This window comes from Enhydra lutris, unplaced genomic scaffold (assembly GCF_002288905.1).
Source record: "Enhydra lutris kenyoni isolate GAN:26980312 unplaced genomic scaffold, ASM228890v2 scaffoldscaffold15, whole genome shotgun sequence".
Lineage (NCBI taxonomy): Eukaryota > Metazoa > Chordata > Mammalia > Carnivora > Mustelidae > Enhydra > Enhydra lutris.
The window spans coordinates 34140437-34212525 of record NW_019154099.1 but is presented as its reverse complement, the minus strand read 5'-3'; the positions used below and the strand labels follow the sequence as shown (position 1 = coordinate 34212525).

The 72089-nt window shown below is 40.3% G+C and overlaps 1 pseudogene; it reads left to right on the top strand.

Moving 5' to 3' along the window:
* The first annotated feature begins 43945 nt into the window (after window positions 1-43945).
* LOC111147064 lies at window positions 43946-44737 on the top strand (annotated as a pseudogene).
* The last annotated feature ends 27352 nt before the right edge of the window (window positions 44738-72089 follow it).

The window sequence follows — 72089 nt, the reverse complement described above, 5'->3', positions numbered from 1 at the left end:
CATTTGCAAAGATCAGGATGTGAATGAAGAGGGTAAGAATTTAATGAGGAGTGACAGACAGGTGAACTGATTCCATATAGAACTTTAGTACAAGGGAAAGCAGAGAGCTTTATCTTTCGTTGCCTCGATAGACACCTGAAATGAAATATGGAAGACAGAAGGCAGGAGAAAAAAATGATGCTCTCCTGCAGGGGCCAACAGGGGGATAAATCAAGGAAAGTGAGGAATACAATTCAGGCCATTTGGAGAGATGCCACTGAATGTGATGCTTTGAGCTTATATATAGCAGAGGGGATGCTGACTTTTTATTTTAAAGTCACCAAAGAGAAAATTTCATCTCTTCTCTTTTTGTTTTTTTCCTCTGATACTCCAAAATTTCACTGATAGCTACTATCAATGCTTGAGTGACCAAAGCATGCAGCTGAAGGACGAGCCAGTGGAGTAAGAAGCTTCTCCAGGACTGCTTATCTTCGGGCCTAGAATTGCTTTACAGAGACTTTGGGAAACCACGTTGCTTAAATAAAAGCCTACCATTTTTTTAGGTAATATCTAGGAATAAACCTTAGAAATGAATAATCCATATTTTCTTAATTGGGTCAGTTCTGTAGGGATATAAGCAACATAACTGAAACGAGCAGTTTGTGTTTGATTTATTGCATAATTGTATTATGTGGTAACTGTGACTTCACCTCTCCATGTCATCTTGGGCAGATACTGAAATATTCACAGCAGTGATGGATCCCAGGACAAGTCATCAGATGCAATGAAGAAGGAACACTGCCCAGTTGCTCTATTCTATTAATTTTTGACTGATGTGTGTTGAGGCTTGACAGAAAGAATATAGAACCCATGCCTGGGTAACTTCTATGCCATTTTCATTTCTTTCTGGAACATGGTGAGGGTTAATACATACATAAATGAATAAAATGAACATGAGTTTATAATAAAAAAAATAAGAGGCCATAATACAAACTAATGATTCAAATTTATTGAGGACTTATCTATAGGCCCCCATTCTACAATCTCCACACTTCAGCTGTTCATCTGTAATGGTCACTTACAAAAACCATATTGAGCCACCGAGGAGGATATGAAGAATCAAATTTTGTTGATTGGAGATAGTTTTAATTTGGTTTGTTTCCCCTGAAAAGCAAAGGCTACATTTGATATCTTTGAAAATGTTGAACTTTGCCTGAGCCAGGTGGTCCTGAAAAATAGCAGAACTTAAGATATACACAGATACAGACAGACCTTGGCTCGATCCTGACTTTGCCATTGGTTGGCTGTGTGACATTAGACACATGACAACAACTCTGAGTTTGCATCCTCAAACGTGAAGATGTGTGTCAGAGAGCATTCTCTTCAAATTCTTACAGCTCTGAAATTCCATGGTTAGAGAATCATGTTGGTGTTTCCATATACGTTGGTAATGATGATTCTGAAATACTTTTTTTAATGCCATTAATTTTTTTTAGAGACATATCTTGAAGGGTCTAATGTTTTGTTTTAGTTCTTTTTATCCATATGAAGAGGCTATGGATTCTTGAATTTGAAAATTTGTTCTGAGGGTAAACCAGAAATATTTGTGCTAAAATTTATCTCTGTACTTCCATTCCATTACCTGGAAATGCTTGTCATTGTGACCAATAATAAATACCAGAGATTTCCCTTCTGTGTAATTCTCTGGGGCTTCGAATTTATATATGACCTTGGGTGAAGTGCCCAGGTATTATAATTTCAAATAATCAGGTACTTTGAAGAGGCTTGTCTTCAGTATTTTCCTCTTCGTGGAGATGTGAATAAAAGCTGGCTTTAATCAGCACCCAGTGGGGAATCCGTGAAATATTTTTTTACGATGTAAGGAAAGGCTTGGCTTCTGGTTTTAACTTAGGCCCAGATTTTTAAGCAAGGTTCTTCCCATTTTATAAATAACAATAATTTTTGCAATGGTATATCTTACGGATATTTTGAATAGAATAGGGGGCCTGTGCTCCCTTTACATGTCCTAGGAGGAGGAAGTATATCGAGTGCTACATTTTGTATGCCTGTATTTAAGAGAAAAATTCTTGATAATATTTATCTAGAACTCAAAATGAGTCTAGTCTTTTTAATCTCCTGGCTTTGTCCTCATTCTTGATGTCAGTCTTCACTTTCAAATCATTTAAAATCTAAATGTTTGCTGAAACTTTAAATGTACCAGTGGTCAATTCACTTGTGTTTGCTACAAGAAAGTTACATCCCAAGAAAGGCTCAATTTTTGAGACCAGTAGAGACTGGGCAAGGATTTACAACCAAGTTCTTTGAATAATAATAAGTCGATTTCCTCATCAAAAATATTAGTTACCAAGGTCTAAATGAGGTCACTTTCAAATGCCAGGCAGAAATACAGTACTCAGTGGCCTACCCTAAGTAATTCCTCTAACTATAAATTTCAAGATGAAGTGAGGCCCAATTTTAATCATAGCATTTAAAAACTCCAGACTTCTTTTATTAAAAATAATGGTTAAGAAAATAATGACAGTAACAGTGAATATTGGGGAAACAGTCTTTCAGATATCAAATACAATGATTTATCATTATTATGTGTTCTTGTGTGGTAGCATCAAAAGCATGCATACATGTATATAAAATATACACCCTCACATATATATCATTGGATGTTGGCAACAAAGTATAAGACTTTGTAACTTCAGTGAAAATATTTTGTAGGATATGTAAACTGGAGGCTCCACCGAGTTGCTCAAAAATTATTTGGTTAAAGGGTAAATACACCTTGTACATCATAATGAAAGTCTTATAGGTAGGGGTGGAGATTAACACTTCAGGCTGTCTACAGAATATTAATAAAATTCAATATATTTTCTAAAAGGTATAATTTATATTTTGTGGAAATGAGACCCTTTTCTAATAAAATTCTTCTGTCCTTCATTCTGTTCATATAATTTTGCTATAAATCATCCTGTAGGAATTTTTTCCCCCTAAATATTCATCTCAGGGAGAACCTATTTAAATAAGCCCTCTTAGCAAGATCTTTCAGAATTAAAATTATACCATAAGCAATACTTCATCCAATATGTTTCTTCCTATAAAATTTTCTTATGCCTGAAATAATATTTTTTTTGAATTGCATTATGTTAAAATTGTTGATTTGAGGTGACTTCAATAGTAAAGAAACACTGCGTTAGAAGACCAACAAATTATCTTAGCCTTTTTAATTGCACTTTCTCTGAGTCTGCACCACTACATCTCCTTTCTGCTCCCCATCTACATATATAGTGAGAAAAACCCAAGGGCATTATTCTCAGCTTCACCACAAAGAAAGAATAAGAAAGAAGAAAAATTGCTGCTGGATATACTAGGTTTCCTTGGTTTCTGGTAAACTAGAACATTATGCTCTTTCACAGTCATCTGAAGCTCATTTTATTCTACTATCTGGTAGTCATTAGAATAAATTCTTCTATTTTATTCCTGGTAAGAATATAATAAGTAATTTGATTTTTTATGATGTGAGGTATAATATGAAGAGTAGATGGACATGTCAGGCATTCACACACACACACACACACACACAACACACACATGCACACACATTCATGGACACACAATACATTAATGTCAGGTCCTATGCAAAGTCTTATACTTGGGGGTGTCCCTTGAGGATATTATAGGGGGACTCCAGGGTCAGACAAACTGCAGAGCTCAGAGAAGATTTTTGATGGGGTGATTAGCAAATTTCTTGCTTTTATAAATCATCAGATGCTTGACAAATGAATATTCACATATTTTACTTCACCTATTTCTTATATCTGCCCAATGAGGTAGGAGGAGCACTCTACCACTCGCATTTTCCATATGGAAACTGAGGTCTACTTAGATTCAGTGACTTTGCAAGATTATATCACTTATAGTTTTTGTTTTGTTTTTGGATGCACTACTTCGTTTCTGTCAACTTACCTCTTAATCTTCCTGGGCTCTCCATCGGCTCTCACATCATCTTACCCCTAAGCATCAAGCTGGAGATGAAGAAGGGCTCAGATTAAATGTGTATATTTATTATTTGTTGTGGGAGATATATGAGAAGAAGTAGTGGGCAGAGCTTCCACAGTCCTTGTGAACACTGGGCACTCTGTGTGGGATAAGGGGGCTCATAGGCTGTAGCATAAATATATCTGGGAAGAGAACTCACTGCCCTTATAAGCTCCATTTTGCTCCCTAGAGAAGAGGGTGGGCTCAAGACCCCTACAAGACTTTAGTATCATCCACAAATATTTATTGTGTACCAATGCTAATTTTAAAAAATAATATTTATTGGCAATATACTATGAGTTGGACACTTGTAAATATTTGCACATGAATAAATTCAATACACACAGCAATGCTATTGGTTATTATTAACTATTATTGATTATAGCTATTATTATATCCCCCACTGAATAGATAAGGAAATTAAAGCACAGAGAGTTTAATTATTTGCCCAAAGTCATAAAACCAGGAGTGATGGAACCAAGATCTCAACCAAGCCAGAACTTGGGTTGTGCTGTGCTGCCTCACTGGATCTTAGAAGCTACACGAAGTGATAAAGATACAAAATCAACAAGGTTGTGTTCCCTAATGGATCCAGAGTCTATCTGGGAAAGACAGACATGAAGTGTTTTTCATTTGAGAGTTGCCACAGGAAGGATCTGGGCAAGGTTCAACTAATACCCTAAATCTAGTGCACCATTTCTGAGTGCTTTCAGGGGGTTGATTCTGGGAACAGTGAGACTTTAGCTGAGTCCAGAAGGTTGACTGAGGGTTTGTCAATCTTTAGGGTCCAAGGAAGCTGATCCTTAAATATCAGGAATAGCACCTAAGAAGGATAGAGGCAAGAAATGACATAGTGCATTCCCTCTGGGTTTGGGGTGATTGGCCAAGACTCTCAGAGTTTGGGGTGATTGGCACAAAATGGCAGACAGGGATGAGTGGAAACCAAAGCTGAAAAAGTAGGCAGGGGCCAGATCATAAGAACTTTGTAGAAAATGAAGTATAGCTTGGACTTCTTCACGGAGACCATGGGGGACCATGGAAGGGTCTTAGGTAGGAGAGTCATATGAGATTTGTGTTTTAGTAAGAAACCCTAGAATCAGTAGAAAGGATGGATTCAAAGTGGTGGTAGAGATGGGCAGCAGTCAGACTAATTATTACAGCTTGCTGTGAGAAATGATGGGTGCACCCTAAACTAGGGCAATGGTGGACTCTAAGAGAGTGAGAGAGAAAGAACTCTGCACTTACATACTTGCTGTTTCCAGGCTTACTCTTACTAATATCATTAGTTTTTTTTTACTATTTCCTTTCTTTTAGTATTTTGCCCAGTTTGTTGTTTTTTTTTCTGCCTTGGAAGAGAATGTTACAGATAACAAAAATCCAACTGGAAATGGCTTAAGTAATGAGAAAAATTTGTATCTCACATAGGACATTTTGAACCGGGCACTTCCAGGTTTGGTTAATTGAGGAGCTCAATGACAATACCAAGGATTGGTATTTTTATCCCATTTATCTGTGCCACCTTTCTCAGGATCACCTGTCTCCCCTATATCTGGGTGGTCCTCATGGTCTCAGAATGGCTGCCATGTTCCTGACCCAGGAACCAAAACCATCAGACAAACTAGGGAGGAGTTCAAACCACCCCCTACCCCCGACACACATAGCTGCATAAAATAGAACCAGGGTTCTTGTGGCAAGAAAAGAAGGAAGGACGTATTCGAGGAGACAACTAACGAGGCTCACCCAGAATACAATGAGAAAGAACATGCAATTCATCTTCTTGCATTAAAAGAATAGGATTACACAGCAAGAATCAAGCCTTGTATGCCAGATCATCTGAACAAATTACCTGAATTTCTTCATCTGCTCTTTAAGTGTGCCATTAGACAGGTTTAGCAAGTCTGATCAGAGTTTCATGTAAATGGGGTTCAGACTGGAAAGGAAGTAGGGGAAAACAGTCTTTTTGGCCTCAAGAGACAGCGATAGAAGGAGAAAGAGGACAGTGAGACTGGGAATCCCCTGTTTTCCCTTCTTGGGCTGGTTTGGGGCAGCCCCAGTGATGCTGTGGTGTATATGGGGTGTGTACTAGCCTCAGGTAGCTGACAGGAAGCAGAGATCAAATGATGTCCATGTTGCACCGCCCATTTGCATTTTGGGAGGAGACTTCTCAGCAAAGAGCCTTATGGAGGGGAGGAAGTATGGTCAGACAGAAAGAAGATCTAACTGGCTCTCTTTAGGCTTTCTGAATTTCCGTGTGTTGTAGGAGCTGAGCCGACACCCAGCCTTCTTGGGGACAGCACTCCAGGTGTCTGTCTCTGCATGAGCCAGGAGGCTGGGTATTAGACATGGTGGAGACATGGTGGAGCCAAAAGAATAAGCCAGAAGTTCAAGATCTGTAGTACTCCCAAGGGACAGGTGCATTCAGGACACGGCACAAGCATGCAGACGCCAGCCAAGGACTAGAGGGTCTGCTAGTGCCAGCCTCTACACTCCTCTGAGGTCAGGAAGCCACATACCCCTGCTTTTTTATTTGTGGAAGCTGCATTTGGTAGAGAAGAGTATCTGAGAGTCTGAACCAAGATAAAGTGTGAGTTAACACCACAACCCTTTTGCATGGAGCAGATCTCTGAGGCAGTTAGGGTTTTCATAAACATGGTTTCTTCTTCCCTAAAGTCTTGGTTCCTCTGGTATTGGATGACATATGACAAACATGTTTACAATAGATCTGCTTAGGAAAAGAAGGAGAAAAATGTTTAACAAACCCACATGATGCCTGTTCTTTTCTATACGAATATTTGGTTTATTCCTATTCATAAGAAGGGATACTTATTACGAATGAAGCACATTAACTTGACAAAAGGAAATGTTTGTGCTAAGGAAGTCTTTACTATGAAGGTTTTACTGAGATAAGGCCCAATTCTTTAATTGCCATTAATTTGTGCCCAATTAAAATGGGGACTAAAAACTACAGTGAGTATAAATGAAGGAAATCAAAATGGTGAAGATCTGGAAACCCTAGGGAGCTTTACTGCAAAAGATAAGGCAGTAGTAAAAATAAAACAAAACAAAACAAAACAAAAAAACCTGCTAGCTACAAATATATAAAGGGTTATCTGCCAAAATCAGATGATCAATATAAATTTTCTTTTATGAGTTCTAAAGTGTTAGGGAGAGCTAAGCTCTTTGCAGCCTATTTTATAGTGTGTAGTTCCAGAGGACATAGTTAACCCAATAGGTCAAAAGTATAGGGGAGCAGATCGCATCTCCACACACGAAACGGTGGACTATCCAACAGTGGAATGTGCTAACCTTAAAAATGGAAGCTGAAAATATTGGAGGATAGGATGGATCTGTCTTTCAGGGTGAAACTAGGTGTGCACCATGACTCTGTTAAGCCTCTAAGTCTCTGCTGCTCCAAGAAACAATTTCTTAAGTCAGTAAAGAATTTGTTCACTGTGGGTCTTTTCTGTATTGGTGGGATTTATGCCTGAGAGGGGATCTGACCAGAGTTGCTCATCATTCAGAGTATGGGCCTTGGGCCAGCAGCTGCCACCCCACCCAGGAAGTGCTGGAAATGCAGAACCCTGACCCACCGCCAAGATTCCAGGGCCACCCCCTCATACACTTCAAGATAGGAGAAGCACTGAGTTAGACACTTCGGGAACCACAACCAAACTCCCTGTGGTTGAAAGAGTCAGACCTGGGGGACCCGAGGGTTCTCCGAGCCAGAAAAGCTCAGTTCAGCTACTTGCGGGACAAGTAACCCAAACCTCAGAGTGACAGAGTGGGTTGATTTGGGGTTAAAATCGGTGGTGCCCATTGTAAGGACAAATACAACTTAAAGATAGGAGGCTTAATTCTTGCTCTTGAAAGTAAGGGAAGAGATTCTCCTCCTTTTGTCTCAGAGCCTTTACCTTAGAAAACTTGTCATTGAACATACTTTCTCATCTATTTGAAATACATACGAGTCCTTTTGAAAACCAGATAGGACTTTTGTCAGCTTTCTGACCTGGGAATGTCTTTCTCAAGGACCTAGGAGTCATCTCTTTAAAATGTAAACGTCAAGGATGATAGCACCCCTACCTCCCAGGGCTTGTGCGAGGGAAAGAGCCTACCTTCCACACACCTGTTCCAACTTCCCAAACTACTTCCTGTCCTAAAGATCTGAGAAGTTTCTTTTTCCTTTGGATAAAGCCAATTAGCCAACACAGGTGGTCACCCCAACTATCAGGTGAAGTTAGGATGAACAGAAACTACTGTCAAGTCCTCTGACTTAAGGACTAGTTACTATTTATCTCAAGAACAAGAGCATGTATGTAATGGGTTGTGTCTGCGTGGCTATGTTGGGGGGGGGTCAGTTTCTTCTGTGTTTTCACCACCTCTCAGTGGATTGTCTGCAATGTGCATCACGTTCAGGCTTAATGCTTATTCAGTAATAAAAGTGTTTTCTTTCTTTACTACCTTTGTGGTGAGGTTTTTTCTGTTGGGAGAAGATTTTGTCTTTTAATTATATTTCCCCAACACCATACTGTTACAGTGGTAGATTATTAAGTATTTACCTACTCATCCTATATTTCTATGCCTCCATAATCTGTCATTTCTCTTCCTCCCCTTCCTTCCTTCCTTCCTTTCTTCCCCCTTCCTTCCCTGTTATTCATCTTTTCTTCTTTGATTTTTTTCTTTTTTCCAAATTGGTATGTAAGCATTTTCTTCTCCGGTTTAATTATTCTGTATAGATGGGATAGTACCTTTATGAGAGGATATGTATCACAGGTGTCTTTTTTTAAAAAGTGACGGGATGGACCCAAACAATTAAAACATTGGCTTAATCCAAACTATGCTTTCTCCCCATCCCAGGGAGGAAGTTTTAGGCCCCCTGATGTTTATCCTTGAGAATTCAGAACAGGAGATGTTTCCTGACATCACAAAAGAAGGTGTTTATATGAGGAAACTGGTAAATGTAAGAAGTAGAACTTCTAATTCAGAGAGGTATTAGGTTGGAAATTGTAAAATGCCCTTAGTGTGGGATAGTACATAGTACAGTATGAAGGTATATTATTATATTATAGTACAGTAAGTTACATTGTATTATAATCAGACCTATACCTGTGTGTATCCATCCATCCATCTATTGGTCTATCTATCTATCCATCTATTATCTTCTATCAGAAGCCATTTTATTTGTCCTTTTTGGGATAGAAAAAAACATTCATTTGAGTACTAAGAAGGGAAATAGAAGTTATTACCATTATTCATTTCCAAGGCATCATTCTTTGGTTATAAATCTATCCAAAGAGCATATTAGCGAGACAGTCTATTTGAAAGTACACATTAAACAAAAACACAGGACCTCTATAATGATTTAGGCAGGCGATGTTATGACTCTGTTTCTACCTATACAAAGTAGGAACTGATGAACAAACGTGACTCCCTAAATCTTTGGTGGGGGGAGGTTCCTGGGAGGAAGTTACTTAGCTTAGCCTAAAAATCTGCACATTATTTATGTCCATGAACTTTTAATAAGCTATAACAGCAGTATTCCTGATTGAATACTCTCCCTTGTCAGTATCAATAAATACTTAACCTTTTGAAGCCAAAATGTGCACCTGAAGTAAATAATGAAGTATCTCTAATTCTCTCAGAAGGTTTAGACCCTGAAACTGTTTGCATAATACCGTGACTTAATTTCTGAGTGTTACCTTTGTCACCCCTGATATTTTGACCCTCTCCTTGCCAGAGAGCCATGAAGCAGCTTCTGGCTTACAAGTAAACACAGATAAAGTCTCACATTTTGCACAAGCATGGATTGAATTTCACATCGGATGGCACTATTTAGTACTACCTTCGGTCTACTGAAGATTCTATTTTTACCACAAATTCAAAGCTATCCAGAGTTACTTTTCTTAATTAATCTGGGCTGCTCTCACAATTCAAAAAGCTTCATTTTTTTTTTCCTGCTTAAATTAAACTCCCTGGGCAATGCAGTGACCAAAACAAATAATCTATGACCTACAAACAAGACACTTGCATTCCCTGAAGAATTACGTTCTCGTTTCCTCTAGGTTATACATCTTTGAACCTCTCTTTGCTGTAACGACCTTCTGGTGCTCATTAGCATGCTGATTACCATTAACACAGCTATAATGCAGCAATTTTCTTGGTGTATGTCGAGGAGAAATGCTCATCTGAATGCAGTCAGGGGACAAAATTAACTGCATAAATCTACAGCGCAAACTGGATCTCGTCCAACTTCGCACACGTCGTCTCTTCTCTCCTGGCTGTGACATCACCAACCAGATTCCCACTGACGGCTTAATAAGTATCTCAGGGTTTCGTATTTAATTTCCTTTCATCTCTGTATATTACATTTCAACTTAATTTCAAGAGTACCTGACCACCTTATTACCATGTCTCATAATATATATTTACCTTAATCTTTTAGCTGTGTCCCTTAATGGCTCTTTTATGAGAGTCATATCTACTTTACTTTTTATATCTTTTTCTCACATCCCTATCTTGTTAAAAATTCTGGCTAATAGAGTAGGACTTCGGTACATGCACGCACTGAAACATTGATGGAACTCAGAACAAGATTGAGATAGGTAAGCAATTGGTATTTTAGGAGAGAAGCATAAATATTACTCTTTGGTGAGATGGAATTACATGAGTAGTCATGAAAGGTAGTGATGTTTTAATGGAGAGAACAAAAGGTATGAGAGATCTGGGGTTTTTCCTTGCCACTGTCACAGACATTCAGTGGTTCATTAGCAACATTGGTCATTGAGCATTGCTACCTCTCAGCTCGCAGGTTACGAAGCTGACAGGAAACCTCGTGTGACCCTCTGAAATTCTTTTCTGGATTGTTCTTTCAGGGTGATATTTTAAGTATTATAGCATGAAGAAGATTATGAAATCCGGTTTCCTTGATGGTTCCATAACCGGAATGACAAGAAATGTGTCAGACTCAAAATCACGATTAAAATAAAACAAGGTTTGATGTGATTACAAAATAAACCAGTGTGAGTAATCACTCCAAACAGGGGAGGGAAAGTTATGCATTTTATAATCAAGAATGGGCTGAAATTCTGAATCATTTTCTTTAAACACAATAAGCTGTGGCAATGTTTATTTTTAAAACATGAAATAAATTCTACTGTGTGCTTCTCCAGTTTAAGAAAGCATACTGAGAGCCATTCATTTGCTGCCTCGGGTTGATTAAACTCATGATGTGTAGCCTTCTGGTTGTTTCCTAGCACTTCCCAGCATGGAGGGAAGCGATGAAAGGGTGGGGCAAGGAGAAATAAACTAGCGTGCCACTTCTCATAATACACTCCGACCCTCTCTTTATTAGCAATATGAACAAAGTACTACGGATGCTCACAGAAGAGGAGATTAATTCTGACTCTTCCCTGTGGGAATAGAATTGAGGGACGTGACAGAGAGAATGTGGGGTAGTGTCGAGGGAAAAGGGAATATCTGAATTGAGTTTTGAAGAATTTCATTAGATTAAAAAATGGTGGAGAGAAGAAAGCCCTCTTTTCTCCCTGTGACTATTACAATAATAGCAGTGGAATCACTGAATGTCCAAGTTGGAAAGGACTTTAATGATCCATTCTCTCCTCTTCACCCCTAATTTACAGGTGATGAAAAACACTACTCCCTGTTTGCGAGATAGGGGATAGGTCAGCAGGTTTGTAACTATATCACTAATATAAAGAATGATAAACTTTCTCCTATTCCCAATTTTCATTTTATATACAAATAAAAAAACTGTAAAATGATGAAGCAGAAAATAAACCTGCATTTGGCATTACTTGCTCATAAAATTCTTAAAGTTAGTATGTAAGAGCATTTACTTTCCAAAAGGTGCATCACTGCAGTTCGAGTTCTAATTCTCCATCCCCCATGCATTTAAACTCTCAAGGCATGATTTCTTTAATAATAACAGGAACCTCAAAAGATAAATGTAGCTTCCCAGCATTCCCAACTGCTTCCCAAGAAGAAACTCCTCTTCTTCAGCAAAATAGCTCAACAAATTCCCGTGGTATCTTGTACCCAATCCAGAACACTCAGGTAAATTCCTTGCATCCAAGAGAGTGGTACAGATCTGCTGCGTGGCAGTCAGAAATGGTTTGTCCCAAACTAAAACTCTGTGAATGGGTCTGGGTTTGTGACGTTTCATCTGTAAATGCGTATCTTTCTACCTATAATCACATAGTTATTCAGTCATTCATTCAATACCCAACATCCATCTGTTGGATTTCTGTCTACTCTATTCCAGTCACTCTGCTGAATATTGGAGCTATAAAATCATACCATGAACCATCCATGTGGAGAGGCATTATAGTATTATAGAAAAAAATAAGTCAGGATTAAAAAAAAATGCTGTCTCTGATACTCAAAAGCATGTTTGTGTGCTTGAGCTACCCTAACAAAAGCCATGGACAGGGTGCCTTAAACAACAGAAATTTACTTCCTCAACGTTCTGGAGGCTGGACGTCAGGGATCAGAGACTGGAGGGCTGGTGTGTTCGGGTTTCGGTGAGAGCTCTCTTCCTGCCTTGCAGACAGCTGCATTCTTACTGTGATCACTCATAGAGGAGAGAAAGCAAGCTCTCTGGTGTCTCTTCTTACAAGGACACTAATCCCATCAGGAGGACCGCACCCTCACGACCTCATCTAAACCAAATTGCCTCCCAAAGGCCCCGTCTTCAAATACCATCACAGTCGGGGTTGGGGCTTCAAAATATGGATTTGGATGTTGGGAGAGAAAATGCACAGTCCCTAGCAAGCAGCTGTGCCACCTTGATAAAATTCCTTAATCTTTCTGAGCACCTACTTGCTCTATTATATAGTAAAGATAGTTATACTGTAAAGATAATACTGCATGCATTTTTGATTTTTTTTGTTAATGACAGAGGTAGTATGAGTAAAAGCACCTATTACAGATGGTGCCTGATGAACAGTAGGGACTGAATAAGTATTAGCATCATTTCTCTTTTCTCCCTGCTCCTGTCCAGCTAAAAGCTCCCTATGGTAGGAGTACATTAAAAAACGGGGCAAAGAGAAATAAGATGGCAAGATGCTACCACAATGCTCTCTGTCTCATTCCATCCTGGCAATACAAAAAAAAGTTCTGTAGATGCTCATGGAAGGGAGAAATAATTCTGTCTCTTCTCTCTGGAAATAGTGAGGGACACGAGAGAGGGCTGTGAAGTACCTAGTGTCCAGGAGAGAATTCTGGATTAGGTTTTGGATGGAGTAGAATCACCCTAGTGTAAGAAGGTGGGAAAGACCTTCCAGTCCAAGCAAAGACAAGAGGGCACGACCCAGCCCGGGGCCAGGGGCGCGGGCAGGACCCCAGCATCTAAGGAACTGCCTCACACTTGGAGGTGACTTGCTCTTTTCCTTCAAAAGATCCTCTCTCACTTCGTCTTTCCGTCTTCATAGTATATCATCTACAGGGAGGGGAAACCTCCGCCATATGTCACCGAGTACAATTTGGGACGGCCGCAGCACCCTGGGTTTTGGAGTTGCAGATATAAAGGGCTTCACAGGGACTTCCAAACGTGAGGAGGCACTTGAAGCGATCTCAGCCTCCTGTGAGGCCCGACTGAGCCTCTGAGCAGCTGCTAGTTTATGTCCTTGAAAGGAGGTCTCCTTAAGGAAAATCCTTGCGTATACAGACCCGGATGCTGAAGGTTCCTTTTTCCAGATGGAAAAAAAAAAGATCTTTTATTTCACAAGTAAGGACCAAAGCAATAGTGTCCCTTACATTAACACTCAGGGTATCAGCTTTTTCTTTAAAATAAATAAAATAAAATAAAATAAAATAAAATAAAATAAACCCTTCCTTCTTTTCTTAAATTATAATGGAAGTGCATTTCACTTTAAAAACTACAAAGTACAGATAAACAAAGGAGAACAAAATAAGCCAGCTGCGTTCCTCCTACCTAAAGATGGCTAATGTTTAAATTCTAGGAGAGAGTGTGCTCTTTAATTTTTATTTTATGCAGATAATATTTTACTTTACTATGTAGCTTTTAATCTGTTTTTATCAAGTTTTATTGGAAATAGAATATTTTTCCAATATAACTGTAATGGTTACTTAGTGCGTAAGCTTGAACTATAATCTGATTTAACCAATTTCATATTCTTGTTCACTTAGCTTGCTTTTTGAGAAAAAAATTCTGTGATATATTCTTAGAGTTTTGAGTTTTGCATAAGTTAATACTTTTTAAAGATGAAGTTCTAGAAGTGGAACATTTCAACTCACAGGTGTATAAATTTTTTTTTAAAGATTTTATTTAATTATTTGAGAGAGAGAGAGCATGAGAGAGAGCATGAGAGGAGAGAGGTCAGTGGGAGAAGCAGACTCCCTGCTGAGCAGGGAGCCTGATGGGGACTCGATCCTGGGACTCCAGAATCATGACCTGAGCTAAAGGCAGTCGCCTAACCAACTGAGCCACCCAGACGCCCCTCAGGTGTATACATTTTAAAGGCAGTTCATAAGTGCTACAAATCGCTAACCATGAAATATGTACCGATGTAAATTTTCCCAAACTATTATGAGTTTATCGGTGTCCTTACATTTTAGTTAACCCTGGACACTAGTATTTATTGATTGCCTACTTGACATCTTTTCTTTTTAATGAACAAAGTTTCATAAGGAAGGATTACTGGAAATAATGAAATGAATGAAACAGATGAAGGGGATTAAGGGTACACTTACGTGAGGAGCACTGAATAATGTACACAATTGCTGCATCACTATATTGTACACCTGAAATTAATACAACACTGTATGTTAACTGTATTAGAATTAACATTTAAAACTTAATAATAAACTGAAAAATTAAGAATGTAAAAATAGGGAGTGGTTACTCGAGTTTTAGAAAAGGGAGGACTGGGGCAATGGAAGTGGAGAGAGAAAGGTTTTGAGCGCGCAAGGATGCATCTTGCCGAGTTTGTGTTTTTGCCTGAGTTGCAAGATGTGTGCTCTGCATTTAATCCAAGAGGTCGTGATATACTTATTTAGAGTTCTCAAACAAAACAAAACAAAACCCCCCAAACTTTGGAAACTTTTTCCATTTCTCCATTTCTCTGCACGTATACCTGTTCTTTCTCATCACAGCGGCTCTCCTATTGACGTAATTAAGGGCAAGGACCAGTGCTGGGGGCTTGGCCTCTCTCTCTCTACAGGGGGTGTCCACAGGTTCTGTGAAGATCACAGAGCACTGTGAACGAGACCACAGAGATGCCTCCTCTGCAGACAGGATTGCCCGTTGGAGTTTGCGATGTTAATTTTTTATTTATCTGATGACACAAAGAAACTGGAATTTTCCCGAGGTAGATTATGGACAAGGTGATCATGAAAATAAAACCAACAAAAGAGTACTTTTTAAAAAAACAATATTTTCAGGAATGACGCCTGACTTACTCATAGTTTCCTAAATCACAACCCTGGAACTGAGTATAAAGAAAGGGCTTCTGCCTTGAGGTTGCCCTGTTGTAAATAGTGGCTGCCGCGTGGTTGAAAGGGCTGTATATGGCCTGGATGCGGTGCAGGGCAAGGGCCGCTTCCAGGGTAGTGTAAGGGAGTTAGAGGACTGCAGACAGAGACCTGAATTAAAATCCGTTTCCATCCCCCATTTGCTGTGCAACTTGGCTGACTGGCTTCGTCTTCCTCTAGCTCAGTATTTTATTTATAAAATAGGGATAATACCGCCAAGGGTATAGGGGTCAAGTGACATAACCGTATAGTACTTAGCAAACACCCAGCTCATGATAAGTGGCCCATGAGCAGTGGATAGTTGTAGCCATCTGAGAGTCTGACAGCCCAACTCACATTGGGCTAACGTTGTGAGAAGTTAAGAGGTTACATTCTATTAACACCTCCTTTATACTTTAAAAACGTCCACAAACAATAAAAACAAGAGAAGGAGGGGTGCCTGGGTGGCTCAGTCAGTTGGGCGTCTGCCGTCAGCTCAGGTCATGGTCCCGGGGTCCTGGGATGGGGCTCATACCAGTCTCCCTATTGGGTGGGGAGCCTGCTTCTCTCTCTCCCTCTGCCTGTCACTCTCCCTCTGTTTGTGGTCTCTCACTCTCTCTCTCTGTCAAATAAATAAATAAATAATTTTTTAAAAAAGAGCGAGAAGAGTAGATATATACAAAACTGGTAGGTCCTCACACTGAAAAAAAGATACAATGTAGGTCATTGTCTTACTCAGTTTACTGAGGTTTTTTTGTTTTTGCTTTGTTTTTGTTTCCCATTGCAACCAGAAAATTGATCTTGTCTGGGGAAGAACATACAAACAATATATATATTATTTGTTTTTGCAAATGACAGGACTCCGTTCCTATAGGCTCCTTGGATTGAGGTGAAAGACGGCTGATTTCTTTTTCCAGGGAACAGGTAAAGTGATATCAGCCAAACAATAAATTTACAAATAGACTCTGTCTATTGATATCTTGGGAAAGTGAGAATTCTGGCCAAATGACAAATCAGATCCTAGAAAATGAATCCAGACATGAATACTATTTAACAGGAGACTGGAGACAATGGATGAGCAATTCAATGATATTTATCTCTAGATTAACAAATCAAGGTTATTGATGGTGTTATAAATGGCTGGACACCAAAGTGTTTTGTTTATCCTTTTTATTCTCCCCTGGTGTCTAGCAGACTTCATATGTATAGGTGCTCAAGAGCTACTCATTTCTAATTAATCCAAATGCATTAGATTTCATTTTATTACTATGCCTTTAATGCGATATGCTAATACTTCAGTATAGAAAGACTGGAGTATTATGTATGTGCCAAGCAGTTTAATGTTGAATTCCAGGCACAGGAAGTTGCTTTCATCAAAAATCCATTCTCCAGAGAGGGTGAGCTAACAAACATTCTGTCAGACGGGCCACACTCTGGAGATGGCTACCCTGAGGTGCATAGAAAAACTACCCATGTTCCAACCGACGCAGAAGGTGATGTTAATGAACATGGTGAATGTCAACAGTGGGTTGCTAGTGGGGCACCTGGGTGGCTCAGTGGGTTAAGCCTCTGCCTTTGGCTTGGGTCAGGATCCCAGGGTCCTGGGATCAAGCCCCGCATCAGGCTCTCTGCTCAGCGGGGAGCCTGCTTCCCCCTCTCTGCTTGCCTCTCTGCCTACTTGTGATCTCTCTCTCTCTGTCAAAAAAAAAAAAAAAATCTAAAAAAAAAAGAGTAGGTTGCTAGTAATGAAATGAATGGCATGTTGCTTACTCTGTTTAATGTCAGAAACGGGCTTTCACTGTGAAGGATGGAAAAACATGCAAAGTGGCTAAAATATTTACAGGATATCCCCCTCTGGGTTGTTCCTCTGGTATGAACATGGATGAAGAATCCAGCCATGTCTATAGCCAAGACCTTTCAGCACCAGCCATGATTCTCCAAATGGCTCTGAGCTCAGGGGCTGGTTCCGGCTGCTGCTCACCTGATCCCACCTAGAAGGGTAATGGACATCTGCTGCAAGAACGAGGTCACACCTCCTGATCGCCTGAAGGCACACTGGGGTCACAGAACAGACTGTGTCAAGTACACTGAGGCTTACTTGCTAAGAAATGCCTCTTTAAAAAAAGTCTGCATGTGCAGACGAACTGGGCTTAGAGTAGTTTCCTCAATAAAGCTGTGTGCGCCAGGAGTGGCAGTGGAATCCTTGCCCGTCTCAGATGTCTTTGGGGGTTGCTATTGTCTACCAAAAGCATTTAAGAGTTACACTTGACCAAACTGGGTTAAGTAAAATTCAGAATGCTCTTGCTTGCTCTCTACAGTGCTCTTCTATGACTTCCTCTGATTTTTAGAAGCAATTTTACATTTCAGGACTGTTTAGTACAGATTATAGATATCACTCTACTATCCCCAACTAACATTGCTATTATATTTAATTTCTTACTTCCCCTGAGGACACTGGGCCCAGTGGCATTTCCTTATAATGGATGTGGAATATATTGTCTTCAATTTTCCCCACAGAAAATGTTGGTAGAGGGGGAGAAATGGCTTCCCCTCTATGTACAAAGACTATCGTGCAGAGATAGACCAAAATGGGAGGAGGGCCAAGGAAGGGACAGAGAAATGAGCATCATTTTGGTCATGGGAGAATCTGGAGGGGATACGATGTAAACATTTCTCTAATAATAATAATTTTTTATGGGATGATGTACTGGGGCTCAACACATGTAAGGCAATGTGATAAAGCTTCAGCACAGATTCTGATAGGGTTATTTAAAATCTCGATGAGGTGGTTATTACTATCATCCTCATTTGATGGAACAGAAAGCAGTGAGATGTTAAGGAACTTGCCTTGTAAGTCTGAGGGCGACAGAAACCACACCCAGATCCATCACATTCTAAAACTTGTAGCTCTGCCACTTAGTTGACCAAGAACACTCCGTCAAGCTCTCCAGACTTTTCTTTGTTATACACTTCAAGAATGGAATATTCTACTTACTTTGAGACAATTTTATACATTTCGACACATATATTTTTATTTATTTTATATTCTTTCAATTACTCAATTACTGATTCTTACACATGCTTCTGCTGGTATTTGTAAAGCTTCTGTGATGTGGGAAAGGAAAGGAAGCAAGTTTTCCATTTTGGGAGGGGAGAGGGACCTCTCATTATAACACCTTAGCACAATTTTGAGTATTTTTAGATGAGCTCCTACTTGCAGAAATGTTAAGAGCTGATTGTGTAGATCATTTTGCCACCTCTAAAATGGATGAAAGTATTTCTTCTACCTTTTTTTTTTTAAAGGAATATGGGGGGAAATAAAGGAAAATGGAAAGCTCATGCTTAGGATAGAAATTCAGGCATTGCCCGCTTTTCAAAACTTCCCAATGTACAACTTCGCTTTTTGGAAAACCATTAGTTCCTGTTTTCACTAATCATGAGAAATCCAAAGAGGATTTTCACTTTTACACACAAAAAAGATAAAAAGATAAAAGAAAGCATTCAGTGTTTGTTTTTCAGTGAGCTGTTGTAGACGCAGTGAACACTCCAAGCACCAGGGAGCTTCCCTCAGCTTGTCAGCATCAAGCCACCAGACCCTGAACTGTGTCTGTGAGCATCTGTGCTTTCTCTCCATGTATTATGTACATCCACTAGCAAGATGTGTCCTAAGGTATCAGGAAAGCCTAAGAGAGGTTATTTTTTGGGGAGGTTTGGGGACATCCCAAACCTTTTGCATATAATGGCCATTGTTTCTTTGCTTTACGACACTTTGGCTTCCCAAAAATTTCATAGGAACACTCTGCTTTCAGAGAGTGGGGGAAACCTGTGCTAGAAAACATGGACAAGTGTAAAGAAAAAGAAGCAATAGTAATACTATCACTCAGATAACACCATTATTAAATATCTGGAATATATATCTTTTAGATTATTTTCCCCAATACGTATGTAACTGCCAAATAGAATCACATTATACAACCTGTCTCTTATTAACATTTTATAAACATCCTTCCATGTCACTAAATATCCACATGTGAAATACATAGTCTTCATTTAGGGATTATAGTTGGTTTCAACATTGTTTCTCTCCCTCCTTCCACAAGAACTCTTAAAATCTTTTTTGCTCGAACTGTACCGGGAGGATATGTATGACTTTGTTAACCCAAGAGAGTAAAAGTTGTTGATCAAATGCAACTGTACTATTCTCTCCCTGTTTTGACAGGAACCATAATATTTTCAGCATAAAATATTGACACAACTTGAAAACCAACTTCTCCTTGAGCATCCTAGTCGGCATAACTGAAGCCATTTGAAGTTGCTGTTTTGTAAATTTTGGTACAATTTGTTCTGGGAATGGGGTCAATATGGACGTGGATCGAAGCCTGGGCACTTTGGCAGGAGTGAGATCAATGCTGTTCTGCATTTCCTTTATCAATATGCTCCGAAGGATCACACTTAGACTGACTCTGCATTCACGTTGGTAAACATGTCTCCAAAAAGTGGATATTAACTCTTTGATATCTGATAGAAGTTACCAGCAGCACATTCCTCCTTCAAAATGAGAGAATTTTAAACTATCAACAAAATTTTTTATTATTTCCTAGTTCTCTATGATATTCTACCCTCTTCCGTCTCTTGGTGATCCTGATGGTTACGATTATTAATCTTAAATCAATATGCAACTATATTGCACTATAGTCTTTTCAATTACACCATTGATGAAACTCAAATAAGACAAGTAATTTACAAGTAAGAAAAAAACCAAAACAAAACAGAAACTAACCCCAAATGAACAGGAATACCAAAAAGAATTCAAGATTTTTATTCACCAGCTTGAGAGGAAGGCGATGGCACTTAGTTGATCTTGCTTTTTGCTTGTGTTCAGTCTCTCAGGCCCTCCTCAATTTTCTGAACCAAGAGCCACTAGAGGGAAATAGGAAGTTGAAACATATTAATATGTCAAAGTGTGGCAGGGTGAGTCTCAGCATTCCCATGTGGATGTGTTTTGATTTCATGTCGATTTGCTTATTTTCTCTCTTACCTGGAGCTTCAGAGACTAAACCTGAAAGTGCAGAGCAGATCCTGACTGAAATGCTAAATTACTCCTTCGCCGGCTAGGATTTCACAGAGTCTAGGACTCCAGCCTTTAAAGTAGACATGGTGGACAGTTTTTTTCTTTCTTTGTTTGTTTTGAATCCTCAATCTACCACAGACTGATATTTTGGTGAAAATACAAAATCATGTTCTTGGTCGTCATGGCATATGCCAAATTGTTATACAAGTTTTTTTACCCTGGGTGTATATAACCGTATAAAAGTTAGATGCCTGGGTGGCTCTGTCGGTTAAACGTTAGGCTCTTAGTTCCAGCTGAGGTCCTGATCTCATGGGTTGTGGGATCGAGCCCCATGTTGGGCTCCTGGCTCCCTGGGGAGTCTGCTTCAAGATTCTCTCCTTCTGTCCCTCCCCCACCCCCTTGTAGTAGGAAATGTTTCATTAAAATTAGGGAAAACTCTGAAGTATCCAAAAACTTTTTGAACCTGCTTCTAAGACAAGATCACAAATCTGTGAAGCATTTCTAAATAGGCCACTCCTGGGGTGTTAGGCTTCTGGGTAGCATCACATCTCCTCTTCCCAGTGTTCATGGCACCTTATAAACAGGCGGGAAGTTTGCCTTTGCTGAGTCAGAAGAAAAAAGGTGAGCAGACCCCATCCAAAGGCATCAGCAGCCAAACAGATGTGGTAAGAATGATGTCTCTGGTGTTACAGGCACCTGGCTACCTCCTCCCAGATTCAGGAAAACTGTACCCAGAGAGTTCCTCTGGAAATGAGTCAAGAGATCCATGACAGGAGAAGCTGATTTACTCACCTAAATTTAGGCAGGAGGCAGTGAAACTACCCCCACTCATCAAGGTTTATGCAGACCATTATAATATTTCCACATTATCTCCCCCTTTATTAATTCATCCAGCAGTCTATTCGCTTTCTTGGCCCAGTGTAGCCCATTGAGCAGACATCTTAATTGAGCCGTTCATAATGACGCCGAGATCTTTTTCGCAGAAGATGCCAGCTAATTCAGAGCCCATCAGACCCATTAGAATGTGGGAACTTTAAACGGTCTTTTTCAATATGCATTACTTTGCAGTGAACTACTTGGGAGGGCATCGGCTGTGCATAAACCAATCAATTTCTCTTGTGCTTTCTTTGGGAATACCACAGAATGATCCAGTGTTTCAGCGAGCCTTAAAAGTAATGTTGTGATCTCACCGTTAAACCGACTGGCCACATTTCAATTCCTCTTTCTTTCAGGACTTCCATTTTCAAATTTGTTTGACTACGAAAACTAAGGTTTTTATTTCAAGCCAAAATTATATTTGAAGTCTTTTCCCTTTTTTTTTTTTTAATCTTAAATATATCTATCTGGAAAAAAAGCTTCAGGAGATTTCTATCAACCTCCAAAGAATGAAGGACATCAGAATGAATAGAAATCCCACGTAGAGAAGATACATCCTCATATTCAACCAGGATAATGGATTCCATGACGGAAATCACACCAAATAGTTCTGCATATATTTGCATCTAGCAAAGCTGGCTTTTGTTTATAACCTATGATTTGAAATTTATTGAAATTAATTAGAACTGCTTAAAAAATTTTTTTTGTAATTCCCCATCAATAATCTTGAGAATTTAAGACTGGAAGCAATCTTTAGGGTGCATCCTGCCAACAAATATGATGAACTTAAGTTTTTCTAAGGATATGGGCATCTAAAATATGATAGAAGAGGGAGAATTAAGTTCTGTGATAGGTTGACTCTTTTTGCTTTAACCTGTACCTTTACTAATATGAAGTAAAACCAGTAATAATATTTGGCTCTCTGGAATGTGGAATAATTTCATTAATTATAAGGTGAACCTACTCACTAAGGTTATTATTTCAAACTTGACTTGAGAATACTTCAAAGCTACAGAGAAAATAGTTCAAGATTTTTCAAAATCATAATGTGATTATCATAGAGATACATTTTTACTCTATGTGAAGAAATGGAATTTGGCTGTGTCTCTGTTGACCATCACCCTTCTCACCTGCACACTCCTATGTTTCAGTGCAAGTTGGGTTTTGGGCTTTGCCTCATTTTCACAAGATTATATATAATAAACAAACTAAATACTGACCATGTATGCTGTTGAATAGTTAATTCTGAGTGACTTAGGGCTCAGTACAATACGCATAGTGGTAGTAGCAGTAATATACATGACTACTCAAAAATACAAAGCAGCAAATATACTTGTATTTTGAGAGCAACTTTTCCAGGTGATAGATCGAGGTCAACATAAATCATTTGATTCTTCATCAAAAATACTTTGGACTTGAAAGGGACAAAAGAAAGCCACTAATATTACAGGTGCCAATGACCTAGAATACCAGAAGTCCAAATGTATTTCACCAAATTCAGATACCCCTCTGTAATCATCAGGGAATTGTGATTGCTGAGGCTGATTAAGTGAGCAGTTGTTTATTGGCAAAAATTTCTCTTGCAAAATAGAGGCCAGACATCGTGTTCAGTTGCCCGTTTAATAAATGATTTTGGTGATAATGATATCAGTTTTACAAGTTTTCACTATTTTTAAAGTCAAATTTAGCATGCAGTTTATCTACTCACATCTTTCTGATGTTATCAGTTACTTCCAGATCCCTGGATCCCCTCAAACTCCCTGGAGAATTATTGGCACTCCCTGGCACCCAGTATCATTACAAAAGAACAAGCAACAACAACAAAAAAGATACATAATGACCTTTCAGTGATTCAGTTTTTTAAATAAATATCTATGCTATAATTTACATGTTGATGCGTTGAGAACTCACAACATTATACATAAAAATGAAATATATTTTTCAGTGATATTTCTTGGTATTTTTCACATGGATACAATTTAAACCAACCTAAGTTTGGGGAATGATAAAAGTAGAGGGAAATTTTTTTTCTTTTCTGCTTTCTTCTCTTTGTATTCTATCTGTGGGAGATGTTGGATATTAACTGATCCAACTGCAATAATCATTTCACAATATACATCAATCAAACCGTCAGGCTGTAACCCTTAAACATATGCAGTGATGTATGTCAATTATTTCTCAATAAAACTGGAGAAAAAATTTCTTCTTTTTTTTAAAGCTCTTTCTGATCACTTTAGAAATCAGTAATGACCTCCTATCTCTTTTGAGTGTCTAACAGAAGCAGCATGTTTTCTGGAAAAGGAGCAGTTATAGGGAATTTAATACTCAGATGATGAATGGGGGGAAAACTGAAAAGCTGCTTATTGTAATTTTTGTAGCAGCGCAAGAGATGCTGGACGATCAGAGCAGTGGAAAGAGCAGCCGTGACAGCAGATGCTGTGTAAAAAAGGGAAGCTACTTTCCTAAAGGAGTCTCAGCATCCGGGTTGTAAAAACCAACGGAAACCGTCAACAAAAGAACTAACGCCATTAATGCGTAGCGTGGAAAGGCCTCTGGCCGTACAGGAACGCAAACAGTAGCATCATATTCGCAAAAGGACATTGGTTCTTTGAAACGTGTGTGTATTCTCCTAGAGGCAGTCTTCTTTTTTGAATCATAAAAAGATTGGCCTCAAGCCCAAAGCAACACATAGTCATAATTTTGAATTGGATCTGAGATTGATACTTTACCATTGTCTTTGAAATAGACATGCTCGATGACTGTGTGCACAGAAATAATCACAAGAAATCTTAGTGGTCTTGATCTTTGCTGATACTCAACCAACCTGATTCCTTTTACTATGTTATGTAGAGTAACATAAGAGCATTGAGTTGACTTAAACAAAGAGCCCCCCAGACAGAACACAATCATCATGACAAATTATTTTTTGGAAAGATGTGCTGGGAAGAGGAGGCGTATCTTTGACATGACACCATAGGTGATAAGCAGATGGCATATGAGACTGTGACAATTTTGTCATTTTATAAATACTCGAATGAAAATGTCTCAAGAATGCTTTAAAAAAAAGTAGAACCTAAGAATCCCTCGTTTCATTCATGACCAGACATAGATATTCGACACCTCTATGACAAACCAGAAGTACAAATCCTTTGTGTTTCATGTTCTTACCAGTCAAGTCATTTGGGGGCCAAAAATTATTTTTTAACATTTTGTTAATGACTTTTACAAAAATGTGGATTATTAATAAATTTTTATTGGGAAGAAAAAGACACCGAGATGGAGAAATAGTCATGCCATAGAAAACGTCTATTGCCTGTGTGGGGTTAGGGACCTTCAGTCCAATGATCTTAATCATTACATTTGGAAAATCCAAGTAGTCCCTGGAGTATGCTATCATTCACCCCCCTCAGTGCAAATGTCTATGAAACAAAATATCGCAACATGTATTTCATAGACGGAGCAAAAATAAAGTAGCTGGTGTAAGCCAATAAAATCCAAATTTGGAAAGGAAAAATGGGGAATGAGGAGAGTAAATTTGATGTAGTGCTAAAGTACAAAAGATCAAGAATTTAAAGGAATGTCATAAAGAAAAAAAAATCTCCCAATTAGAAAAGGCATATTTTAATCTCTATAATACAGTTAGGATATGCTTATTAGGAAAGAAGGCAAGCTGATCGATGTAATGGGAGTAATATTTCAAGAATGTGTGTGTATGTGTGCACACATTTATCTAAATATTTTTAATCAACTTGATTGAGGTATAATTTACATATAAGAAAAGGCACACATGTTAAGAACAGAGTTCAATGAGGTTTTTTTTTTTTTGATAAGTTTTAAAAATATAGACCCCTATGTCATTCCCACACAATCTAGATACAGAACAATTATTTTTACCTTAGGACTCGTTCCCTCATTGCAGGCAGCATCTGCAACAAACTGCTTTGAGAAAAGAAGTAAGAAGGCATTAACTCTTTAGATAGAGTTTTGTTAAGTTTTAACGGAAGCTGTTGGTTGAGGAGGGAATTTTAGGCTCACAAGCTTGAGCATTGGAATATGAGAGCCAGAGTTTCAACTAGCCCAACAATAGACTTGGGAAAAATACTGGGTGAGCTTTCTGTAAGCTTGTCCCACCCTTTCTGTAAGCTTGTCCCACCAAATTTCCTTGGACTGTGGAGATGAGTCAGAAAAGCAAGGATTTAGCCTGTATGCTCGGGTCTTGCGGAGCACAAGGGTATTGGAAATAGTGATGTGGTGTTTTTTCAGCGCTCGGGGTCAGTTTCCCAAATCTCTAGCTGTGCTGAGTGAAGGAATCCAAATGCTTTTCATGACCCCAAAAGAGGAATTGAATGCTGGAGAGAGGGCCTATGGGCTGGAAGAAGAGACAAGGTATGCTGGGGGCTGATGGGAACTCAGCCTCAGCAGTGGGTGCCAGAGCAAGGGTGACATCAGCTGAAAACCAGGAGTCTCTCTCCTGCCTTCTTTCCTGCAGCCTAGCTGTGTGATAAGTTCCCCAGAGTGTAAATGGGGCCTGGGGAAGAGTGTGGTAGGGGAAATCCTGAAATGTCAGAAAACACCCATTGAACAGAGTTTGATGAAAATTAAGTACTCTGTTACCTGGTGGAATAAGGCTCAGAGCAGAGATTAGATAGAGTTTTAGAAATAGAAACTTACAGTCTCTCATGGACATCTATATTCTGAGAAATCTGTGTCTACTACCTAAACAGAATAAATAAATCCAATGCCATATTGGAAACTAAAATTAGTAATGAATGGATATCGCTTAACTATATTGAGTAGCTGCGTCTGTATGGCACTTGAGACTAGACAGTGGTTTTATGTACTTAATCTCATTTGGTCCACTCAATAGCCTGCAATGTAAGCAAGCCGAAGACCCTCTGCATGAAAATAGAGACAGCTATAAAATCTCGTCCCTGAATATTCACTGATTCAATTCATCCAAGAAATCAGCAAACTGCCATTACTTGTCACCTACTTGACATCCCATCTTCCCTGGAGTGTATTTCCAAGAGGTGGTGAAGGATATGCAACAGGGTCATAAAAGCATCATCCAGAGTAAGAATGACCCTTGGTATGACCAAACAGTGACTGTGATCATAAAAAGAAGGGCCTGTGGAGGGAGAACAGTGAGTTCTTGAAAGCTTTTATGTTAGCACTACAGAAGGGAAAGAGAGCTCAAGTTAGTGGTGTCCTAATCCTTGCTGGTGGTAATTAAGATAGTGTGGAGAAGCAGCAAAGGTTGATAGAGGAAATAGCTTTCCTTATCTGACTCAAGAGCCTAGAGAAGTGTCAGTGGCCCTGTCTGGTGACAATGGCCTTGTATGGTGATGAGGAAGAGCCTGGGCAAGGTAAGAAAAGAGTTTGGAGAAATGGAACCCGTTTTAGAGACTGATATTTGCACATAGGGGGACATTCTTGAGCCTGGTCTGTAGCTGGATAAGTCCAGATGCAAATACACAGACAAGTCACCCGTCGTCTGGGAGCAGGTCGTATCAAACCCTGCCAGGTAGGACCCTGGGTCCACTAGGCATCAGCTCAGCGCCTGCCTGGGTTGAGAGATTCATCCATGTGACTTATGTAGTGGGACAAAACTTCCCCTTCCAGCTGCAGCTGGAGGGAAATTAAGGCAGAAATCCAGTCTGTGGTCTAGGCCAAAGGCGAGGAAGGCAGGGAAGGGATAACAGAGATGAGGTTGAGGGCAGCAGGACCCCTAAGCTGCCACTGTGGCCTGAGACTGGCACTGACCTTCTGACCAGGTCAGGATGACCGTGGAACCCAAGGGACGCTTTCCTGCAGATGGAGGCCATTGGCAATGCCAGTGGAAGGGTCTAGAGAAGACAGGGATTGAACACGATGGCACAGGTACTGCTCTAGTTTGAGCTAGACTACCAAGGACAGCCAGTCTAACAGGATATAGTAGTCATCCATCTGATACGCTGCTGAGGCACGAGAGCTGAGCACAAAGCAATGCTTTGACCTGTAAACTATTCATTAAAAAAACGAAAATAATTTTAACCAGACAGCTAGTGGGTTTTGTGAGTAATTTGTAATTTTAACAAAAGTTAAGCGTAGAAAACTTCTAGATAGACAACAGGAAATGTACCATTTTTTTTTATGCTAGACTCAGGAATGACATAAATAGCAAAATCATTTTTACTTATTTCTATCATATATGGAAGAGAGTGATCTGCTTGATTGTTCATCTGACCAGCCTGGTCTCAAGGAGAACTAGACGGGCGAGTCCCATGATTTTGATTTCTCCCCTAAGACCTTAGATCCTCCAATCAATTTTAATAGGGCACTAAGAGGAGCATCCAGGAGCACCCAATTTTCTCTTTTTCTTGCCTTGCCTTGCATTCTTTTCCTTGCCTTTTCTTTCTCATTGCTTGGAGAGCTTTTATTCTCCATGGATGCAGAGCAAAAAAAAAAAAAAGAGAGAGAGAGAAAAATAAGTGTCACTTGTGGGGGTCTGGGAGCAAGCTCTTACACACGTGTCACACCCACAGCACCTCTTCGTCACTCTAGAGCTTCAAGAACACCCAATGCACCAGACGATGGATCTTCAATTTTATTTATTCCACTTTTTAGAGAATTTTGAATAGTTTTTCTTTGTAAATGCCTGTGTTCCCTCCCATGGGGAAGATCATAAGAGAAGAATGAACACCTGTGGGATGTGTACTGTGTGCTGGGTACCCTTTGACGTGCTTCACAAGGATTATTTTATTCTGTCTTCACAGCAAGCCTGGAAGGCAGTCACTGTTATTATCCGCATTTTCCCGGAATCTGCAGAAACATGTTTCCATAGAATTTTAGATTTGAAAGACAAACATGTCAATAAACACGTAGCTCTGTTTTCCAGCTAACTCACTTGCCACACCAGCAGCACACACAGGACATGGAAGCCCAGCTCAGTGAAGTCCGTCACCCACGGGCATATTGCTGTTATATGACAGACCTAGGACCAATGTACGTTATTTCATGTTCATTTCAACGACACCATGCCTTCTCTTCATTATAATTTAAAAGAGAAAATTAGTACCCTTAAAAAATACAAATACATTTTCAATATGAGGTCTGTTACGACGACCAGGGTTAAGTAAATAGTAATCTGTGGAAGAATGTGTACGTAGGTGTGCTCGTAGGTGTGTGCATGTATGTGTATGTACCTGTGTATGTATGCATGTGTGTGGATCCTCTCACAGAACATCAGCAGAGAAAAGAAAAGAATACAGAGAGATCCCAAATCCTTGCAAGCTTGTCAGTCTTCCCAATGACCAAGTATGTGTCAATGGTTTGGAGGCACTTTGATCTCCACTTCTATAGAAGACCCGAAGAAGGTACCTATTAAAATTTCATAGGTCATAATTAATGATCCTACTCATAAAATTGCTTCTAATAACTCTGGCTCTAGATAGACAGTTTACCTGCAGGGAGAATTTTCTTTGCAGCAACACACGGAAGGTCATAAATTGGCTTGGCTCAGTAATTTAGTGGGTGTTGGAGAGCTGAAACCTCCCTTTTTCTAAATCAATGATTTCAAACTAAGTTTTCTGGCACCAGAAATTGAGAGCTTGTTATATACCTGCTTTCTAAACCTACTACCGTGGCCTGAGGTCTTGAAAATTTGAGGAAAATTTTGATTTCCAACTCCTGTTGTTGTTTTACTCCAACCACGCCCTTTTGTCTGAGCTCACACTCCCACAGCTATGGGGTACGCACATGAGTGTGAGAGAAATCTGCTTTTTTGATACCTCTGCTGCAAGCAGCCTAGGGTGAGGAATAAGTAGAAACTGCACCCTTGTTGGACTGAGAGGAGAGGCCTTCCTTCTACCATATCTTCTTCGCCCTGTAGTTCTGCAGCCCTTACTTTCCCCCACTTCCACTAGCCCACCTCACAAAGCCCCCACACATCCCTAACAACAGTCCCTGAATTTCCAGCATACAGTTGAGCCAAGAAGAACATTTCCTCACCCTGCTGGCTTCCTCCCACATCTCAGAGTGTTCTTTGGTCTTTCCTCTATGGTTAGAGAAAACGATGTACATGGATAATGTGTTGGTTTGACTACACTTCTCAAACACCTAGCAACTTTCATGCAATGCATAAAAGGAATTCTATTAGGGACAAAAAAAAAGTCATTTTAAATTAAAAAAAAAAGTGGCCCATTTGACATTTCTGATCATCTACACCAATTCCCTTTCATTAGGGATTGTTGACTGAACCTAACATTTTATCTGAAATAGTTTTACATCCTTCATAGATTTTTTTGATGGCAATGCATTGAAAGTCATTAGTTGGTAAACAAAAAGAAAGAAAGAAAGAAAGAAAGAAGAAGGAATTCTTTAAATTTGTGACACACCATACCAAAAATGTTGACTTGGTTTCCCAGACCTCATGGAAATAAGCTAAGGGGGAGAGAAGGAAGGGAGTTAAGGATAAGAGTGGAGATATAATTTACACTTGGTTATTAACTTAACCAATGTTGTCAATAGTGTGTTTTTGCTTTGCCTTGGGGCTGGATGGAAATGGTAAAATTATCTCCAATCCAATCATCTGGCACCTGCCATTCATGTTGTGAATAATGCCATGCTTAAAACTTGAAAGGACAACCCATCTTGTGTAGACTTTGAGCCATCACCACTTGGAAATTACATCTCAAGAAACCAGAATCAAATATGACACATCGACCTAAAGTGGGAAAGGGTCAATAGCCCATTAGTGGTTCCCTAGACAATTTGTGTTATAAGTGACCTTCTGTTTCTGCTGCCACTCTTACCCAACTGCATCAAAGCTGCTTGGGGAAGAGACAAACTAATCACTTGCATATACTAAATTTGCTGTAGGCCATTGTGTGATAAATTGTCCAATTTCACTAAGCAAGGTAGCTTGTGAAAAAAATTCGGTCTCACACTGTATAAAGTCATTGTATGGTCAAGTCTTCAGCTGTAATGCAGGACTAAACCTATCTATGTTTGCTGGCAACCTCTCCAACTTGCTGAGGGTGTGGTGCATGGAAGGTGTGACTGTTTAATAATTTCTCCATACTATTTAGAAAACAGTTGTGAGATGAGTGTCCCTGGCCAGGAGGACTTGAATTTTTTTTTTAATTGATATGTCATCTCATTGATTTAGAGGTTGTACTTTTATAATTTTATTCTTTGAAAAAACTGAAGCATGGAATATGACCCCTAAGACTAAGGTTAATTTGGAATTCACTATATGACTAATCAACCTGATAACTTCAGAAACATCTTTCATTACTGACTTTAAAACTATGAATAGTAATTTGGGTATTAGAGATGATGATATAATAAATTCCATTGCCTGACCTAACGATTAAGTAGCCAAGGCAAATTCTAGTGGTTTTTTGACTTACATAGACAGTTCAAAAGCATATTTCAGTTTAATCTTGATTGCCAATTTTGCCTGTGTTTATAGGCAGTACTGTTAGGGCTATTTTTCTGTTGACCAACCCTGAATAGATGGTGAGTGGGGTTTTCAGTGAGATTAGAAAATGGAATGATCATATCTCTTATTATTGCTATTAGATCTTGGCTCTTGTTTGCTGTGCTGTTCCATAGGATGTTAGTTAGTCCCTTTCATTTCTGGAGTACCTTGGCCAATCTTTGCCAAAGGGTATGCTCCTCCCCCCCAAACCAATGACAGAACACCTACACAAGTGCTACTCCAGAAAGGGATGTTAAGTTGATTGGGAAACTGAGTTCAATGTAGTGAAATGGTCCTCTCTACAGTACTTCTCAGAGCTTTGATCTACTAACGTGCATTGCAGCTAACCGAGAGGGAGAGAGATTATGCAGCATTTATCAAAATTATTTGTTCAAATATTTCTTTTGATCTGGGATTGTGGGGGTGGTGTTTCTATGGAGCATACTTGGCCAGACATTTAATTTGCCCAATTTCAAACACATGCTGTCCTGAGAAATATCTGCAATGCCTCTCACAGTGAACCTACTATAAAAATATAAATATCATTTGTACGGCACCAATACACAAAAGTAACACTTCAGGGGGAACTGCCACCAGGGAGCAGTTTTGGAAGCAACTATATAAATATTCAAGAGAGGGAAAAGGCATTACTACTTTCCCCTGCACTTCCCTCCCACAGATTGGTCAGCTTTCAGGGGTGACATTTTTTTTTTTTAAGATTTTATTTATTTCACAGAGAGAGACACAATGAGAGAGGGAACATAGGCAGGGGGAGTAGGAGAGGGAGAAGCAGGTTTCCTGCTGAGCAGGGATCCCCGATAGGGGCTCGATCCCAAGATCCTGAGATCATGAAGTGAGCCAAAGGCAGACTGAGCCACCCAGGTGCCCTGGTGACATGGTTTTAAGAGATGCCCCCACAGCTGTGAAAGCTGGGGACGAGCATGACAGTCTTGGGATTTTCCTTCTTTTTGTAACAAAGCAGCTCTTGGAAATTGTGAGCAGACGTGGAGGGGAAACTCTGTGGGGGAAGCAATGTGGAGGGGTGGGGGAGGGTTTCTTGTTGACATGGCTCTTCACTCTGCAGGAGAGAGCATCAGGAGCCCCGGGAAAGATCTCTTCTCTCTGGGGAATGCTTAACAAGACTTCCCCTTGCTCTAGGACCAGACATATCGATGACCAATCAGAATGCTCATGAGTACGGTTGATCTGGGTATAGGAAAAAATGCATATGAACAACAGTTCCTCAAGATTTTTAGGTTAACATTAATAACTTCAAAAGCTACATAATCAAAATGTTCAATAGAGCAATAAAACCTGCTTTGTTATTTACTTATCCCTCTATTATTTTACTTATTTTTTTGAACTTTTCACATTATCAGCCATCCTATAATCTTTGGCTATATCCTATAATCTCTTTTTTGTCCCTGTTTTCTGTTTCTCACCTTCCCTTTATCTCCCTGCCCCGGTTTCCAGCCCTCAGCACACTGCATTGATATATTTATAACAAAAGTCTCTGGTATCTTCACATTAATAAGAATACAAATAAATTCCCAACTTAAAAAAAATACAAAATTTTAAAGTACTGACTGATTCAGAGAGGAAGAGAGAAATTCACTGGGGCATTTTCTGCTTCTTTAGGGAATGAAGACCCTACATTCTAGGGTTCAGGGGCACTTTTGGAGAGAAATTTTTCAGAGGTCAGTTTTCTGAAAACCAAGCTGATACATATTCACAAGAAACATAGATAAAACCGAGTCTGCAGATACACATTTCTTTTCCTAAATTAAGTAAAATTCCACTTCAAAACATGGATGTATCAATGGGCAAGTAATTCTTCAAAGTTGTGTTTATTTGCATTTAAGCAAAAATGTCTGCTATTTCTAAATTTCATAACTAAATCAAATTACAGTGTTGTTTTATTTTTGCTTAGTTGTTGACTATAATCCTCTTTTCTTCAAAACTTTTTTGTTTGCTATTCAAGACAGCGATGGATAAGTCCTTCAGTTGCAATGAGCCTTAAGACAATGGGGGTAGGAATGAGCTTTCTGTTTTACAGGTCAAGGAATAGAACTTTTATATCTTCTTTGCCCCAAATTTGGCAGTCTATCTATCAATATATACTGCCACTTGCAAAGATCTAATGCTTTTAAAGCCAAAAGCATTTTGTATATTCATCATTTCTCACCAAATATGAGAACTGCCAAAGAAATGCCTAGCTTTTAAAATTCCATAGCAGAATTAAATAAACTCAAGTCTAAGCAGAAAATAAGAATTCTAAAGCTAGAAGAAGAAAAATGAACATAGTTTAGTTTGTTTCTGCTGACGTGTCTGTTTCTAGTCTTGCCTTTAGGCTAGAGTCTTCCTACCAAGCTCTATGCTTTCAGCCATGCACTGGAATCCCAGCTTTGATCCCCGGACTGTGCTGGAGCTGACCGCATCTGCCCAGTCTGACCAGTGGGGAGAATACCAGCTCTCCACCTTTCTGAACTCCTGAGGTGGCCCACAAGCTGCCATGACGGATGCTCAGTAAGCCAAAGCCTCTTGTCCACACCATCATTCCACAGCAAAGGGCAATAAAGCCAAGTCGTGAGAACACCTGCCCAAGGTTGCAGAATCAAAAGTAGCCTGAGGTCCTTGACTAACGGTGGTGTTCAGGGCTCTTCCATATGCTGTTGTCTCTCAAAACTCGGGAAACAGCACTAACCATGCTGATTTTACAAAGACAGTTTTAGCTGTCTCTATCCAAAAGAACTCACCAAATGTTCTTATGGAGACATCAGATTCAACCTTCCTAAGTTACGAAAAAATGCCTCTCATCTCATAGCAGTGGCAACCGTGTCCATGCCTTAAGAGAAAGACCAACACGGTGGGCAAGTTACAATGGATGGAGGAGTTGCCAAGTGTCGCAAAGGTCTTAGGAAGGTGGAATTATGTTTGGCAAAAACAGTTCATTTCAACTTCCTTAAGCAGTATGGATTTTGACATCCACATCTGTCTGATAAAACCATCTTAAGTTTCACATTACTAAGCAAATTCCAAATGCCTGCATTAATTTCGAGAAATCAGTTTAAAGGAAAGAAACTAGTCAAGATTAAAGAGCTCTAAAGAGTGAATTTTTTAAATAAAATTTAAATATCCACCAATAATTTTGGCAATTTTATACAATGTCTATTTTGTGCCATCCTGCTCGTGCTCTCTGTGTCTGGAGCTCCTGAACAGAAAAACAGGCAGGACTTTATTAGACCCAATATATAAGTAGTTTTTATTGCCTTTTCACTTGGACAATTTTACTATTATCATTATTATTATGAGATGGTAACTTATTTTAACACAATTGTTTCCTACCATCCAGTGAGGAAGCCTTTGGAGTCTTGATTGTTTGGAGCAGACCAGCAAGGTGAGACGTGACGAGCTCAGATGATTGACCCTAAGAATCAAAATTGAGTCCTTGGCCGGGCTGGGATAAACCAGAGGTCCTTACTCACATGAAGTATTTATACTTTTTAAAGATTTTAAATAAAATTTTTCTTGCTTCTCTCCACCATATTCATTAGTTCTAATCATATTATGGTCCCAATGTAGCTATTTTAAAGTGAAATTAAAAGGCAGCCTAGCTTTGGAGGGTAAGAGTTATTGAAAGAGGTGTCTGGAGAGCCATTTAAAATTTTCAAAAAAAAAAAAAAAAGAGTGTATGTGTGAGAGCTGTTCTTTTCCTGTTAAAAATTAAGAAATCAAATATAGAAATAGTCTAATTTACATTAATGATCTGCAATCTATGAAACAATTTTTAACCATTTTAAAGTGAAAGGCTGGTGATTATGTGGGTGAGTGGATGGCGATAATAACCATAAATCTTTGAAAGCTGTGGAAGTGCTAGGTAATCGTAGATAAAAATGAGGTTGGCTAAGCTCCTGGCCTGAGAACTTCCGTAAGGAAGGTCTGAGTCCTTAAGAGGGTGGAACTTAGTATTTCTACTAGTCTTTACCTTTGAGGGGTTGGTCTTTTCCTTCCTTCCATCCCCAGAACCCTGGGGCACATTACGTAGCATACAGTTAGGTCCCCGGAGGAGCCCTGGACCTCTCACCCTCCCTCCCAAGGACAGCAGGGCCAAAGGCAGTTCAGGCAATGGGAATGCTGGGTGTGTTTGATAACACCTGTGGGAGCTGCCACTAACTGGGTGAACTCCAACAGAAAATTCACCCTTTGTGTTGTGGGGCCCCCGGAGTTCCTTTCTCCCGGGCTGTGCCACAAAAGTCTGTTGATGCTTGGCTGCTAAACTTCCATTTTCCTTCCTGCCAGCCTCCGTCCCTTGTGGAGACAGGGACAGTATTGCTCCTGGGGGCATAGGGACTGCGAATGGGCGGGTGGAGGAATGGAAAATGGAGTCTACTTGCCCTGTTTCCCGGTTCCAGATCCCACATCATCACTGGCAAAGGACACCTCACCTTAACCCACATGTAAAGCATAGTCAGAAGCCAACTGATTTTAAAGGTACTCAGTGATTCGTTCAAATATGCCATGACAAGCTTTCAAGGAATTCCACTTCCATTGCTGGACCGAGAACTCCCAAGTGCACTGGAAAGTCTGTGGGCCTGTGCTCCATCAAACAGTGCGGCTCCTAACAATCTTAAAAGCTCACCTACAACCCCAAATCTCTTAAGAGCAAGAGTTAATAGTCACTGTGGGTGAATGCCGTCTTTTAAGGGATGCTTGTGGCATGGATTGGGTTTTACATGATGGCTCAATACTATAGAAAGAATTCCAACTCTCAACCTTATTTTTAAAGATAAGAATGGATTTTTTAAAAAGTCTGCAGAGGATTGGCTCTAGCAAGGCCATTATGGTTATACATATGAGAGAAGGGGGCACGGCACGTACTCAGAGAGTTTTAGAGGAAATTAGAATGCGACAAATGATCCCCTTTCTTGAACCCTGAAAAAATTCCACTTTGATTTAGCACTGGTGGAATTGTTAATAGAAACTTCTTTGCACATTGTGTATAAACAGCACAGCCTGGCCTGTATCAACTTTATGCTCCAATAAACAAGACAATAATGACAAATTATCAAAGCAGGCCTCAGATGTGACCCTCAATTGGGGGAGCAGCAATTTAATGAAGACAAAAGCTAGGTGAAAGCTGCTAATATCATTTACTGATAAACAGATTTTCTCGAGAGGCTCCTAGCTGAATCCCCTAAGGACCCATAAACCTGCATAATTCCATTTAAAATATTGTGCAATTCACTAAATTAGTCTTTGAACATCCTTACTATCCAATTACGAAGCCCCAGCATGGACAGAATAATGAAATTTTTCAAACTGTGGAATGCATGTGGTCTTAACAAACTTATGACAAACACCAAAATTAGCTTTCAATTTTGAGGCCAATGTAGCTCCCTTTAATACCTCAAGTCAGAGTGGCAACAATAAAACACCATTGCAGGGCTAAGCAGAACAGAAGAAAAATAAATCTTGAGTTACTCAGAATTCTGAACACGGTCTACCTTCAGGAAAAAAAATCATAAGAAGTTGAATGATGTTTTGCATTTGCAAGCTATTTGGTCGCTTAAAATCTAGTAAAAGCTTTACTGAATAAAGGGTACAAAATACCTCCTGGACAGTTCTATCTTCCAGGCAGGCAGAAAAGGCGAGAGTTTGAGGAAGTGAAATTTATTTCTGTTCGAGCATTGCAAGCTGTATTATTAAAGTCATTTGTCATGGTTTGAATATTTCTGCCTGATTCACCATTAAATTGGCCTTCTAATTACCAACTTTGTCATGAAAAGTGGTCTGGCTGTTTCATTCACCAGAAAACTTCAATTCTTTAATCATCACTTGCTTCATGTATATAAAAAGGAAGAAAAAAGGAAAACAACAAACCATACACTTTTGTCCTTAAATTTTAAAATAAAGGGTGTCAACACAATTGTGCTTAAATTCTCACATAGCTTATACATTTTTAAGGTGTTGATAAGTATTTAGAAAGTGAGTTATCCTTTCACCTTTGGATAAAGAAACTTGTCAGCATTGACGTATTATCCGGTTACATGACTCAATGCCGCTGTGGACCATGTAATCTCTCGTCATGGCTTCCGAACAACAGGTAGCACCTGTAATCATAATGGCACAGGTGAGATATTTCTCCTTCTTAGATCCTCTACCTTCTTGGCTTCTTGGTTACTCTGCTTAACTCTACCCAAAGAAAAAGACCAGGGCTCCATGGCTTCCCCAAGCAGCGCAGTGAGGTATTCAACCAGTTTTTTTATGCTTGCTCCGTCATTCTAACAGGTCAAAAAGGAGAGGGAGTTGTGGCTGACAGTCACATACGGGTGTATCTTCCCTTCTACATTCATTTCTGTTGGCTAGGGGAATTGCGCGCTATGCACTCATATTTTAAACTATGCAGTAGTTTCCTCCAGTGTTTGGGGAAAGAAGACCTAACTTATATTGTTAAGACAGCTCCGACAAAGGCTTAGGAAGGCCGCTGTATTTGGAAAAATACCCATGTAACAAAATGTAAACAGAAACACGTTTTGATCCGAAGCATGCCAACTTGTGAGATGTTCTGCTGTGCTTCAGGGATGAGGAAACTAAGGCATAGAGGGATAGTGTAAATGTTCCCAAAGTCACACAGGAGTCTGAGCATGACCTTCTGAAGCCAGTGAACATAACTGTCCCCACCATGCATGGATAGCTCTTAGGACAATGCCCAGGGTAGGGCAGTCTCTGAACTAGTTAATTTTTCTGTTTGGCCCATCTTTAAAAAAAATGTATACACTTCAGACATTTTCATTTTTAGGCTTCAAATAAAGGGATCCACATTTTAACTGTAAAGACAACGGACAGTTGGGGTGCCTGGGTGGCTCAGTGGTTAAAGCCTCTGCCTTCGGCTCAGGTCATGATCCCAGGGTACTGGGATCGAGCCTCACATCGGGCTCTCTGCTCGGCAGGGAGCCTGCCTCCTCCTCCTCTCTCTCTCTGCCTGCCTCTCTGCCTACTTGTGATCTGTCTGTCAAATAAATAAAAATCTTTGAAAAAAAAAAAAAAGACAACGGACAGTAAATCTAAGCACTTGAAGATTACATCATTGGGGTGCCTGTGCGAGCATCTCATGATCACCCTTACAGATGCCTTTTACCAAGAAAGCAATCTTTGGCAAGCATTTTCCATTGACCTATATGAGTAGCAAAAATGGGTAAAACATCCCAGTGAAATTTATGAGTGTTGGAACCTTATTTTTTTTTAAATTTTCTTGTATATTACCCACATTTGTTGCCTTCACAAATTTTTCATGAAATGAGATTGTCTCATTTATTAATTTTGTATTTAATATTCTGATTTTTTAAATTTAATTTTATTTTTTCAGTGTTCCAGAATTCATTGTTTATGCACCACACCCAGTGCTCCATGCAATACTTGCCCTCCATAATACCTACCACTAGGCTCACCCAACGCCCCACCCCTCTCTCCTCCAAAACCCTCTGTTTGTTTCTCAGAATCTTATTTTTATATATTCTGCTTTTGTTTAATTACTAACTTGACTTGGAGGAAAGCTGCATCTGCTAATGAGAGGTTTACTGATAATTATTTCGTAGCTTCAAGATAATCATGTGTATTTTCTGATCTATTTTTCAGATCGTAGATAAATTAAGCCCCTGATTGCATTATGGTTTTTGACTTTGAACCAAAATGGAGAAATTTAGGTAAAAGTCTTGAAATGTCATACAATGTGAAATTAGATATCCACCTTTTAGAAATAGCTAGGACACCTTTGAGAATAAAAGGAGTGCTGTTAATAATTATGCCAAAACAACTGGGCTAAACTAAGACTGTTCCAAACAAACCAGGACATCGTTTTCACCCTAGCATTTGAGTGTATACTCTGGATCACTTCTCTTGACTCATTTCTTACTTTTTCTGGATTATAACTTCCAGTAGGTTCCTAAAAATGGCTGATGGTAGGTAAAATTTTGGGAATCCTGGTGTGTCTAAATATATAATTATTCTACTCTCAGACCCAATTAAGAATGTTCATGGTATAAAATTTGAAGTTTAAAGTCATTTTCCCTAGAGTTTTGAAAGCAGTTTTTTATACTACTTCTAGTTTCCAATGTTGCTTTTGAGAAACCTGATGTCATTCTGATTCTGCATTCTTTATATATGATCTATTGCTTTGTCTTTGTCTTTGTCTTTGTCTTTATCTATTTCTCCTTGTTTTCTTCCTTTCCTTCTTTCTTTCTTGAATTTAAGATACAGGACTTTGTGTTTACCCTTAATGTTGTGAAAATTCATGCAGATGTACCTTGGTTTATTTTGTTGTTTTTTTGTTCTGTTTCTTTCATTTATTGGGCTGCGTACTTAACAGTAGTCTTATAAACTGAGGACAAATGCCTTCACTTCTGAATGCTTTTCTTGTGTTATTTTTTAGATAATTTTCTCTCCTCCATTCCCTCTATTCTCACTAGAACTTTTATTAATAAAACATTTGATCTTCTCCATGGACTACTTTCTTTTTTATTCTACGATTTTCCATTTCTTTGTCTTTTTGACATATATTCTGGGAATTTTTTTTGGGTTTAATCAGCCTTTCTATTACAGTGTTACTTTGGCTTTCCTAGTCTTCATTTATAAGAGCTCATTCTTGTTCTCTGTTCTTTTTCAAAGCATTCAGTTCTTGTTTTATGAACACAGTATCTTTTCTTGACTCTCCCAGGCTATTATTATTTTTTAAAGTTTCTTCTGTATACTGCATTGTCTGCTCTGGATTCCTTTGTTTGTTTGTATGATTATTTTTATCCCCTTTTTCATATCGGAGGCTTTACTCAAGTGCCTGGTGATCCCCTATTGTTTGTCTGTGTTTATGAATGAAGCATTAAAGGCAAACGAGAGGCTCCATATGTGTGGATGGGACTTGTCCACTGAAGGATTTTGCTGTGGAATCAGCAGGAAGCAGGGTGACCTTTTTATCAAAAGCTCTCTTTAAAGTCAGTTCAGTTTCCCCAAAGAAGAGTCCTTCCATTTTTCTTTCTTCCTGGTTGGTGGTAAAGACTTTCCGACCTGCTTCTCTTAATCAGATCATTGTTTTCATCCCTACACCTTGAGCCTGGCCCCTTGGGTGCCTATTGTACCTGAATTCTGGAGAACTCTCCACTCCGTTTCTCTCAGAAAATAAAACTCTAGTCTTCTTAGGAAGTTCAGTGACTGTATACACAGACCTTCAGCCCAATCATATCTTCTTGGCTTTGTACCCTTCAGATATCTGATGTTTCCAAGTGCAGAACCTCTCAGGGGCTTCCCGGGTTGCCACCCCTCTGCTGGCATTAATGTTCTCACTTCCTCCTGTCTCTTAGTCCCATTACTGACCCTCCATTTGCTTTCAAAAATCTGATGACGACTTGTTTCACATTTTTACGATTTCAGTCCCAGTGGAACCCACATATGCTCTAAGCATCAACTCCTGGTCTGATTACTAAATTCAGCTGGTAATGAGATGCATATCTGGTGATGCACCTCTTTCCATAACTGTTTCAGATGTTACTGAAAATCCCAAATCAGGCAAAAATCCAGATCAGAGATCTGACGCCAGAGAACACTTCTGGCTTCACAAGATCCCCGCTGAAGTATCAAAGCAAGTGGCCTCCAGCAAACTGGGGGCTGCTGATCTTGAATCAGAGAAGGAATTGGATAAGAGGTGGTGAGTTTGCAGAGAAAAAAAAAAAAAAAAAAAGTAAAACAGAGACCTGCAGTGTTAGCAGTTGACATTTAAAAAAAAATTTTTAAATGATGAGCTTGTGGCTTTAATACCATTGCTCTATCCAACCCTCTGAATCTTTTTATCATACCTCAAGAATTGTTCATTCATCTTTCAGGAATACATTAGAGCAGGAGAGTTTTCCCATAGGCAAAAGCATTATACATATTTGCAAATGTCTTACATAATGATGTGAATACTATGCATAGGGATGTTTTGATGAAAGGTAGAAACAATGCAGCAATTTCCAATCTGTTTCATTAGCTATCACGCTCCTAAGTAAAGGGAGTTTTCTTTGTTGTTTATGCTTTTTCAAACGTTAAAAAGGCTGGTATTTAGAATTCATGGTACGGGGTGTAAAGAGGAAAGCCGATTGTTATATGACGGAAAATGTTTGTTTCTTGATACATATGTGTCACGTCACACTCCTGTTTCTGGTCATTATTTCTAAAAACTTTATTTAAAATACATGCTTATCCAGGAAATAAAACTTATTTTTATTGGGATTCAAAAGTATTTTCAATATATCATAGAAAATAAACCGGCAAATCCCAGCTGTGGGGATAAAATTGTCTTTTTATTTAGCTTGTTATGGTCAACTTAGCTTTAAAATTTTATTTTTTTTTGCCATACATGCTTAAACAGGATGACTTATATTAGGAGTTAGTTGTCAATGTAAAAAAATAAACAAAAATCCCAACAGTTTAGTGCCTGCTTTGCATCGACATAAGAATTCCCCTTTCATTATATCCCCGCTCCTGCAGCTTATTATGGCCATTGCTTAATTTGTGCTCTGTTTTTACAAATGACACTTGTACAGGCCTCTTGGGGCTGCTGAGAGAAGACAGGCCCCTCTCTTTCCCTTGTGTCAATTCTTTTGTGAACCTTTATAATTAGCCACTTAACAAATGGAGGGAAATGAACCTTCAGCTGCAAAGTATATCCTGAAGTTAAGTCAACCATGTGACAGGCAAAACCGATACATGAAAATCTCCTTAACTCAATTGTTGAGTTGCCTCAAGGGTTAAGAGGCATTCTACCCGTAATAGCCTAAAAGAGAAACCTCAGAAGTGGGGTTTTTGATGGTTCACTATCCAAACGCCTGTTAGCCTTTTCAAGCAACAACACATACTAGAAAAAGCACATATTTCAAAGCATGATGGCTACTCTTTTACCCCCAAATCTTTTACTTTTCAGGAGAAAAATGTCAAAAGTCTGATTTTGAAAGTAACAAGATCCCCAGGCTTCAAATTTACAGACTAAATGTAAAGAAGAAAAAAGGAGGAGTGGGGAGAGCTTACATCTTTTGGGCTGAAATATTTAAGTGTGGAAAATGACACCATGTATATTAAGATATTAATGAATTTGTTTTCGGAATCTATAATAGGAACCCTAAGAGCAGGGTGCTATCATTATGAACTCTTTCCTTTTTATTACTAATTAGACTTCTAAATGTGAGTGTAAATGTACCTCAGAGAGTATGTATTAAAAGTTGCATATGCATAAGAGATCATTTCAAATTCATCTTCCAAGAAAAACTTCAACTTTGATATTTTCTCATGTTCCCATTTATGCTACATTAACATAGTCTTTTGGATTTAATTTCTAAATTCCATCATGATCATTCTATCAAGGTATTTACTTTTGGGAGCTGATAGCCTAATCCCAGTTCAAGAGGCAAGAGTCAAGTATTATCAATTTAATGTATCCTATTATCATCAGTGATTCTTTTTCGAGTTAAACGTATACTGCCTTTCTAACGTCTACAATGACATTTATCTGCTTTAGAGGCATACCCAAATCCAAAATATATATGATACCTTTTACCCAGAGCTGGGGAGACATAAATAGTTTATATTTGATGGGGGGCTTAGAATATCATAATATTAGAAGATAAAAAATTTAAGATACTATGATCCTTTGATACCAGCATGCTTTATATCTTGAGAGTAATAAAATGAGACATAGTAACATTTCTATAGGGTCAGTGAGATAAAAGAAGGTTTCACTTCAGATATACTTAAAGTGTTACTGTAAATAAAAATTTTGGTTTTATTTTAATATATATCCCAAAATCTATTTTTAAAGATTTTATTCATTTATTTTTCAGAGAGAGAGCACAAGCAAGGGGAGTGACAGGCAGAGGGAGAGGGAGAAGCAGGCTCCCTGCTGAGCAAGAGCCCCATGCAGGACTCGATCCCAGGATCCTGGGAACATGACCTGAGCCAAAGGCAGACACTTAACCGGCTGAGCCACCCAGGTGCCCTTTATCTCAAACATCTTAATTAAAGTTTTATAGCAACTTAGCATTGGTTTTGAAGATGATTAAATTTGCTTTGTAGTCTATTGAATTAGGGGTTGACATTTCTCAATTAAAGCCCTATCTATACAAGATCTGTTAACTCATCTATGCCCACCTTTTTTTAATTAAAGTTTTACCTAGGTAAAAATAACAAAAGCTGTGTACATTTAAGGTGTACAGCTTGGTGTTGCGACAAACATTTCCATTGTGAAATGGTTACCACAATCAGACTGCTTAACATATCCATCACCTCACAGAGCTACTAGTTTCTTTTCTCACTGTCTTTTAGTGCGTGTGTATGTGTTGTGAACTATGAAGATCTATCCTCTTTAGCAAAATTCAAGTATAAAGTACAGTTCTTTTAAAGTGTAGTAACCAAGCTGTATAGCAGACTCCAGAACGTATTCATCTTGCAAAACTGAAACTTTGTACTCTTTGATCAAAATCTCGCCATTTCTCCCTCCCCTCAGCTCCTGGCAACCACCATTCTACTCTCTGCTTCTCTGACTTTGACTACTTTATATTCTACATGGGAGTAAGATCATGCAATATTTGTCTTTTTGCATCTGGCTTATTTCACTTAGCATGATGTCCTCCAGTTTCCACCATGTTGTGCCAAATGACAGGACTTCCTGACATTTTGAGGCTAAATAATATTCCATTACATGTACAGACCACATTTTCTTTATCCGGTCATCTGTCAATGGGCATTTAAGTTGTTTCCACAGCTTGGCTACTTTGAATCATGCTGGAATGAATGTAATAACCTCAATAGCAAAAAACAAAAGAACCTGACTGGTAAAGGGACAAAGGACCTGAATAGACATTTCTCAGAAGAAGACATAAATGGCCAACAGGATATGAAAAGGTGCTCAACATCGCTAATGAGGGAAACACACCTCCCACCTGTTAGAATGGCCATAAGCGAAAAGACAAATGATAAGAGCTCTTTTCATGCCCAGCGCAGCTATGGCTCCTGGTCCCAAGAAGCACCTGAAGAGTGTAGCAGCTCTAAAGCATTGGCTGCTGGATAAACTGAAAGGTGTGTTTGCCTCTTGTCTATCTACTGGCCCCCCTAAACTGAGAGGATGTCTTCATATCATCATTTTCCTGAAGAGAAGTCTTAAGTATGCACTAAAAGGAGATGAAAACAAGAAGATCCATATGCAGCATTTTGTTAGGATTGATGGAAAGGTCTGAACTGACTTAACCTCTTCTGCTGGTTTGACGGATGTCATTGGCATTGACAAGACTGGGGAGAATTTCCATCTAATCTATGACACTAAGGGTCGGTTTGCTGTCCATCGTGTTACACCTGAGGAGGCCAAGTGTCAGTTGTACAGAGTGAGAAAGACCTTTGTGGGGACAAAAGGAATCCCTCACCTGGTGACCCACAATGCTTGCACCATCTGCTATCCTGATCGCCCATCGAGATGAATGACACCACTCAGATTGATTTGGGAGCTGGAAAGATTACTGATTTCATCAAGTTTGACCCTGGTAATCTGTGTATGGTGACCGAGGGGCTAACCTGGGAAGAATTGGTCTGATCACCAACAGAGAGAGGGAGACACACTGGTTCTTCCGATGCAGTTCACACAATAGATGCCAGTGACAACAGTTTTGCCACCCGGCTGTCCAGGGTTTTTGTTATTGGCAGAGGCCACAAACCAAGGATTGCTCTTCCCCATGGAAATGGTATCTGCCTCTCCGTTTTGGAGGAGAGGCAAGAGACTGGTGGCCAAACGGAGCAGTGGGTAAAGTGGTCTCTAGGTGGCGTGACTGGAAGTCTTTATACTGAGTGGAAGATAAGAAATATGGCATGGAAAACAAAAGAAACAATAATAAATGTTGATAAGGATGTGGAGAAAAGGGAGCCCATGTGTGTCGTTGACGTGAAGGTAAGTTGATGCGCCATTATGCCACACAATGTGGGAAGTTCTTCAAAAAATTAAAAGTGCAACTACCTTGTGAGCTAGCAATGCCCTATTCTAGATGTATTCAAAGGAAATGAAATCAGGATCTCAAGGGGGTATCTGTACTCCCACACCTACCTTTTTGGATGAAGAAGTAATGAGAGCAAACCCTTACTACATGACCAACCGTATGCCAGGCACTGTTCTAGGCACTTTACATATATTAATTAATGATCCTCATTGCAATCCTGTGAGATAGATTCCCTTAGCATTCCTGTTCTACAGCGAGGAAACTTAGTGAGATTAAGGTCACATGGGCAAGAAGTGGCAGAACTTGACTGTGACTCTGGCTGCCTCTTAAGTCCGTCCTGGACCACCAGGCCAGAGTGATTTGTGTCCCTGACTTATCAACCGTCTGGCCGTATTGACCAAACTTTTTTAGCATCATGTAACTAGTTCAGGAAAACCACCTATCAATTTTCCTTGGTTGGAAGAATTTTAACCTATCAGAAGTCTTCTTTCCCAAACTGTTGGTGGGTTTAGAGACCTATTATTCAAGGCTGAAGTCAGCTAGAATTAATTGACGACATAATTTATCGTGTCAATGGGGCATTTTAAAGAAGGAAATTAGGTGCTATTTAATAATTACACACTTGGAAAACTGACAGAACCTGGACTGTCCCAGGCATAGAGTCATCCTGGTAAGGTAACTTGAAGCTGGGAAGCTCAACTTCCTTATGGTGCAGACAGGAAAACAGCTGGCAATTCCTGCCAATTCTCTGGACACCCTTGGAAAATGAGAACAAATAGTGTATACAGATGGAGTCACCTTATTGGCCTCCTACTTTGTACACTGGAACCTCATTTTATTTTATTTTGTTTTCAAGATTTTATTTATTTATTTGAGAGAGAGACAGAGAGAGCATGAGTAGGGGGAAGAGACAGAGGGGGAGGGAAAGGGGAAATAGACTCCCTGCTGAGCGAGAAGCCCAATGTGGGGCTTCAGGCAGGGCTTGATCCCAAGACCCTGAGATCATGACCTGAGCCAAAGTCAGACTCCCAACCGACTGAGCCACCTAGGCATCCTATAACCCCATTTTAAAATCATTTTGAGAGTCTTAGGTAAGTCTACTTTTTGGAAGTTGTCAAAACAAGCCAGGACTCTAGGCATCTTTGAAAGCCACCTTAGCCTTCCAGAGTACTGATGGGAAAACAGCTAGGAATTTTCGCAAGTGAAGGTCTCAGTAGGATTAGTGCTTCAGTCAGTTAATGCTCTCTACTGTCTCCTCCTTCCTGCCACCAGCACCCACCACTCCCTGGTCATAGTCTTGGACAGTTGCCTTAATAAACTAATATCGTCATAGTCACAAGGTGGTAAAGAACACTAAGCAGCATTTCTCTCAACTTGCTGAAACTGCTTACAACTTAGCACAATGCTGGATACATGGTGGGTGCTTAATCCAGATGGCTGAATGAATGAATGATGAATGAATGAATGAACATAGGGAAAGACCATTGTTCTGTTGGCACTGTTAGCAGCAATAACGCACTGCACAGCTAACAGGATTACAGGTAGTGTTTTCATAGCCTTTCATATTTTAGGGAATAGGTTATAAAATATTCTAACTGAAAGTCAAGTTGCCTATAAAAAATAGAAAATCCACAATCTTTATGCCTGAGTGGCCTATTAGAATAGATTAATTCTGGTGGTATGGCTGCTAAGACACCTATAATTTGATGGTAATGTTCCTCTTGTTCAAAATGTTGTTTCAACTTTGACAGCTGGATTTAGGAAAAGTGCAATTCCATAAATATATGAGCCTGACTGCAGGGTTTCCACCTTTGAACTCTTGGTGGTTTCTTCCTGCTTAGGACGCCCTTGGCCCCACTCCATTCCTCTAAGACCTGCCTTTTCTGGGGAGTCTGGTCAAGCTTGTCTTCTTTCGTGTTGCATTTCTCCACTGCCATTCGTGGTGAACTCTCCTCCATCTTCCACCTGAATCCTGTAACATATTTCGTCCACTCCATTGGGCAAAAGGCACAATGTGTATGGCTTGAATTGGTAGGCACCCATTTATCTATATAATAAGTTATAAAAGAATGTTTTCACCGAGAGTGGGTGTCTTTGTTTTATCTCTGTTTACTGATAGGTGTATATGTTGCAGAATTAAGTCTCATGATTGCTTTTATTGTAACATACCATTAGGTAGCAAAGTTTTGAGCGGGGAAAGAATTTTAGAGCTCACCTACTTGTATTAGAAGCTATGTGTATTTACCCAAAAGAACCAAATAATTGTGAATTCTCAACTAGGCTTCAATCAGTAACAAGAATATTAATCAAAGGCATGAGGACTTAAGTATTATAATCATCTTATAAATAGTAGACAATAATTGCTTGGTGTATAGTGAGCACTGGATGGAAATAATTTATTTCTACTGATGACTGATCAGACCTGTACGTAAGTAACATATATTTGCAACATTTATTCTGGAAGGAGGTAAATGTAGTTATACATAGCGTTCAAGACAGCATACGTGTGGTTAATCAGAATGACATGGGCAATAGGTGATATAAGACTTCAGGTTAGTGATCACCATGAATTTTTAAGTTCTTTCCTAGCACTAAGCGATGCCTAAGTATGTAACAACTTTTTCCAAATACCCACTTAATGATAAAAGGCTGAGGTATTTTATATTGATTACAGCACACTAAACACAGCCCTGGTGTTCTTTTTTTTTTTTTTTAAGATTTTATTTATTTGACAGACAGATCACAAGTAGGCAGAGAGGCAGGCAGAGAGAGAGAGGAGGAAGCAGGCTCCCTGCTGAGCAGAGAGCCCGATGAGGGGCTCGATCCCAGGATCCTGGGATCATGACCTGAGCTGAAGGCAGAGGCTTTAACCCACTGAGCCACCCAGGTGCCCCCAGCCCTGGTGTTCTAAGAGTTAAGCATTCCTCCTGTGAGTCCAACATGCACCAGGATGCAAAGGAGAACAGCCTGTTGTGTTTTCTCCTTGGTTCTCCAGTTGTGCTAAGTAAGGAATCGATGAATAAACTCAGGCACGAGGATACTTCTTACTTCACAAAAGCAACACAGAGAGGCTTCCTGCATCCCAGTCAGTGTTTTTTGTTTCATATGTTACATAATGAATTTACATGCTTTTAATGGGTGAGGGACACAGAGGACATTAGCTAGAGGATGAATGTCCATGTTTCCCCTTCTTGCTGTCCCCTGATAACCATCCCGAATTGGTGATAGCAGAACTTAAAATACAGTATCATGGATGTTACTACATTCCTTCTGGTACCATCTCCACAACACTCGCCACGGGTGGGTACTCATAAGTACTTGCTGGTGCTGCTAACGCAGAATTCGTATTGAGAAGAAAAATGATTGGGTAAGGTAAGAGTAAAAGGCATTTCTTCTCCAATTTTTCTTAATGATGCTGCAGAAGACAGCAAGAAAGCATTCCTTCTGGGCATAGAGAGATGGTCTGTTTGGAGTTGGTAGACAGAGAACGTGGGTCTTCAGGTGTGCTGGCCATCAGGTTAATGCAAATGAGCAATATATCCAGAGTATTGCATGTCTGTGGGAAAAAGAGGATGCGGGGATATGTTCCATCTCTTCAAAACATTATACCCATATAGCAATTTTATAAATTCTTTTGTCAATTTTACATATCATTCTTGCCAGTGACAACAGGGAGCTTTAAGCATATTGTTCTTAACTACATGATCATGATGAATATAAACAAATTAGACATTACTCTATATAGCAGGCAGTATTGACCTATTCAAAAATGCATTATTGGACCAATTTTAAAACAGAAGAATCAAAGTAATTGATTGGTGGCTGTGGAATGTTGGTCCCATCAATATTCAAGTGTATTTTGAACTCTGTATGCAGTTAAGAGAACCTAATTGAAGTCACATAAGCATGATTTTTGATACAACAAAAACGAAAAGAAAATATTCTGTGGGGCAAATTTTATGAGACTGAGCGCTACATACTCTGCTAACAAGGCACATTTGAGGGGCAAATTTTAAAGCCATGACACTCCAGTATTTCATCCAAATAAAAATTAAAAGCCCGTCCTTACATTGGCATAAAATATTATTTTTTCATCTCTTTAAGAATTTGTAAGCTAGGGGCGCCTGGGTGGCTCAGTGGGTTAAAGCCTCTGCCTTCGGCTCAGGTCATGATCTCAGGGTCCTGGAATCGAGCCCCGCGTCGGGCTCTCTGCTCAGCAGGGAGCCTGCTTCCCTTCCTCTCTCTCTGCCTGCCTCTCTGCCTACTTGTGATCTCTGTCTGTCAAATAAATAAAATCTTTAAAAAAAAAAAGAATTTGTAAGCTAGGTTATTCTTCCTTTGAGAAAAATGTGTTTTAGGAAACTTTCCAACATGAGTTTTGGAGAACAATAACAAATACCTAAAATCAATTCTAGATCGCCAAAATTTTAAGTGATAAATATGGCAGCCTTTCCAAGAATCACTATTTTATTCCAGATATTAGGTGAAACATGCTAAATGGATGCATGTTTGTTTCTACTGCCTTTTCAGTTCAAATGCTACCCATTCCGCATTTGAGGAGGGGCTATTAAAAACATGCTTCTGGCATTACGGTATGCACCTGAATTTCTTTACGTCTTCCTTATGTTCCTTACATTTTCTTCAAATTACTTTTGCTTACAAGTAACTAAGCAAATCCCTCTTAATTTTGGTTCATTGCTTCATTTGGCTGAAGCCGACTGAAGGGAAAATCAAGACATACCTGTTTGCACATGTTCAGTTTTTTATCTACCCAGACACAAAATAGTCATGACGTAGATGGAGAGATGGAACCAAGCTTCACATGAATTGCATTTAACGTCTAGAATTCTTCTCTAATGAAAATTCACTGATTACTGTCGTGGGTACCTGGCTTCTCCATCACCCCTATCTTGTTTTCATGGTTGAGAGCAACTCATCTTTCTTAAGGAGATTTGGGGGCCCACTGAACACACAGCCATGTACCTGACGTAGTAGTCGATTGGCTGATCTCTTAGAGCTCAGTGCGTACCGATGGAAGTCATCCAAACCATCCTTCTACACCTTTCACTTAACAAGCACAATAATAAATGAATATTTAAAATAGCAGCAAAGGTATTAACTGGAAACAAATAGGTTTCATTTGTAACAAGTGCACACAAGTTAATTAACAAGAAGGAGCTTTTGTGTTGAAACAGGCTCCCTGATGCTGGCCGGGCAGGTGCTGTTAAGGGCCAATTGAGCTCCATAGGATAATTACCCAGGACCAGCCCGCTCTTCTGTTGGTTAACAAAGTGCTGCCCACAATTTGCCTAAACGTATAAACCATCATCTGTGATCCTCAGCAGCAATTAAGTGACAAACATCTCCTCGGCTGAGACTTGGGAAAACAAACGAGACACGGTAGTGTTTAAGGAGCCAGATGGATATTTTTGAACGTCAACTTTGAAGACCAGGTTACCAATCACAAAGCATCGGGCAGAAGAAGCATATTCGGTGTCACGTGGCAGAGGAAACACTGGGGTACTTTTGAAAGAGAGACTAAAACGGGCAGAGAAAATAGCTGCAGCGGTGGTATTTGAACAGCACCGATTCTAAAACATCGCCGTGTGTAGCAGGTGTAAGAGAATAGAGAAAACTAACTCATTTCCTTCTGACACTGTTGAGCCACTTCTTTTCGCACAGTTCCAGCTACCCACCGCATTTGAGGAGGGGCTATTAAGAACATGGTAGAAGTTCCCTCGAAGCTGGGGGGGGTGGAAGTCTAACCAATACAGCCGCTTCTTCGGGGCAGGAGTTACTAATTAGCTCTAAAAAAAAAAAAAAAAAGAAAGAAAGAAAGAAAGAAAGAGCTAATATCTGAAAATGATATATCAGCATAAAAAAGTAATTTTATACCTCGAGATTGCCTTCTATCACAAACTAATTGATCTAGAAGTTTCAAGGAGGTAACGTTCAAAACGCTTCTGTAAGCACAGCACTAGTTCCAGGAGCTATAAACCTCACAAAGGCATCGTCCAGTTAGTTCAATTAATTGTCTGGTTGGAAGAATCTCCAAAACTTGCAGAAGATCTTGTTTTTCTAGTTAAGGATCTTCTGGGCATTTTGTCGCCTACATTAAACAATGTTGTCTAACTGGTTTGCATAATTGGTAGAGCTAAAAGGCTGTTTCTCAACATTAAAAAATACAATTATAAATGTATGAGTTTCCTTCAGTCAGAAGGTACCAATTTTTTTTTTTTTTTCTCCCCGTGCCCAAATAACAGCATTTACAAATGTTTTCATGAACTGTGAGAAGCTACTGCTCGGTGCGTTCTCATATAGGATTAGGTCAACAGCTCTCTTGAAAGAACAAAACCAACCCAGGGCCAAACAAGCAGGCAGGCCTAATTAAGCACTCTAGAGTAAGGGGAGCCTCTTGGAAAACTGTAACGGGCTTGACCCCTTCTTTGTACTTCGCCAGGTTTCTCTGCACCTTTGCCACTTTCCTCTGGATTTATTATTTTTTATGAATTATTTAAACATGGCCATTTCACATCTACAATTAGTTTTCAAAGAAGAGGCAACTAGAGAAAATGATCACAAGTTAAACAGCTTGAGAAGCGCTCCCGTTTTGGCAGGACACAAGAGGCCCATCCTTGTATAGAACAGCCTTTGGCGGTGGCTTCCCAAACCCCCTTTCGTTTTAAGTCCCTTAGACTCAGTCTACATGGCAGCCCCAATCTCTCTGTCCAAAAGGGATGACGGGCAAATACCCATGAGTCGCTTTTCTAGGTTACCTGCCTATGTTACTTTTGTGGACACAGATGGGAATCAATGGTCATAATTTCAATTGTAGGGAAAAAAGTAGCCTATGGAGAAGGGACATTTTTCATAATCACCAAGGACTTAGCAATCCATCAAAAAAATGGAAATTCTAATGCCACTGATCACTTGTAAAAATGGAAATGCCTAACAATGATTAGGCACTTGATTACGATGATTATTGTAAACACCCTTCCCCTGTTGGCACACAACACCCAGTGCTGTCTTAGTAGGGAATGGCCTCCCCAAATCACAACACCCGGGTCCCTTATTTCTCATCACCAAGCCATTCAGCTGGAATAGACAGCAGGGGATCATCAAAATCATCCTTCTGCCCTCAGGTATGGCTCACTCTGCTGGAACTCATCACATTGTAATATAATACAATATATGGTGTTTCATCTACCAGACTGAAAACTTTTCCAGGCTAGGAGCTGAAGCCCAGCCATTTGTTATTCTCAGAGCCTGCGATATAACACAGCTCCCAAAATATCTGTACACGAAAGCACTAAAACCCTCAGTGTGCAAAATGTATCTCTCTTTGAAACTCTTTCGGGGTGGGGGCGGGGGCGGGGAGCGGGGAGAACTTTCAAATCCACTCACCAGTTCTTTTTGCCCATTCTGATATTTCACAATACTCCTTCTGGGAATATTCTTTATAGCTAACCAAACAGCAATTTCCACTTCATTGTTATGGTAGAAGAATTACCTTGAAAATCAAGTTTTCTAAAATATATGTGGACTCAATAGTGCCACTCATATTTAAAATCCGGGAGAAGTCAATAATCTGGAATGTGTATTAAAGGCAAATTGCTGAAATACATGACCAGGAAGAGCTATATTTGATATCACAGTAGAATCATTTGAGATTATGAATTGATGTTCATTGAAAAGCTACCATTTGCCAAGTCCTCAGTAAGAGATTATTACTAAAACTCTAACAACAATATTACAAAATAAGTTTTGTCAACCCCAACAGACAAATATAGAAGCCAAAGCTCAGGGAGGCTGGATGATGTGCCAAAGTCACACAGCCAGGAAGGAGAAGGCCCGAGGGCCCAGGGTACTCAGATGCCTATGGTCTGACTCCAGGCCTGGACCGCTGCAACCAGCTTCTCCCCTGTGATTGAGTAAACTCTGTATGAAGGTTGGACCTTTGTTCCCTGATTTAGAGGCCTACAAATATAGATGGTTAGTGACCAGGGGCACGCAGCTAGAATGGGAAATGTGGCACCAGTCCCAGATCAGCTCCCACAGGATCCACAGTTCAGTGGATTACCCATAATGCACTCTAACAGGCTCACATGAGTCTGGAACTGAGCTGAGCACGATGCCAGGCCCTTGGGGTTCTGTGTGAGGTGGACTCAACAAGACTCTTCCCTCAGCGCCTCGGGAGAGGCTTGTGATGTGTGGCAAGAGACAGACTGAGTCTTGGCCCCACATGTGTCCGCCTGGACCCAGTGTACAAGGCACTATCACCCCTTCCCAACTCTATCCTGATGATGACAAATTTTTAGTCAATCCACGGCTCATTAGGACTCACTCAAGAGCATACAGCTGGACAGCAAGACCATAGGCCCACTTTATTCTTATTTATTTTTTTTAAGATTTTATTTCTTTATTTGATAGAGAGAGATCACAAGTGGGCAGAAAGGCAGGCAGAGAGAGAGAGAAGAGGAACAGGTTCCCCGCTGAGCAGAGAGCCTGATGCGGGGCTCGATCCCAGAACCCTGAAACCATGACCTGAGCTGAAGGCAGAGGCTTCAACCCACTGAGCCACCCAGGCACCCCAATAGGCCCACTTTATTTTAATTTAAATTTTCCCTATTTTCTGGTATAGCAACTTGAAAAGATGTTTCAAACTGGACTTAAAACCAAGGGTTAACTTGACAGTTTTTGGAATACTTAGTAACTTAACCATTACTGTTACTTTATGCATTGACAAAGCTAACTGCAAGCTATTGCTAGAACACCTGAAATGTTAAGTAAAATTTCAGAAAGACCAGAGGCTTCTGGTTAGTGTGTGGGGATGAAAAGGCAAGGAACAGTTGATGGACGGACGGTCACAAGAAGCCAGAGCTACAGTTAACCCATTTCTGCTACTGTTTCCATTCTATTGTCTCAGAACCAGCAGGTTGGAGGATGAATGTCTATCTCACTCTGGGGGGGGCGGTCCATGGATGGCCCACACGTGTAGTTGGACTCTGTTAGGTGGGGCTCTCTTAGGTCTACATCCTTACTCACAAAGGGTGAAAAATGAGAGTCAAAGATGATAAAGGCAGGACTAGATGGCACCACTCCGGCTCAAAGCCTTTCAATGGCTTCCGATTTCTCTCTGGGGCAAAACCAAAGTCCTTACATGATCAGCCTTCCCTGCCTGCACTCCCTCTCTGAGCTCTGCCCCTGTGCCTGTCCCCTCCCTGCAGGTCTTTCATCTGGCGTCCTGGGTGCTAGAAGCGCTGGATATGCGCCCCCTTTCAGTCTTCACAGGCTGCTCTCTCTGCTGGAAGCCTCTTCCCATCAACTGTCTGAAAGACTCACTGGCTTTTCTCCTTCCAGCTTGAGCTCTGTTTTCTCACTGGGCTTACTGTGGCAAGCCTATTTAATTGATTGATTAATTAATTAATTTTTTAAAAAGATTTTATTTATTTATTTGAGACAGAGAGAGAGCGAGAGTAGCACAAGCAGCGAGGAGGAGCAGAGGGAGATGGATAAGCGGACTCTCGGCTGAGCAGGGAGCCCAACTCGGAGCTCCATCCCCTGGCAAGCCTATGTAAGTCACAAAACTCACCACCACCCATCTGGCACTTCCGGGACCCCTTAAACACCTCTGACTTCCTTTCCGTAGCACTTGCTACTTTCTTAAATGCCGTATGTTTTTCTTACTTATTTTATCATCTACTGTCTGTCCCTTCTCTCATCCTTCTCAAACACCAAAGTTCAAGCTCCCTGTGGCCAGGGATTTGGGTCTGTTTGGTTTATTAGTGTATCCCATACTTAGGACGAGGCTTAAATACCTAGTGGGTGTTCCATAAATATTTGTTGAATAAATACATGAATAGTCTGATTAAAAAAATCAATTACTGGGGCACCTGGGTGGCTCAGTGGGTTAAAGCCTCTGCCTTTGGCTCAAGTCATGGTCCTAGTGTCCTGGGATCGAGCCCCACATCGGGCTCTGTGCTCTGCAGGGAGCCTGCTTCCACCTCTCTCTATCTGTCTGCTTCTCTGCCTACTTGTGATCTCTGTCTGTCAAATAAATAAATAAAATCTTTAAAAAAAAATCAATTACTCATTGAATGAATTTTAGTGTGAAGACATCATGCTTCATACTTTGAAAACACAGAGTGGATTAAGACCTATAGGGAGCATTCATACTGGGACTTCACCTGCACCAACACACCATGTGCAGGCCAAGAAGGACAGTCTCCTAAGAGAGGTGCAGTGCGTTGGGATTTTGATAGATTTTTATTCAAGAGCACATTCTTCAAAATGAAGTGTATGGGAATTAAAGGGCTAAGAGTATTGTCAATTAGGGACAACTAGAAAGACCTCGGGGAGGAGGTGCTCTTTGAGATCACCCTTGAGGAGAGCTGGATTTGAACATGCCACGGTGGAGCGGGTAGGAGGATGAGAAAGAAGATTTTTAGCAGGGGGAGGAGGACACCGCGTAGATGAATCATACCTGAAACAAGGACAACTGAGCCAGGTGTTTGTTTTTGCTGAAATTTAAGGACTATGAAGGGAAAACTGGTTTCAGACAAGAGAGCACTTGAAATGATAGGCTCTTCAGAGCACAAGACAGCTAGTGTCTTACGCAGAATAATCTGGGCCATCGTGTGCAGGATGCACCAGGGAGGGGAAAGCCAGCCACAGGTGAGAACACTTCGGTCAACAGTCCGGGAAAGAAGGAAGGAAGAAAGGGAGTGGGGCCTGGAGAAAAGTAGTAGCCTTGGAAATGCAAGGAATAAATGAATAAAAATTATGGATGTCAATTTAAAAAGGTAACTAATTGGAATATATGGGAAATAGGACAAGAAAATGGAAGAATTTAGTAGCTCAAAGTTCTAATTATTAAAAACCCCAAGTCACTGCCTGGGTAGTTCAGTTGGCAGAGTGTGTGTGACTCTCAATCTCGCTGTTGTAAGTTTGAGCCCCAAATTGTTTAAAAATAAAATCTTAAAAAAAGTAAAATCCCCACATCATTATTGACTTTATTTAGTTCATTACAAGGCCCATAAATACCCCTAAACTTCAAATCAACCCATGCACTTGCTTTTCCACTCCTTAGTCTCTCTTTCCCGAAGAACCTGTGGCTCTAAGGGATTTGGCCTGATTCTGAGCTATGATGTCCAAGAACTACAATGTGAGCGAGAGTCTGGAGAAGCCAGCAGGCACCGCAACATGGACAGAGGAGGCCCACTCACCCCTTAAGGAGGGAGCTGGAGTCTGATTGTGAACGGAAGGAGAGGAAGAGGCACTGATGCGTCAATATTATCCGCACTCCGTGCAAGGAAGCTGAGCCTTCGTGAGGTTACCTCGCCTGACTTTGTGTCACTGGGAAGTAGCAGCTTGAGGATCCAAATTAAAATTTTGCCTGTAAAGCTTATGAAAGTATACATCAGAGAAACCCATGTTATTTCTTTCATTGCCGGGTAACTTTGTCTAGAAGTCCACTTCTTCAGTGTCTGCTGAACACTCCTAACCAGATATTACATGCACAGTAGGCGCTTTGGTTGAAGGACATATTACCTTCTTTGAGAAAAATCTAAACTACCCTGAGTATTTTCCCCTTGCTGACTCTGACAATAAAAATATACTTCAAAAAAAAATGATAATATGCGAATTTATACAGGGAAGATTATATTCCATACAAGATAGCTTTCAAACACCATGAAATAAAATACTACAGTACTTAGAACTAGAGGCTATTAACCTAATTAGTGTACTAAGCATGAAATATAAATGATCGTACTATATTGCGAAAAAAATAATTGAAAATAATGGCTTACTACATTTCAGAGTTATACAAATGATACAATTATTTTATCTTATAAATGTTAAGATGACAGGAATATTGTTAAGTAAATGGATTAAAAAGATGAGTTTCAGGGAATCCTATAATTTTACTATTACCTGCTAGAATTGGGCATAAAGCTTTGAGTATAGTTTAAACCAGCTACTTGGACTAGGGAAAGGCAAAGTTTGCCTTCCATTGCACTGCAGCATAGTTCCAGTACTTTCTTCTGCTAGCTTAATAAGGACAGCAGGCTTAGGATTTCCAGGGAGAGGTTAAGAAGCACAAATAAATACGGGGCAGACCAACTACAACTTACTGTGGTCTTTAAACATGGCTCACATTTAAATGTTAGAAAACAAGAAGAAAAGAGCCACAGAGACTGCAGAATGGGGACAAAGCAGAAACCATACTTATCTTTGGTACCGCGTGCCTCAAACCAGCGCAGCAACTGACTTAAAACAGTCATGCAGTGAGGAAACAGTCAGTCAGCCAACAAAAGAATTACAAAGGGAGGCTGAGCAACAAGGGTCCTTCTGATATACAAATCGAAGCATCATCTTTCAGTGGCTTCCATCACCAAGACAGAATTCAAATGCTATATCGGGGCCAGCGGGGTCTGCCCCAGCCTCTGCCCAGGGGGCAGTAACAACCCTCGCCGCTGAGCTGGTGTCCCACAGTCATGGTTCCTGGAAAGAACCCCCTACAGCTGCACCCCTGCTCCCCCCAATGTCTTCCATCGCCCTGTGACTCCAGCCCGCAGGTACGCTTCTGTTCCTGGGGCGAGACTCCTCCTTGAAGCTGTCCATGGTGCCGTTTTCTCCCTTCAGTTTTCCACAAAGATGGCACTTTGAAGCATACTCCACTCAAATTCTCGGTGTGCACCTTGGACTGGAAGCCGAGTCCAGCTTATCTCTGAATATCCAGCGGTTCACAGGGTCAGGCTGCACCCTCACAGTTCTTTGAATGAAAGAAGGAACAAAGTGCTGGCCGTGGAGCTCAGGTAGGGTGTGTAAAGTGGGAACTCCAAAAAGGTGGGCTTTCCAAATCCCACCCCCAGCGCCCAAAGATGAGTGTACCTGAGACTCAAACAACTTGTTTTTTGGTTAAAACAAAATTAGAGTTACTTGTTACGTGGCAATACGTGAGCCGAAATAAATGGCAGGGTTTTTAAAAAAGATATTTTCATTTATCCATTTGACACAACGAGAGAGAGAGAGAGAGAGAGAGAGAGAATGAGCAGGGAGAGGGACAGAGGGAGAAGCAGACTCCCCGCTGAGCAGGGAGCCAGATGTGGGGCTCCATCCCAGGACCCTGGGACCATGACTGAGCTGAGAGCAGATGCTTAACCAACTGAACCATCCAGGCGCCCCAAGAAATGGCAGTTTTATCAACATTTTACTGATTTAAAATTTTTTTCCATTGAAAGTGTCAGACTTGTAGAAAGATCACAAGAATAATACAAAAACTTCTCATATACACAGTTGCCTAGATATTAGCATTTACCATTTTTTAAACTGAATAATTTAAGGGACATTGCAGAGACAAAGCCCCTTTACCTCTCAATATTTCAATTTGTGTTTCTTAAAGATGAGAAATTGTCTTTGGTAAACACAGTACAATTAATAAGATCAGGAGATTAACCCTGAGACAATACCATCAGCTGACCTATAGATGTTTGATTTGCCAACTGACTCAGTGCTTTTTATAAGAAAGAAAATCCAAAGCATGTGCTTCATGTAAGTCATCGTTCCTCGAGTCTTCTTTGACCTGGGACGGCATTTGGGTCTTTCTTCGTATTTCGTGGCACTGACGTTTTGTTGAGAGCGCAAGTCGATTATCATCCAGAATATACCCCATTCGGGGTTGACCTGTTGCTTCGTCATGAATTTAGATTCGGGTTTTGACTTGGGTGGCAATATGGTGGAAGGGTGAAGCGTGGAGGAGAATTTAGCTTTGGCACTTCCTATCAGGAAGCACAGACTAGATTTGTGCATTTGCGGGTGATGTTAATTTTGATCACTCGACTAAGGGGAGAGGTACGCCCTTCCTTCACTTTCAAGTTCCCATGTCATCCTTTCTAACGAGTTCTGTAGAGAGATACTATGAGATGATAGAAATAATCATCCTCATACTGCGTCCACGATGACCCTTCCCTGAATCAGTTATTACGGAGCTGGCTGCCAAATGGTGAGCTTCTGATTTCATGACTTCTTTCACCTTTATTAGCTGTCTTTCTGCTTTAAAGAAGAACTTTTCCTTCTCAGCCATTTGTTTATGTCTTATGTCTACCGTGAACTCATGGAGTTTTTATTCTATTCAGTAGGTTACAAACTTCTACTCTCGGTATTTATTTTCATTCTCAAATGGTCCCAGATTGGGCTGGTGGGAGTCCCTTGAGCTGCCTCCTGAGTTTCACAGGTTTTTAATCTGTTTTCAAGCGGCTCTGTTTGCATCATCTCTTCAATCTCACATTTTAACCCCATTGTTCTTTTTGTTGGAGTACTCTTTAAAAACCTTAGAAAATTTTATTCTTTATTTTTTAAAAAGATTTTATTTATTTATTTGAGAGAGAAAGAGAGCACAAGTAGGGAAAGGGACAGAGGGAGAGGCAGGCTCCCCAATGAGCCGAGAGCCCCATTCAAGGCTCAATCCTGGGACTCCGGGATCATGACCTGAGCCAGAGACAGACGCTTAACCAACTGAGCCACCCAGGCATCCTGATTTTATTCTTTATACTCAAATTTTAAACAGAGTGAATTCCAATATTAAGGACCATGAATTACTACCACAACAGCTAAATTGAGTTTTTTAAACTAAACCCACATTTTCTTTTTTCCTAACTACTCGTTTCTTGATCATTTTATTTATAGATTCAAAAGTAGTTCAGTTTGCAAAAGTTTTACAGATTCTGTCCACAGAGATAGCTGAAATAGGAAGCTGAAGAAGTCATCCAGATCCTTACAGGAAAACTCTAATTTCTGTGGATAAAAGTAGTACTACCCTTCTGCTTCATCCTTGGGGCTGTGTTGTGGGGGGGCGGGTGGGTTGCAGGGTGGTGAGCCACAGATGGAAGAGGGCGGGGAGGCCGTGTGGGTGAAGCTTGCCTGCCTAGACATCTTAGAAGTCTACATTGATACAATGTAAAGAACAATTATTTAACAAGAATTCCTTCATCTATATAAACATATTTGCCTCCATAGAAGTATTCACAAAGTTCCTAACATTTAAGAAGTTAACCTCTTAACTTGTCAAATGACATTTGACTAACTTAAATGTCAAGCATTTAAGGTTTTTAGGACTAATTTTGACAGAGACATATAAACTCCTTAATCAAGGCACATGGGAAAAACAATGCCTTTCCTTTGTGACCACCTTTTCCAACACTAGAACTTCAAAGGCAACTCTAGCATATAGACATCTAAAAAGGGGTGGTCATGGGTCCTCCAAAAGTCCTCCTGCCAGGATGCCCTCGCGTGGTGGCAAAGGTATGTCATTGCTGAGCTCATCCCTCTGGCCCAGACTCCCACCACCATGACATCACAGCTGATCCCACTGAAACTGCAAAGGAATTTCAGTAGAGCATAATTCCCCAGATCATCATTGGGCCACAACTGTGTGTTGAGCAGTGTCTAGAAATTAGCTCACGTGTTTGTCTTGCTGCAACTTTGCTGGCACGATGGCATGTCCCCCACCTGCTTTCCCTGACCAGCAGAGGCCTTGCCTCGTTTGCTGGGGCTCCATTTCTGCGCCTCTAAAAAGTTCAGAAAGTGGCAACGGGGGAGAAGACAGGCCGCCGAAGCCCCTTTCTCTCCGGATCTCAGTACTGCCTGTGCTCGCGTCTGGCCTATCATATACCATTACAGTTGATCAAGCTTAAAAAGCAAACTCAGATTTTCAAGCAGAGCAGTCACTGGAGTACATTTATGGATCGTGTTCTCATTCCAGTACAGTTCCCAGGGGACCGAGTGCACAGCACAAGCAAGTATCTGCTGCCTTCCTTCAATATAAGTTTTGCATAAAACAGAAACGCAGGTCTGTAAACAATACGAGTGCCTGTCACGCACACGGCAACCAGAAGGTGGCGCGGTCTCTCAACATTGACCGCGGGTTCTCCGCTCCGCCGAATCCAAGCCCAAGTATCTGTGCAGTAAGTGCTTCTTGCACTGGGTACTTTCATTTAGGCGTTTGCGTCTGGCGCTACCTACACACAAACCTGTATCTCTGCCTGGAACCAGAACTCTTTGCTTGTTTCCATTTCCTTTTCATCCCCTCCCATTTGAAATTAATATTGCTTTGCTTTATGTTTTAGAAGACTTGAATATTGCTCTTTGCTTATCTTCCTGTTAGAAGCATTTGGTTAATGAAATCTAAATGGAGCCTCATGTTCACGTCTTATTTGTAACCCATTTTCGTCCTATGAAGAAGAGTTTAATTTTATATTCGTTCATTAAGAGTTTAGTTCAAATGGCAATTCATTCTTTGGTCAAAATTAGCAAAATGAGTAATACACAGGGAGTGACTTGCATGTGTGTAATTAAAAAGGGCATTCTAAATTTCGGATGTGTTAAATATTGCATTTATACCTCGGATTCCATTATAAAGAAAGAACATGGCCAAGAAATTCACTAGTTTTTTTTTTCCTTCATTAAAAACGACATGCTTTTGTGTTTTACGAAATGGGTTTCATTAAAATGCATCAGAGGCTTTAATAGCAAAAACGAACAATGTTTAAACAAGTGGTCAGCATTCCACAGCAACTTGTGAATGCTGGCAAATGGGCACGATTTCGTTACTTAAAAAAAATAGTACCCTTCCTAGGGCAGTTATGTGAATTCTCTGAGGAGAGTCACCCATCATTTGTAAATGAAACAAATGCACATTTCCTTGATGGGCATTCTCCTGTTCATGATTTCTTTCTTAGTCCTTTAGGGAAATGTCCAGATTGAAAATGACCTCCTGTTTTCTAATATTTTGTAAGCTCTCTTTTTTATTATTACCCCTCCGTGCTTCCACTCCATCTCCTCCCCGCACATGGGAACTTCTCTCTGAGCTCTTCCTTTAACTTGGCCTTGGAGGCATTGCCTCCTTCTGCCCCCACCATCTGGCAGCCTCCCTGCCCCCTACACTACTTCTCCCCTTATCCTCCCAATATGCCTGTCAGGATGCTTACTGGGAGGCCTGGCTCTCACTGGAAAGCTTACTTAGCCCTTACCTAATAGGCAGCCTCTAAAATTAATTGAGCCAAACTGCCATTCAGGCTTGTGGAATCCAAACAGCAACACAGGGAGGGATGTGTATATATTTGATCACAGCATAAATCCCGAAGCAATGACGTATTCCTGTGGGTACCCCAACCCTCCAGCCAACCAAGCTCTCCCTCAAAAAAAAAAAAAAATCACTAATCAGCCAGATTCTAGATATTTCTTTCCAGATTCGAGATATTTCTCTCCTTAAAGTATGGAGAAAATAGGTTCATGTGAAGCCAAGTGGGTGAGATCTGTGACTACAGCAGCTCCCTCATTTGTGGACATTTTTGAAAACTTGTTTTATATGTATAAAGAGGTCATTCTTCAGAGAGCCCAAAAGTTCTATATTATCTGTCCTCACCTCAACCTGCCCTGCATTAGAATCAATAATGGCATTTTCTGCTTCCTCTTGATTCCATTTTCACTCCTGCCATAAAGAAGAGAAAAGAGAGCTTACCCTCATACCGGCTCTATGACGTTTTGAGTTTCCTCCCTTCAAGTCCTGGACTATTGCCAGCATATGCCCGTTCTGGCACAGAGCAGAGGACGGCAGGCTCGGGGGATGCCATATGGCCAAGCACCTGCACGTTACACTCTGTCATGCTGGGGCCGCAGGTACCCCCCGCCACGCTGAGATCTGGGCTGGGTCTCCAGGACCAAAAGTGGATCGTAAGAAGCCCAGTCCACGGAGTGCTGTGAATAGTTACATCAACCTGGAAATAGACCAATGACGAATAAAAGCCTTCTTCTGCACTAGGATACTTTTTTTTTTTTTGCATGCACCCCTGTGTTTATTGCAACATCGTCTACAATAGCCAAGATATGGAAGTAGCCCACAATTCCTACAGTCAGATGTAGACAGAACAAAACAAGCATAATCAGTCAGCTCAAAGGATCCTGTACACAAGATCACATTAGTTTCTCTCCCAACGGTGACCCTGAAACTCCTCCAAGCAACCTTTCCTGCCTGCTACCGAGTAAGATGGGGACTTTGGTGCCTATGACCAACACAGCCGCCATCTTGCCCCCACCTAAGGTTCCCTAGCATACTTGGATTTTTCCTTGAAGTGGCTGGTGAATCTTTTATCCTTTGGATAAGTGAATTCTCTTCTTTAGGGGCAAAGTGGAGAGAGTTCCCCTTGACACAGCCTGGGGCTCTTTAGGAACCCAGGAAGCTTTGCTCCTCCCACCTACACCGCCCCAACAGATACATCACCGAAAGAGATGAAGGATAAGGTTTCAGGATTCTCTTCCTGGCATACAGTAGGTGCTCAATAATTTCAAAGTAAACATATTCTCAGATTCTTTTTTTTTTTTTTTTTTTTAATTTTATTTTTCATAAACATATAATATCTTTTTATCCCCAGGGGTACAGGTCTGTGAATCGCCAGGTTTACACACTTCACAGCACTCACCATAGCACATACCCTCCCCAATGTCCATAATCCCACCCCCCCACACCCCCCCATTAACCCTCAGTTTGTTTTGTGAGATTAAGAGTCACTTATGGTTTGTCTCCCTCCCAATCCCATCTTGTTTCATTTACTCTTCTCCTACCCCCTTAACCCCCCATGTTGCATCTCCTCTCCCTCATATCAGGGAGATCATATGATAGTTGTCTTTCTCCGATTGACTTATTTCGCTAAGCATGATACCCTCTAGTTCCATCCATGTCGTCGCAAAAGGCAAGATTTCATTTCTTTTGATGGCTGCATAGTATTCCATTGTGTATATATACCACATCTTATTTATCCATTCGTCTGTTGATGGACATCTAGGTTCTTTCCATATTCTCAGATTCTTGAAGTTAAACATGAAGGTGGAATTTCATCCTGAAACTTCCCTTTTGCTACCTCTTTTCTCCTCCCTGTATCTTGGAGATTCTGGGTTTCTATTCATCTCCAGTGTCTATATCAGAAGTCACCTATCTTCTTTGGAGGGTGGGGTGGGGTGGGGTATGAGACCCCTCAGGTCAACTGAGGTCTTATATTGTTTTCTTAGTAAAGCATCACAGTTCAGATCAACTACATTTAGACTTCAGAACAGCATCATATGATCAGTTATATTAAGGAGTAAAATGAGGAGGCAAAGCAGGTAGAGAAAGTATTCAGAATGGAATGGGAAGGGGTGCCTGGGTGGCTCAGTTGGCTAAGTGCCTGCCTTTGACCCAGGTCATGACCCCAGGGTCCTGGGATCGAGTCCTGCATGGGGCTCCCTGCTCAGCTGGAAGCCTGCCTCTCCCTCTCCCATTCGCTCTGCTTGTGTTCTCTCTCTCTCTCTCACTCTGTCAAATAAATCAAATCTTAAAAAAAAAGAATGGAATGAGAAATGGAAACAATGTGAGGCTAAGAAAGCCGGAAAGAGGTGGAGAGGATGGATGGTGAACATCATACGGGAGAAAAACCTGGCTAGTGAGTTTTTACATTTTTAAACATTAAAAATTTTTTTTTCTGGGACGCCTGGGTGGCTCAGTTGGTTGGACGACTGCCTTCGGCTCAGGTCATGATCCCGGGGTCCCGGGATCGAGTCCCACATCGGGCTCCTAGCTCCATGGGGAGTCTGCTTCTCCCTCTGACCTTCTCCTCGCTCATGCTCTCTCTCACTGTCTCTCTCTCAAATAAATAAATAAAATCTTTAAAAAAAATTAAAAAAAAAATAAAATTAAAAAAAATTTTTTTTCTACTGCTTTATTTGTCTCCCAGTTTTAATGGCATATAGCCGACATACAATATTGTTTTATTTTCAGTGTGCAGTATAGTAGTTTGATATATGTGTATATTGTGAAGTGATTACCAGGAAGAATTTAGTTAACACCCATTGCCACCAGTGATTTTTTTTTTTAAAGTATTGCTTTCTAGTCTGTGTCTGAGCCCCCTCACACATAAATGTGCCCCTTCTTCTGCAAACCATTGTGCCGATATATGAGTTGACAGGTAAAAATACCCTGGATTGGCCAGTGGCATATGGTAAGCCCTTATGAAGGTTAACCGTTATTTTTTTCCCCTTATGGGCAAATCAAGATTATAAAGATGTCATATCTTTATGAATTAATTTTTTAATAACACATTAATTTTTAGATTTAACAAAATTACAACAAAGACCCTAGTGGGATTTGGGGTAGAAAGAAATTAATAAAATTATTGAGTTAATTTGAAAGAAAAAAAGCTAATTAAGAACATTTCTGAAAAAAATGATTCGGAGAGAAGACTTTTTTACTTGTTATAAAGAAAGACTAATAAAGCAGCAGCAGTAGAGAAGGAATTTTCAAGAAATCAGCAAATTACACAGCCAGTTTTTCAGCAGACATAACATAGCTTCTTCCAAAATAAGGAAGCATCACATGCCAAATGCTGCTTAAAAAATAACTACTTTGGGGGCGCCTGGGTGGCTCAGTGGGTTAGGCCTCTGCCTTCGGCTCAGGTCATGATCCCGGGTTCCTGGGATCGAGCCCCGCATCTCTGCTCTCTGCTCTCTGCTCACCGGGGAGCCTGCTTCACCCTCTCTCTCTCTGCCTGCCTCTCTGCCTACTTGTGATCTCTCTCTGTGTTGAATAAAAACAAACAAACAAAACAAAAACAAAAACAAAAACAAAACTATTTTGGGTCACATGGTGGCTCAGTCGATTGAGCATCTGCCTTAAGGTTCAGGTCATGATCTCAGGGTCCTGGGTTTGAGCCCTGCGATGGGGTTCCTGTTCAATGGGGAGTCTGCTTGTCCCCTTCCCCCTACTTGTGCTTGCTTGTTATCTCTCTGTCTCTCTTAAATAAATAAATAAAATCTCAGGAAAAAAAAATCATTTGTAAGTATCTTGGTAGTCTTTTTGGGTCACTTACTGGATACCAAGCATTATATGAACACTGATGGGTAGACAGGAAAGCTCTCATTTTGCAGGGAATGAGGCAGAGCTTCCCTCTGTGATACACTTTGCCAGGTGGAATGCACACCTGAGTTTGCTCTCATGTTTGCCTTTGGTAGGTTTTAGTTAATATTATTAAAATATTTATTATTATTAAAATATTATTAAAATAGTTATTTTAGTTAATATTCAAGTGGCACTGTGACCCTTAATAAGTATGAAACAGATGGGGCAAATTAAATGTAAAACCTAAAACCCAAATGCTAGAAGATATAGATGGATATTTAATTGATCTCGGGTATGTAAAGGGCTTTTTAAAACATATTTTCTTTTCTTCCCCAGCTTTATTGAGATATTATTGAGGTATAGTATATGTAAGCTTGGTTTTGTTGTTGTTGTTGTTGTTGTTGGTTTTTTTTGTTTGTTTGTTTTTTTGCTCTTTCTTTCTTTCTTTTTTTTTAAGAGAACATGGGTGCAAGTGGGGGGAGGGGCAGGTAGAGGGGCAGAAGGAGCCCGACATGGGACACATTTCACAGCCCTGAGATCATGACCTGAGCCAAAATCGAGAGTCTGGATGCTTAACCAACTAAGCCACTCAGGCCCCCATAACATGTAAGTTTGAGAACTACATCGTGATGATTTGGTACCCATATATTTTGAGAAATGATTACCGCAATAGCACCTTCATCTCCTCATGTAATTACCGTTTTGTAAAAGACTTTTAAGTATAAAAGGAAGGAAAAGGAAAATTGATGGGATATGCTAAGTTTAAAAAATTAACTTATGTATCCAAAAGTGTCATAAAAAATACAAAGGCCGTTGGCACATTGGGAGAAATATTTGCAGGAAATATAGCTGATGCAGGACCACCATCCTAAATGCATAAAAAGTATTTGAGATCAGAAGAATTCTCAAGGAACCAACAAGAAAGTGGGCAATGAATAGGAACCATATTCAAAAACAAAGAATTAATACAGTGGACAATGAGTATTTGAAAATATTCAGACTCAACAAAATCAAATATAAATTAAAAATTTTTCAAACACCTCATCATCAAAACTTTTAAAATTTCATAACGCAGGTAAGGTAGCCATGTGTCCTGACACACAGCAGGCAAGAGTGTAAAAGGATGAACTTTCTAAAAGCAATTTGATAATATATTTCATCAGATGTTTAACATTCTTAATTTTTGAGCCAGAAATTCCACTTTGAGAAACTTCCTCCAAGGAACTAGCTAAATATAGGTGAAGATTTTTTTATAAAGTGAAAAGTAAACCAGACATAACATCAATGCATATAGGGAAAAGACTAGATAACTTTTATACATCTGTAGATGGAATATTACATTTCCACTAAAAAAAATGTTTTCAAATAATTTTGGAGAAAAGATTATAAGATAAAGTTAAGCAAATACAGTATGACTTTGTTATATGTGCAACACACTTCCAATTATGAAGCATATAGTCATAATGAGAAGCTAGAAGACCAGATCATTTTGATTTTTATAGACTTTGCTTTATTTTCTAAAAAGTCTACAAAAAGTCAAATCTTACTTTCATAATCTAAAAAGGTATTAATTTCTTCATGGTCTTAACTTTTTCCACTTTTTAGAAATGGAAAAGCTGTGTAGAGAGACACACACACAAAAACAAAGACAAATAAGATTAGGGGCGCCTGGGTGGCTCAGTGGGTTAAAGCCTCTGCCTTCAGCTCAGGTCATGATCCCAGGGTCCTGGAATCGAGCCCCGAATAGGTCTCTCTGCTCAGCAGGGAGCCTGCTCCCCCCTCTCTCTCTGCCTGCTTCTCTGCCTAGTTGTGACCTCTGCCTGTCAAATGAATAAATGAAGGCATCTGGATTAAAGAGCGACTAGGCTACCATTTTGCCTTCTCATTATGTAAATCCTTACATCTTAAAACTGGAAGCTGAACTCTGAGTAGATTTTCTAGAGCAGCGGAACAGAAAGTATGCTGAGGTTTGAAGCAATCATTACCAACGCAGTATCACCCTGAGGGCGACAGGGAGCAAGTCCAGGCCTCCCTGGGCCAGGGGTCCCCACCTGTGTCAACATTAATTCCTCATCTCTGGCCTGACAATCAGGAGAGGGCTCTGTCCTGAAATCACTGACCTGAAAATTGTCCCTGTGGAGCCTGTCATTCAGGTGCTATTCTGACAGCTTATGGGCTTCTCGTGACATTCATGGCAAGCCGTGGTCATTTGGACACCAGGGTCCAGGTGTCTTCCGAAGAGGGGAGCGGCTGCTCAGCCACCAGCAGTTGCTTCTACGTTGGAATCTGAGCTCAACGTTGCCCAATCTCTTAATTGGTGTGTGTGTGTGTGTGTGTGTGTGTGTGTGTGTTTTAAAGATTGAGCTAAAAATCTGGATTTTTAAAGTGATAAATTTCCCCGTTCTTAAAATTGGCAATAATTAAAAATAGTTAAGACTTGTGGGGGGCAATTCTTTGTGAACTAAACAGAACATGCCTGAGGGTCTTGCCAGCCCAAGGCTGCAGTTCGAGACTTCTGTCCTATTATAGCATCAGGTGTGACTAAATGGTCTCTATTTTAAAAATAAGGTGTCAGGCTTTGCGAGGGACCAGAGATGTGATGATGACTAAAACAAGTTTTCTGCCTCTGGGGAGTTTCACGTGTGGCACGGCAGACAGAGAAGATTAGTCAAAATACAATGATGTGGCATTACAGAGAATGCATGGAAGTGCTCCTTAACACAAGAGGTAAGTTTTGTCGGCAGGAAATCAAGGAAGGCTTAATAGAGGAGGTGGCACTAGATTTGACTGAGTTCTGGGATTCCCAAACGAAGGTACTGTAGAGTTTGTTTTGCTTTCCGAGGGCAAGCAGTCATTTAAACTGAACCAAAGTCAAGTCTTTTCTGATCCATGACAGTTTTCTAGGAGTGAAAAACGGCTCCAGCCTAAAAAAATGAAAAGAAAACCAAGGAAACAAATGGACAAAGAACAGAAGTGGACCATGTTTAGAGGACTGAAAATAAAAATGAAAGAATTTTTAAAAATATGAAAGGATGAGAAGCTGCAGGAAACAGATTATCTACATCAGAAGAGATTCAGCAAAACGAAAAGTGAGTTCATTAGGACTTTCCAAAATGCCTTAAAACTCGGGAATTCTCTGGACATTGGGTTCCTTGCAGAGGACAGGTGGACAGTATGGGAGATAAGTGGTCTCTCAGACTCAGCTGTCCACTTCTTCTAGCAAGGCGGAACTGGTGATGGAAAATATTAATACCTCCAGAGTTTTCTCCTAGGATGGAAACGCTTCATAACGAATGTTGCACAGCAAACTCTAAATGCTTAATAAGTGTGGTTATAATGTTATCCTGTTTCCCATGCTGAGCTATTTTGGGGACAAACTTTTCACTTAATGTCCTAATTAAGTAATCCCAATCAAATATTTGTGGCATTAATCCTTTGGTCCCAGCAGTGCTCCAGGAGGCATATTATCCCTGCCTGGAGCAGCCTGTGTGCTGCATTTGCAGTCGAGAGAAAAGAAGACTTATATGAATAGAAGTGGCTCCTCCATTCCTACACACAATTAGCTCATAATTATCCTTCAAAGCAAATACGATTACCCTTTTCATTCCACACATAATTCTTAGGTTGAATATTGCCAAGTTGGGACTTGCGTTCCATTTCAAGGTTTCCCTTGATGCTAATTTTAACCTGAATTCATCTGGATAAAAACATCTGTGAGACAAGAAAGGGACAGCAGCATGATATTCCCCAATCACCACTTCTCCAGAAGAGAAAAATGCTAGTACCCAAGGATGTCACGTTGGTCAGGTTAGGCTAAGTTATGTTGCAGTAACAAATAATCCTTAAACCTCAGTGGTTTAATGGAACAGAAATTGATTTCTGACTCACATATCATGGCACAAAGTTGGCATTCACCTGTACTTCCCTGCTCACTGCGGAGAAGGGAAGAGGAGGTGGTGAATTGTGTACCATCTCTGAAAGCTTCTGTCCAGAGATCACCCAGTCACCTCTATTTCAGCAGCTAAAACAAGTCATGCTGATCTGACTTCGAAATGGGCAGAGGTGTGCAACCCTACGAGATACCTAAAAGGAGAACTGGAATATTTATGAACAACTTTCATGACTATCATGACTAAAGAGGAAATGCCTTCTTTAGTTTACTGCAAAGTATAAGCTAATAAGCCCTTGGTCATTTGATCCATGCCCCAAGGTGTCACTCCAGAGGAGACAGAATTTAGAGATACAAAAATGAAAAGATTACCCTTTCCCTCAAGAAGGTTGCATACCAGTGGAAGGGAGGGAGGTGATGATATGTACATAAGTCATCCCAGTATTTTATAATTATTGCCAGAATGGAGAGAAGCACAGAAGCAAGGAGATCAAGGGAAAGGGGAAGGATTAGGGGTGTGTAGAAGACATCAGGGAGAGCAGTTGATTGATTAGTTAATGGGCACAAAAAGGAGACAAATCGTGGAGGCTTGCCAGGTTTCTGACTTGGTTAGCAGGATAGATATTTGTAACTTAATAATAATAAAAAAGAAATCACAGCATTAGGAACAATCGTGGGCAATAGTGGCGAGAATGTATGAATTCTATTTGATCCTAGTTGTCCTTGAATACTGAGGAGATTTAAGCAGAGACCCAATCAATGCTTAAACACAGAGAGGGCTGGGCTAATGACAACTGCTCACATTTAGTTGAACAACTACTTATTGAAAGTCTACTCTATGGGGTACTTTGCAGTTTGGATCCAAAGATAAAACACAACCCCTGCCACTGAGGTTACTTCTAGTAGGAGCAAAAGGAACATCAACAGATGATTGCCCTGGAAGATGGTCCCTGTTATGAGTCTTTTTTTTTTAAGATTTTATTTATTTATTTGACAGACAGAGATCACAAGTAGGCAGAGAGGCAGGCAGATAGAGAAAGGGAAGCAGGCTCCCTGCTGAGCAGAGAGCCCGATGCGGGGCTCAATCCCAGGACCCTGAGACCATGACCTGAGCTGAAGGCAGAGGCTTAACACACTGAGCCACCCAGCCCCTGTTATGAGTCTTGTAGGGTGCTCTGGGAGACCAGCAAAGAGGCCTCTAACCAAGATTAGAAGGGTGATGGTGTTCATTATTCGAGAAGGTCTTCTTGTAGAGGGGCCTGACCTGACTGTGGTAAGCTGGGTAGAAGCAGTTTGGGCAGAGCTGAGCGTGATAGCATGCATTGTCTGTAGTTACAATTCCTGGATTTAGATTCTGGGTCGACTATTTTCTCGTGCAAGACACTTAAACCTCTCTGTTTCTTGACTCTCTAATCTCTAAAATGATGATAAGAATAGTTTTGCAATACCCATTTGAGGTCGATCTGAGGACTAAATGCAATCACAGTACACGCAAGAGCAGGCACAAGCCAGACACACAGCAAGTGCCCCACAAGCATCATCATCATCATCATCATCATCTTCATCATCTTCATCATCATCATCATCATCATTATGTTGTTGTTGTTGCTTATGGTTATTATTTGCAAAGCCAAGAGTGTTGATAAAGTGGACTGAAAATTGTTCATTATGTTTAGCCGGGAGGAGTTTCACCAATGACCTAAATAGGAAAAAATTCTGTGGAATGTTGAAAGCAAAAGCCTGAAGACACTACCATCAAGAATGGATGATGACGGGGGACCTGGGTGGCTCAGTGGGTTAAGCCTCTGCCTTCAGCTCAGGTCATGATCTCAGGGTCCTGGGATTGAGCCCCATATTGGGCTCTCTGCTCAGCAGGGAGTCTGCTTCACTTCCTCTCTCTCTGCCTGCCTCTCTGCCTGCTTGTGATCTCTGTCTGTCAGATAAATAAATAAAATCTTAAAAAAAAAAAAAAGAATGGATGATGAGTGAAGAGGGAGAAATAGTAAAAGAGCAGATGAGCTGGGCATAAGCTTACATCTGAAAACAGACAGCAAAGAGAGGAGAAAGCCAACGACCCAAGTGAGCGTTAGATGGAAGAAGAGAAGACAGTGAGGAAGACGGCAGGATTTCTCAGACTAGACTGAAAATGTGAAAGGTGCTGCAGAGCAGAAGGCAAAGCGAAAGGATTTTTAATACAAATAAAAGTCTATCTCAGATATAATTTTCATTCCTAAATTTTTAATTTGCAATTTCTATTTCTCTTCTGGGACCTCTCCTCTTTCCATTTCTTTCAAGTGTGTTTGCCTTGACCTTGTGCAATATACATGTAATAGCTGCTTTAAAATCTTTAC